General features: G+C 45.5%; 5 protein-coding genes across 5 annotated transcripts in view; 3 read left to right on the top strand and 2 right to left on the bottom strand.

Annotated features, from left to right (window-relative positions):
* Positions 1–4744, top strand: part of gpat4 (glycerol-3-phosphate acyltransferase 4) — a 39574-nt gene extending 34830 nt beyond the window's left edge. Inside the window, exons 9-13 of the mRNA XM_076283837.1 lie at positions 292–347; positions 1153–1238; positions 1665–1793; positions 3092–3171; positions 3336–4744. Of these exons, the coding sequence (XP_076139952.1) occupies positions 292–347; positions 1153–1238; positions 1665–1793; positions 3092–3171; positions 3336–4068 (1084 nt within the window). The 3' untranslated portion in view covers positions 4069–4744. The remainder of the gene's footprint in view (positions 1–291; positions 348–1152; positions 1239–1664; positions 1794–3091; positions 3172–3335) is intronic.
* A 2356-nt stretch (positions 4745–7100) lies between these two features.
* On the bottom strand, positions 7101–10972 carry LOC143122382 (uncharacterized). Its single transcript, XM_076283189.1, has 3 exons — positions 10366–10972; positions 8791–8951; positions 7101–8027 (listed from the first exon to the last, which is right to left on the bottom strand). Exons 1-3 carry the CDS (start codon positions 10754–10756, stop codon positions 7710–7712), a joined length of 870 nt encoding a protein of 289 aa, XP_076139304.1. The 5' UTR covers positions 10757–10972; the 3' UTR covers positions 7101–7709.
* A 10449-nt stretch (positions 10973–21421) lies between these two features.
* rab11fip1b (RAB11 family interacting protein 1 (class I) b) lies at positions 21422–51238 on the top strand. Its single transcript, XM_076283836.1, has 6 exons — positions 21422–21889; positions 37943–38379; positions 41227–43252; positions 45699–47252; positions 49363–49513; positions 50051–51238. The coding sequence occupies exons 1-6, from the start codon at positions 21540–21542 to the stop codon at positions 50255–50257; spliced, it is 4725 nt and encodes a 1574-aa protein (XP_076139951.1). The 5' UTR covers positions 21422–21539; the 3' UTR covers positions 50258–51238.
* Positions 51239–51968: 730 nt separating this feature from the next.
* On the top strand, positions 51969–59303 carry brf2 (BRF2 general transcription factor IIIB subunit). Its single transcript, XM_076283835.1, has 6 exons — positions 51969–52052; positions 52706–52870; positions 54009–54068; positions 54203–54524; positions 57364–57541; positions 58080–59303. Exons 2-6 carry the CDS (start codon positions 52726–52728, stop codon positions 58977–58979), a joined length of 1605 nt encoding a protein of 534 aa, XP_076139950.1. The 5' UTR covers positions 51969–52052; positions 52706–52725; the 3' UTR covers positions 58980–59303.
* Positions 59304–63001: 3698 nt separating this feature from the next.
* LOC143123513 (prolactin-releasing peptide receptor-like) lies at positions 63002–65248 on the bottom strand. Its single transcript, XM_076284966.1, has 2 exons — positions 64776–65248; positions 63002–64229 (listed from the first exon to the last, which is right to left on the bottom strand). The coding sequence occupies exons 1-2, from the start codon at positions 65246–65248 to the stop codon at positions 63593–63595; spliced, it is 1110 nt and encodes a 369-aa protein (XP_076141081.1). The 3' UTR covers positions 63002–63592.
* Between the last annotated feature and the right edge of the window lie 5329 nt (positions 65249–70577).

Below are 70577 nucleotides of genomic sequence, written 5' to 3'. Positions count from 1 at the left end.
ATATTAGATTAGTGAATGATTTAGTGCTAATTGACCGATGTGCGAGCACGTCACCTTATATTCTGGCAGTGAGGAGAAGATGGCACTCATGCGCGAGTGGGAAAACCACAGTTTACGGAAAAATCCCAGAGCCGTAAGATGTTGTTAATGGGGAAAATATTTCTCATGTGTCCAGTGCTGAGGAAGAGCTACATCCTGCAGCGGTAAGAAATGTGTTTTGTCTCCAAACACAGATCACTGACCCAGCATGCACTTCTTCCCTCGGCCTGTCTCTCCTCTGTTCCCTCTCAGGCTGAGTGACCACGTAGCAGACAAGACCAAGCTGCCCATCCTCATCTTCCCAGAGGGTGAGTAGCCTCGGGCAGGCCCGCGCTCCCCCCCCCCCCCAGAGCTCCTTAGCCAAGGCCACAGCTGAACACAACCGCCAGAACACATGAGCAGAATCTGCCCCCATCTGGCAGATTCAGGCCATTACAATATCTGAGGATCAGGATCTTGTATGACAATGCCTGAGACCTGAGAGGTATACTACGAAGTGAGGTTACTGGCTTACCCAGGTAACCTTGGGAGATACCACTGATCTCAAACTAACGTCACTTCATAAGCAGTACATGCAGTAGCAGCCCCCAGACTCTGGAACTGCCTCCCCCTCCACATCCGTGCAGCCCAGTCTCTGAATATTGTTAAGTCCCTTTTAAAGACCCACCTCTTTTCACTTGCCTTTGATTAGTGTCTCCTTTTTATGTCCCAGTGCATAGTGTCCCCTGGCTACCTTTTGGTATATTCTCTCTTTTTACATTATTTTAACTCCTTCAGTCATTGTCTTGTTGCCCTTTTCATTTTTTCCCCCTTCTGCCTTAGGTCATTCTTTTGTTTATTGCACTTAGCACTTGATTGTGAAGCACTTTGGTGCGGCGCAGCCGTCTGTAAATGTGCTATAGAAATCAAATTTGACTTAACTTGACTTGATGCACTAAAGCACTCTTTTAGAGATCAGCGGTTTCTCTCGAACTAACCTCACTTTGCCTGGCAGTTCATGCCAGAATCAAGGCATCTCGGGTCCGGCTGTGGTGTGATTGGTTGGAAGGGCAGAGACAGGGCAGTGTGTTCTCGTAGTGTGACGTTGATCTCCTTCACCTCTCGTCTCGGCAGGCACCTGCATCAACAACACCTCCGTCATGATGTTCAAGAAGGGCAGCTTTGAGATCAACTGTGTCGTCTACCCAGTGGCCATCAAGGTGAGGGCGTCGAGAGGCCACCATTCAAGAGGGGTATCACTGAAATCACTCATCCCTGGGTTCACTGGTGTTACAGAAATATGTGTGTGTGTGTATATGTGTGTACATGTGGTCACTGTTGCTCCACAACACATCACAGACTGGCAATTGGTGAACTTTGGGTTCATTTCCCACCGTAGTGATGTTCCGCGTCTTGATTTTGCCCGTCGTTTGGATAAAAACGTCTGCTAAATATCAGTGAACTTTAAATATAACCTTATATATACAGTATAATGGCTATCAGAACAAAATTAAACATTAATTGGTCCTTGAATAGCTTAGCCTCTCTATTATGCATCGTCTCTGTCTCCCCAAATCTCTCTCTCTCTCTCTCTCTCTCTTTTTTTCTCTCGCTCACCCCCTCACTACTTTCCTGCTGTCCTGTAGTATGACCCTCGTTTCGGGGATGCCTTCTGGAACAGCAGTAAATTTGGGATGGTCAACTACCTCCTGCATATGATGAGCAGCTGGGCTATAGTCTGCAGCGTGTGGTACCTGCCCCCCATGAGGAGAGAGGTAACACACACACACTCACACATACACACATACACACACTCTCTCTCTAGCTCTGTCTGTCTCTCTCTCTCTCTCTCTCTATCTGTCTGTCTCTCTCTCTCTCTCTCTCTCTCTCTCTCTTTATCTCCTTCCCCCCCTCTCTCTCATATATATATATATATATATATATATATATATATATAAACATAGACACACATGCAGTATACACACATGCACAAACAAGCATAAGTGTTTACCCTATATAAACACAGCTGTTACCCTCTGTTGTGCTGTCCTATCCTGTCCTCACTGTGCAGTTAGAAACTGTCAGTGCTCCCTCTGTTGTCATTCCTGTTCCTGTGTGCTGTTCCTCTGTGCTGCTAGTTTAGCACTGTGTGCTGTTCCTTTGTATGCTGCTAATTTAGCACTGTGTGCTCATCCTTTGTGCTGCTAAGTTAGTTTAGCGCTGTGTGCTGTTCCTCTGTGCTGTTTCTCTGTGCTGCTAGTTTAGCACTGTGTGCTGTTCCTCTGTGCTGCTAGTTTAGCACTGTGTGCTGTTCCTCTGTGCTGCTAGGTTAGCGCTGTGTGCTGTTCCTCTGTGCTGCTATATTAGCATTGTGTGCTGTTCCTCTGTGCTGTTCCTCTGTGCTGCTAGGTTAGCGCTGTGTGCTGTTCCTCTGTGCTGCTAGGTTAGCGCTGTGTGCTGTTCCTCTGTGCTGCTAGGTTAGCGCTGTGTGCTGTTCCTCTGTGCTGCTAGATTAGCGCTGTGTGCTGTTCCTCTGTGCTGCTAGTTTAGCACTGTGTGCTGTTCCTCTGTGCTGTTCCTCTGTGCTGCTAGTTTAGCACTGTGTGCTGTTACTCTGTGCTGCTAGTTTAGCACTGTGTGCTGTTCCTCTGTGCTGTTCCTCTGTGCTGCTAGGTTAGAGCTGTGTGCTGTTCCTCTGTGCTGCTAGTTTAGCACTGTGTGCTGTTCCTCTGTCCTGCTAGTTTAGCACTGTGTGCTGTTCCTCTGTGCTGCTAGTTTAGCACTGTGTGCTGTTCCTCTGTGCTGTTCCTCATTGCTGCTAGGTTAGCGCTGTGTGCTGTTCCTCTGTGCTGCTAGTTTAGCACTGTGTGCTGTTCCTCTGTGCTGCTAGTTTAGCACTGTGTGCTGTTCTTCTGTGCTGCTAGTTTAGCACTGTGTGCTGTTCCTCTGTGCTGGTCCTCTGTGCTTCTAGTTTAGCACTGTGTGCTGTTACTCTGTGCTGCTAGGTTAGCACTGTGTGCTGTTCCTCTGTGCTGTTAGTGTAGTTTACCACCCCGAACTCTCCTCTCAACAGGAAGGGGAGGATGCAGCTCAGTTTGCCAACCGGGTCAAAGCGGCCATTGCCAGGAAGGGTGGACTGGTGGACCTGCTCTGGTAAGTGCACTATCAAAAGGCCTTTTCACATGAAACACATTAATGCATCAGAGGAAAAAACACTGAATCACACTCAGTCTTCCATAAGGCTAAAATCAGGGATGTTCACATGTTCTGAGAGTGAACCTCCACTGTGTGTGTGTGTGTGTGTGTGTGTATTGCAGGGATGGCGGTCTGAAGAGGCAGAAGGTGAAGGAAGCTTACCGGGAAGAGCAGCAAAAGCTCTACAGCAAAGTGCTGGTCGGCGTCCAGGAAGAACGCGGCTGTGCCTGCCACCAGGGCGGCGCTATGGAGGAGCAGCAGTGTCAGTGTGATCACAGCGAACCTGAAGAGGATCATCAATGCCTATATGAGCATGACAGCTCGGCAGAGCACCATGGACATTCAACTGGCACCATGGAAGAAAATGGGCACTATTGTGACCACGTTGGCATTGTTGAGGCTGATGGACAAGATGGTGACCAGGGTGCCGCTGTTGAGGTGGATGAACACCATGGTGACCAGACTGGCACTGTTGAGGTGGATGGACACCGTGGTGACCAGACTGGCAATGTTGAGGTGGATGAACACCATGGTGACCAGACTGGCAATGTTGAGGTGGATGGACACCATGGTGACCAGACTGGCAATGTTGAGGTGGATGGACACCATGGTGACCAGACTGGCACTGTTGAGGTGGATGGCCACCATGGTGACCAGACTGGCACTGTTGAAATGGACGGGCATTCTTATGACCACTCTGGCACTATGCAGAACCATAGGCACCTCTGTGATCAGACTGGCAGTGTTGATGATGATGGTGGTAGTGGCCAGTCCTGCGACCTGACTGGCATCGCGCAGGAGGGTGGGCACTTGCGTAAACGGACTGGCATCCTGGAGGATCCTGGGTGCTCCTGAGACAGCCAGCGGGCACTGCCGCTGAGGCTGCCACTGTGCCAATGATTTTAATGCCACCGGACTGGGGCCTGCACCCCCAGGAGTACAGGGGGACCCACAGTGAGCCTGGCCTAGAACGAAGCCCCTGGACTGGGCACCGCTGTGGGATGTGCCCCCACCAAGAGACTGGAGCCTGCTGGAGCTCTTGTCTCTCTGCTGTCTTAAGTTATCACGGGTCTCCTGATTGCATTAGAAGGAGTTTTTTGATTGTTTGTTTAGGGTTTATTATTATTATTATTATTATTATTATTATTAGGATTTTGCACACTTTGCACGACAAGCACAGGCATTAGTTGATTTTAAGTTGTTCCGTAACATTTCAACTGAAGAATTCATTTTATTTTCTGATGTTTGATTTTATTTAGGCTACATTTGTTCACAGTTGAGGTTTTCAGTTCTGCATGTTCAGGAGCAGAAGGGTGAGATTGGGAAGAAGGGGTGTGTTCAGTACACAGAGAGGGAAAGAAAGAAAGGGAGATATGAAAGAATGAATGAAGGAGGGCAGAAAGAGATGACAAAGATTACTTGGCCAGTCGAGCTCAGAGTTGACCTTTGATACACAGTAACTGCTGTAATGTGCAGGGGTTTGTTTTTGTTTTGTTTTTAAATAAAAAAACACCTTGTGTGCTCTTTTTAATTCTGTATTTGTGTGCCTTGGACCTTTGCTGCAGTTGTTTTTTTTAAACCTCTTTTTATTGAAAAAGCATTGATTAGAAACGGACAAATCAGCAAAGTTGCATGCTTCAGTTCGCCTTTGTCCAGTGAATTACATGTGATTCTGGTAGTCTTCTAGCCTGGAAAATCCAGACCCTGATAATCTAGAAAGATTAAGGGTCTGGCAAAGAGCAATGTAATGGCCAAACAAGGCAACAAGCATGCATTTAAACATTTCACTGCACGCAATTGGATAACACTAGACCATGTTTACTCTGATTGATTTCGGACTTCGACGCAATCGGATAACACTACGACCAATGTGTACTGTCCTCCAACGTTGCAGCGCTATCTTCATCAGTTTAGCTGGTTCCCCGGAATGTTGGGGAAAAAGTAACGTGCATCATTGCTCTTTGCCAGAGTGTCTCGCAGAGACAATTCCATTGTGCTCTCGCGAGAACTCTGGATTTCCAGGGTAGTAGTCTTCCATCCATTCTCATAATTGGTTGCACTCCGCATGTTAGAGTTCTGTGGGATGCTTTAGGAAGGAGAACAAGCGCTATGAAGCCAAAGGTGCATTCAGATGCTTTAGGAAGGAGAACAAGCGCTATGAAGCCAAAGGTGCATTCAGATGCTTTAGGAAGGAGAACAAGCGCTATGAAGCCAAAGGTGCATTCAGATGCTTTAGGAAGGAGTACTAGCTCTATGAAGCCAGAGGTGCATCCAGATACAAGGATACAAGGAGGTTTATTTGTCACATACATAGCAATACTAACGTAAAGCATGTAGTGACATTTCATTTGGTGTTTGGTGCTTTTTCTGTGAAGAAAGAAAGATCAAGAAATATTTTAATAAATAGCAAGAGAGAATAAAAAGTGCAGTGTGTGTACAGTCCGTGTGCAAGTGTGTAAGAAAACAAAACAAAACAAAAAAGTTTATATAGTCTTGTGTGTGTTCAGGATACGGATTGCTTGAGGATAGAAGCTCCTCCTTGAGTCCATGATCAGGATGTGACGAGTCCTTTACAATACTTTGGGTCCTGGTACATAGTCTTTTCTTGTAAGTCTCCTGCAGGGTAGGGAGAGGTGCTCTGATGGGACGTTCGGCAGATCGCACCACTCTGTAGGGCACTGCAGTCACGGGCTGTACAGTTCCCATACCAAGTGATGATGCTACTTGTAAGGACACTCTCCACAGCTGAGGAGTAAAAGGCTTTCAAGATGGGTGCTGATACTTTGAACTTCCTGACGTAGGAAGTACAGTCTTTGCCAAGATTTCCTCAGTGTGTGCTGGATGCTTTAAGATGCTTTAGGAGGTGCATTCAGATGCTTCAGGAAGGAGTGTTAGTCCTATGAAGCCAGAGGTGGCAAACAGAAGCAACATTTGTGGTGACTTCCTTGCTGCTTGCCATGGTTGTTTACATGGGGCAGCCGTGGCCTACTGGTTAGCGCTTCGGACTTGTGACCGGAGGGTTGCTGGTTCGAACCCCGTATCCCATCCATATTGGAGTGGGTGAAACGCAGACAGTCCTGCTCGTATCCCACCCATATTGTAGTGGAGTGAAACGCAGACAGGCCTGCTCGTATCCCACCCATATTGGAGTGGAGTGAATCTCCAGTGCTTGGGTGTGTGCATGAGTGCAGCCCTTAATTCACCTCTGTGCCTGAGAGGGGAGCTATGCGGAGTGTGTGTGTGTGTGTGTGTGTGTGTGTGTGTGTGTGTGTTTACACTCATGCTCTCTCTACAGGGTGTGGAGACGCAGAGGCATCCGGAAATCTCCAGGAGGGGAAAGTGTGTGTGTGACTGACTCCAACAGTCTTGTTGGTGCACAGGGAATGAATGAATAACAAAGAAAGCGTCAAGGGCAACATGTAAAGAATTGCATGATTGTGTGTGTTGCACAGATATGGGCCTTTCAATGTCTAAACGTGTGTGTATGTGTGTCTATATTTGTGTATCCCTTTGTGTGGGTGTAAAGAAGGAGCCGATAATTTCCTTGGGCTGTTCCCACTCCTATCAGCAGATATTATAGATTGCACTTGGCTTTCCCAACATGACTGTGTACACAAGTCATTTACAATATGTAGCACACAAAGGCCTAAGCTCCTAACCAGGGCGGGACCTTGTCATTTAACACCCAACATCACATTACATCACGTCAGTCCAACGCGGCTATTACGCAGAAATGATTTGTGGCGATGCATATCTACATTCACAAGTAGGCCAGCATTGATAAAGAGGGGGAAAAAGCTCCTTTGTTTGACATCATCTGAAGCAATAGACAAATCTCATGTAAGAGCAAGATCACTTTTTAATGAGTCTTTCTAGTCCGTAAATTGTTTTACCAACATACATACACACACACACACACAGGAGGAACAGTATTAACGTGACTGATTGCTGTCCAGGGCTGTGTGTGTGTGAGGAATGTGTTTTCCTTTTCGTCCATCGTACCGCTACCAATACACACACGACAGAATGGGTCATTGTAGTAGATAAATCATGTCTTCTACCTAGTGCTGCGATTAATTTGAACAAATAATACCTCTGTCTCTCTTTGCTTGCATCTTTATGAAAAGACATAAATTAACTGAGTGTTCCTGTGACCCATTCTGTTAGAAGCCTATGAGGAGAGATTTTTGACAAAAAAATGAAGAATGTGTTTGATTAGAATTTCCAACCAGGCCTTTACCCAAAGTGTATTCAACCCTGCAAAATGCCAGAAGTCTGATGTCATGAGCAGAGCTGTAAAAGTCCGGCTTCAGAAAGTGAAAGTCCTGCCATGTATTGGTTCTACCTGTGCTCCTAACACAGGTGATTTCACTAATCTACCTTGCTTATGAGTAAAATCAGCTGATTAAGTGAATGGTTGGAACAAAAATGTGGCAGGACTGTTACTTTCTGAAGCTGGACTTTTACACCTCTGGTCATGAGTGGGAGATTTAGGGTCAGGAGTATTGCGAGTCTTCTTTCATGGCATCCTTTCCAGATAGCATCAGTTCGACTTGGCTGTGTGAGAGATCTGTGTGCACGGTCAGGTCAGTGGCGGCCATTTGCAGAGCTGACCGTTGGACCAATGGAGACCAGAGACTCCTTCCGTGACGCTGCAGTAACCTTTGAACCCGGTCGTCGTCGCTGTTGGGGTCCAGTGGCTTGTAGTAGTCCGCATCCAGTGGAGATCCGTCCTGAACGGGTTTGACCCGTGCTTTCCCCGGTTCTGACCCGAACGCCTTTCTCCACTTAGTCCGGCGGTTCTGGAACCACACCTGTTCATGAGGATACAAAGTATATACAAAGTGCTGTAAGCGATGCAGGGTAACGTTACTTCTGTTCGTGACCTCGAGAAATAGAGATCTATGTAAAAAAAATGACACAGAGTGGAAGACAGAGAAAACAAGAGAGTGGTAAAGTAGAGAGAGAGAAAGATGGACAGAGTGAGCGAGAAAGAAAGATAGACAGAGAGATAGAGAGTGAAAGATGGACAGAGGTAGAGAGTGAGAGAAAGATGGACAGAGAAGTAGAGAAACTGAAATAATTTCTATTCGGGCACGTTTGATTGTAGATTTAACACACTGAGACGAACTGTCTTTATGTTGCCTCATGTCCTTCTACACCCTCTGAGGAAATCTAGCTCATCTAGGCTACTCTAAAATTCAATGGCTCCTTATTTTCCATGAAAACATACAGTACATGAAATGGAAAACATACTGAAGCAAATGAGTAGGAAATATACAGTAGTCATTGACAGGGTTGGAAATATACAGTAGCAAAGTTAGGACAGGATTAGAAATTATGTTCAAACTGTTTTCCTTATTTGCTTCCTCCATTTGCTTTTCTATTCTCTGGTAAACACACATTTGTATCTGAGCCCAAACTTCTGATCAGCAGTGTACATGAACCAGGAAACAAGCTTGAGGCTGACATACGATGTTAAAGACTTACTGGTGTAGATAACATTGAGTGATTGTGACAGTTAAAGATAGACACTATGCAATCTTGTCCCTACAGCCCGTGGTCACATGAGCTCACCTTCACCTGAGAGTCCGTCATGTGGAGAGAGAGTGCCAGCCGTTGTTTCTCCACGGAGGACAGGTACTTGTTCTTTTCGAATGCCTTCTCCAGGACGAATATCTGGTAGCCACTGAAGGTAGGTCTGCTGTGCTTCCTCTGGTGGGGTTTCCTGTCTGGCTCTGAAACACAGAACACCACAGTTCACCTCTCATCTCTATGGGATATCATTCTATCTCTATATCTCTATGGGATATCACTCCATCAATATGGGATATCATTCTATCTCTATGGGATATCACTCTATCTCTATGGGATATCACTCCATCTCTATGGGATATCACTCCATCAATATGGGATATCACTCTATCTCTATGGGATATCACTCTATCTATATCACTCTATCTCTATGGGATATCACTCCATCAATATGGGATATCACTGTTAAAGCTGCATCTGTCATTTTTTAATTATTCTTCCTTGTGTCTTTTGTGTTCTTTTTAATTATCATGTACTTTACTTTTTAAACTATTTTTAACTATTGTCCTTTTATGCTTTTTTATTTTTGTTTTTATTTTTTTTTAATTTTTTTTTACTATTACTATTTGTTTTTCTTTATGTAAAGCTAATTGAACGACCCCTGTGTTTGAAATGTGCTGTATAAATAGACTTGACTTGACTTGTAAGGAATTTGGGTTAAATTAGTGAATCAACTGCTTAAGAAAGCTAACTGGTGTTTTTTTGGCAAATGCTGTGAAACACTTATATTCACACTGGGTGATACACGATGCTTAGCTTGGGAGGGGTCCTGCGTACTCCCGTACTGTAGGCTATGCCATGAAAATGAACATACTAGATTAAATAATTTATTAAAAATAACTCAAAAATAGTACATTCATACAGTAGCATAGTGTTTGAAAGCACTTTAAAGTCAGAAACAGTGAAGTGTTGTAAGATTATTCACTTATATTATTCAGAATCATCTCCCATTAAGTATCTTGCACAAGTTTCTCACCTGACCTGTTTTTACAATGTTCTTCTAATGTTACATATATGCTTATACAGTATGCATGTAACAGTCACTGCACATATTTATAACCACTGCACATATTTATACTTAATTTATATTTCTGTAAACCATACCACCTTCTTAACTGTATACTACTGTCTACACTAATATAATATATATTATACTGTTTATGCACCACCTGTCTATACTGTGTGTATATCACATTGCACTTTTCTGCTATTTTGCAAACTGCATTTAGTTGTCTTTGTACTTGTACTCTGCACTGACAATAAAGTTGAATCTAATCTAATCTAATATGTGCTTATAGGATCCCATCACCATGTTACTGAGTAGAGTAGAGAGGTTTTGGTGCAGAGCTGCACTATATTACTGAGTAGAGTAGAGAGGTTTTGGTGCAGAGCTGCACTATATTACGGAGTAGAGTAGAGAGGTTTTGGTGCAGAGCTGCACTATATTACTGAGTAGAGTAGAGAGGTTTTGGTGCAATATTACTGAGTAGAGTAGAGAGGTTTTGGTGCAATATTACTGAGTAGAGTAGAGAGGTTTTGGTGCAGAGCTGCACTTACCTTCTTTCTGCTGTGCTTCTGTCCTCAGCCCCGCAGCGTCATGCGTATTCCTCCCCTGGGTCCTAAAGTCCCCCTGCCTGAGGCCAGCGCCACAGGGTCGTGAGACTCCCTGGAGACTTGAGGCGCTTGTGTCAGCGCGGGTACCGAACGCTGACGGGGAACCGAGTCCAGGCAGTGCTGGACAGGAGCCTGGCCATAGAAACGCAGTGCTGACATGGGTGAGGATGCCGCTGCCCACGGACCAGTGCCCGTCATCCTGCCCTCGGGCCTTGTAGAGGCAGCTGGCAGGCGCTGGTGGAGGAGGGCACAGGTGCTGGCGCTGGTAGTTCCCCTGGGAGAGGACGTCTCTGTGGCCTCCCGAGAGGAACGATGCAGGAACACGGTGATCCATCGACGAGGCCTCCCACCCGTCTCAGAGCGCGGCCATATCAGCGCCACCACCGCTGCGCTCCCTGGAGGTGTTAGAAAGGTGCCCCGGCTCTGAATCCCTCCATAGTCGTGTCTGAACAGCTGTGTGTGCCTGCGCCTGTGCCTGACTCAGTCAGCAGCTCCCATCGTCCAGTGTAGTCTTCCTGTAGTGCGGACGCAGCCGTGCGAGGATGCCTGACCGTCCAGACTTTTCTGATTTATGGGTTTCCTGCTGCTGACTGACAGCGACACAAAGGGCATGGTTGGCTCCACCCATACTCACTCACACATACACACACGCACACACCTTGCGTTTTATCTTCAGCCCAGATAACGGCACCTGACCTGGGCCTGAATCGGACCGGATCTGAGCCAGAACCAGGCAGTGCCATTCAGGGCGGTGCCACCTGTGCCCATGTGGGCATCACTCTGCTTGGACGCTTGCCAACTGGGAGAAAAGGAAGCCAAAAGGAACACAGGTGTTGCACCACACATTCTGTTTGCTCCCAGCTCCTTCCTGTTCTAGTCATGTTAACAGTCAATACAGGAAACATGTTCACTGTCAGCGGTTATAATTCAATTCAAACAGCTCCTACCTTTAATTATTTCAGATATGGCTGCATGTGAAGCAGACATAAACAGCACAGAAATAACAGACATACCTGCATGTCTGTCAACACAAGTTTTGCTGTTTTATTTATTTCTGGCGAAGGCCAATCAGTCGTGTACATCTTGTCCAGATGTTGCTGGGTGGAGTCTCTAACCCCACTGTAAGCCTCCATATCTCCCTTGTCCAGTGCTGGAGGCCAGGGGTCTCTTGGGGAGGGGGGGGGGGGCTACACAGCTCGCATGGTGAGCCAGGTCTGTTTGGGGAGCACTTAAAGCTTCCATCAGTCCACGACTGCACGGGTCTATGGTCATTTCAGATCGTGTTTCTGGCACTCGGTTTCAGTGTCCAGCGGGTCCATTGGCTACTGCATGGCAGTATCACTGGGTCTGATTGGGCCTCCGCCATGGGGCTTCAGAGTGAGAGGAGGAAGGGACTTCAGAGGACCCCTCACCATCACCAAGGTAACGACTGCTCTAGCCTGGTAAAGCTAATAGGGGCCTTCGCTTACCTGCGGACCGATCACTATCACCAAGGTAACAACTGCTCTAGCCTGGTAAAGCTAATAGAGGCTGCGGATACCTGCGGATCCCTCACATCACAAAGGTGCAGAAACACCTGCTTTAAACCGCTAAAGGAAACTCCTCTATGTAATCCACTATGTGCCCTTAGCCACCAGTAGAACCAAGAAGAAAAAACATGTAATAGTAGAAAAAAACAGATGGATTTTAGTTGTTTAAGTACCGGTAGTTTGTTTTACATCATCTTGATGTCATCTTGAAATTCACATTTTGGAGAGGTCAGTATCATGCAATGGAGACCATAAAAGGGCTTTTATTGGCTTAAATTATTGTTGTCACTTTGAGGGGGTGTTTTAAACCTTCATGAGTAGAAAACACACACACACACACACACACATACGCTGTGTCTCCAGGTGCATGAGGACTCTAAGGCGGCGCTGTCTGGCCTGAGGCCAGGTGACGTGATCGTGGAGGTGAATGGAGAAGCCACAGCCACTCTGCTGAACATGGAGGCACAGGGAAAAATCCGGAACTCCACACATCACCTCAGACTTCTAATAGACAGGTACTACCCTCAAGGCACACACAGACACACACACCGCATTCTTTGCGGATCTGATTAAACTACATTTCAGGGACCTCTGTTCAACAAGGCTATCTGTTTCTGGATAGGACTGAATGTGATTCAGTTACGGCATAAAGGCCTCATTCTTTCATTTCAAGAGAAGGAGTTTAATAGACTATGCTTTCACTGGCTCCCCTCATCTTCACTAGATTGAAAGTATATTGGATTGTATAAAAGTAGGCTTTGAGAGCTAGAAGCATTCACATAGATTAGATTTGTGTGTGGTGGGGGCACATCCTCTCCAATGAAGTAAATTACTACATACACACACACACACACACAAACTCCACAGTATGGACCTGAACTGACCTTGCAGAGCCTCGTGCCATCTCTGAAGTCTGGCCCGAAGTGGCGCCTGTGCTGCACAAGTGGTTTGCTGCACAAGTGGTTTGCTGCACAAGTCACAGTGGGGGTTCCACGGCGGGTCTCTGCACTAGACGAGTCTATTAAAGCACTCAAGCACTCAAGCACACACTGCCCTCAGGGGTAATAGGTTCTCGGGCAGACAAGCAGGCCAGACAGCCTCAGTGTCCTCACTGCATGAAGTCTTGTGTGTGTGTGTGTGTGTGTGTGTGTGTGTGTGTGTGTGTGTGTGTGTGTGTGTGTGTGTGTGTGTGTGTGTGTGTGTGTGGTCATGCCCCTTTCCTCATAGGACCCGGTGCCTTAAACACAAAGATCATGGGGTTGATTGACAAGCACCAGTCACTGATGAGGCGAATGTTCCGGCACCCTGGCACCATGACTCATTTAAAAGTTCAGAGTTAAGGGGGAGAGTTTATAGTGAGTCTACAAATCAGTGAGGGGAAAGAGTGTTGATATTTTGCTGTACAGATGTAATTTGTGCATTTGTGCTGTGTATGCAAACTGGCTTTGTCTATTTTTGTTTTGTTTTATAGACCATCCATTCCATATCCGAGCTGCACTGGACATCGCTTTAAACCAGGGTATCTGCTCCGCCAGGTCAGATCATCACATGTCCATCAATGTCCTTCCACACTCGACTGTGTCGACGGGTTTTTACCTATTTTTTACAGTTCATGGTTTTTATCTGTTAAATGGCTAATTGCCTGTAGTGACTTGTGAGTGAAGTGAGTTCTGCCCATGGTCTCTGATGCGTGGTAACTGTACTGACAAAATCTACAGTCAATTCATGGTGGTTGTTGTGAGGTCCCCCATCTTCACTGTAGCACTACCTTGATAATGATATAATGTGTTGCTGTTTGGGCACCTTGATAAAAATGTGTTGCTGAGCAACATGTGTTGCTGTTGCTCTAGAGCTCCTTATCACTGATGTGACTGACATTCTGGCTTGGAATCTGATTGCACGTCTTACTGGAATGTGATGTTAGGATCTCGAGGCTCAGTCTGATGATAAAGGAGGCCAAAGGCCACTCACAGCCCAGCCAATAAGAAGTCCTCTTCCTGTGACGAGCACCTCTCCAACCAGTAAGGAGCCACGTCCTCTCATAGCCCAACCAATGAGGAGTCCCGTCCCATGCAGCATTCTGAAGAAAGGAAACAGGACAACCACCAGCCATCAGGCCTGCAGGTGGAATGCAAATACAAATACAAATACCAACACCAATACACATACATTCAACATCATTACATGTGCATTGTGCTTTTTTTCACCTTTTCTACACTGTCGTTTCTCTCCTCTTTTCTCCTCTATGCTACTCAATTCAGGCTCATTCAAGCCGACCTGAAATAAAATGGGTGTAGTAAGTTTAAACCATCCACATCTGTGTTTAGGTTTCGGTGCCAGTCTGGGAATCCCCCAGAGAGACCGCCTGGCCAAAGACAGTCTAAGCCAGTCCACCAGGTGAAATCACCTCTTCACACATGACCCATAAATACACAGGATTATGCCATTCAGATCATTAGTCTTACTATGCAGAATAAACTGAACTAGCATTTTCTCTATTCAGATTTCTGTATTCTGTATTTCTGCCAGCAAACCATTGGCACAACATAGCTTGAGGCCATGGGCTATCTGTGTCCAGAGGGTCCAACTTGCTTTACTTTTTCAGGCAATGCCACCTACAGACACAAGGACACCATCAGCTGCCAGTAAAAGCACATCTGCCAAAATCTCTGCCCCTCCTGTGACCCCTAGAAACAGGTAAGGGTCTCGGTCACCTCACTCTGCCCCTCCTGTGACCCCTAGAAACAGGTAAGGGTCTCGGTCACCTCACTCTGCCCCTCCTGTGACCCCTAGAAACAGGTAAGGGTCAGGGCAGTGGAGTCCGGTCCGTTAACTTTTCACCAGGAGACTTTTTAACATTCTGACAAAACATTCCTTTCCGCAACAATTTAAGGTTCTAAAATTGCATGATGAATTCGATAAATCAAGATATTCTTTAAAGCGGTCATTTTCCAATTCTCGTCACACCGGTGTGACAGTATGGAGAAATTAGCTATGCTGGATTGTTGATAATTGAACTCAACTGCCGAACCAATACACCTCTTCCTTGTGTGTTGTTGACAATGCAATCTTTTTACTTACCCTCACAGCCCTTTGCACCAGCCCAGACACAATCTGTTGCTGTTTGGCTGGAAGTGGTGTTTTGTGTATGGGTGCACTCCGGTGTGTCTCTCCCATGTACAGAGCCAGAGCTGTGTACGATCACCTGTTTTGTTTTCAGTAGGCACACAGAATAGACAGCTAGCGGATTGTGAGTAAATATTTACTGAATGTGACAGAAAGTGTATTGGCTTAGTTAGGATCACTCAATTTTCTAACTTGTCCATGTCCTTGACAGCTCTGAGATGGCCGTATGGAAGTACCCTGCCCTGGAGACTGATGTCTTCAAGAGGATCCAGCAGAAGAGGGTGACGTTTGCCACTCCCAAGCAGTCTAGAACCTTTCATCTGCTTCAGGAGGGTCTGGAGGCGCCAAGCATGCGTATGAGAGGCTCACAACTTGTCACGCCAGATAGCTCGCTAGAATGCTAGGACAACTCACTAACCACATACTAGCACTGATACCACAACAGCCACACCAGATAGCTCACTAGAATGCTAGCACAACTCACTAACCACATACTAGCACTGATACCACAACAGCCACTCCAGATAGCTCACTAGAATGCTAGCACAGCTCACATACTAGCACTGATACCACAACTGGTCACGCCAGATAGCTCACTAGAATGCTAGTACAACTCACATACTAGCACTGATACCACAACAGCCAAACCAGATAGCTCACTAGAATGCTAGCACAGCTCACATACTAGCACTGATACCACAACTGGTCACGCCAGATAGCTCACTGGAATGCTAGCACAACTCACATACTAGCACTGATACCACAACTGGTCATGCCAGATAGCTCACTAGAATGCTAGCACAACAGGCCAACACCAACACTAGTTTAGACCAGTATTTTCCTTATCCTGGACCAGATTAAACATCTACACTCAGAAATCACATCTCTCTATGTGTAACTTTAATCAGTATGTGCAAAGTTGATGAGCCATCCTTTAAACATGTGTGAGTGATCAAAATCATAACATCAGTCATATCAAGACATTCCCTTTCAACATGTATTATCCAAGCTGATATTACAGGATTGTTTTAATGCAGCTGGTTGTACTTCAATGAATGGCTAACTCATTGCTTCTCTTCATATTTTGGCAACTTATAGTCAACTCAATTTCTGTTTATGCAACTTCTAGTTAACTCACAGTTTCTGTTCATGTAAATGGATGTACTATTGGATTTTATGCAGCTGGTCATAGCCATAGACAAGCCATAAATCATCGCTTCGCTTCATCGAGTCTTAATTCATAGTTTCACCCTTACCTTACACACACACACACACACACACACACACATACACACACACACACACACACACACCATTACCTTACAGGAAACCCGTCTCTGTCCTCCTGACCCCTCTTTACTCATAGTTTCACCCTCATATTATATACACACACACACACACACCCTAACCTTGCAGGAAACCCATCGTCCTGACCCCTCTTAACTCACAGTTTCACCCTTATCTTATACACAAACACACACACACACACACACCTTACAGGAAACTCATTGTCCTGACCCTCGTAACTAATAGTTTCACGCTTACCATACAGGAAACCCGTCTCTGTCCCGACCCCCACTGCAGAACGCCATTGCAACGAGATCTCCGAGATTCCGCAGCTGTGAGAGATGTGGGAGCCTAATCGTGTAAGAGCACATAGCCATCACTCCTCTGCCTCCACCATAATAACACCACCTAATCGTGTAAGAGCACATAGCTATCACTCCTCTGCCTCCACCATAATAACACCACCTAATCGTGTAAGAGCACATAGCTATCACTCCTCTGCCTCCACCATAATAACACCACCTAATCGTGTAAGAGCACATAGCTATCACTCCTCTGCCTCCACCATAATAACACCACCTAATCGTGTAAGAGCACATAGCTATCACTCCTCTGCCTCCACCATAATAACACCACCTAATCGTGTAAGAGCACATAGCTATCACTCCTCTGCCTCCACCATAATAACACCACCTAATCGTGTAAGAGCACATAGCTATCACTCCTCTGCCTCCACCATAATAACACCACCTAATCGTGTAAGAGCACATAGCTATCACTCCCCTGCCTCCACCATAATAACAATGATAGAAGTGATGATGGCAAACTATTGAATTATACTATGATAGTGATAATGTACCTGTAGACTCGGTCTACCTGCGTGTGATTGAGAATTCTAGAGCTTCAATTTGAAAACCATCAATTCTTTGTGCATCCTCTGTATGATGGACAAACTTACAGTTGATTTATTGCCCCTCTGAAAGATAGGTACCCTCCTGGCTAGGCTGTGGCAAACAGACAGCTAACACCTTGTGTGTGCCCTGCGTCTCTTCAGTACCCAGGTGGTGCGTGTGGCGGAGGGGAGGCACCGGCACGTGGAGTGCTACAGCTGTGAGGAGTGCGGCCTGAGCCTGCTGGCGCACGGGCACTTCTGCGTGGGCGAGGAGCTGCTGTGCAGGAGACATGCCTGGCATCGCCACCAGGGGGCAGCAGGCACCAGACGGGCTGGTGGTGATGGTGGTGTCAAGTCTGCTCGGAAACAGTAGACACACTCACCTGCCTGACACACACACAAACACAAACTTTCTTTCTCACTCTCATTTTCTCTCTCTCTCTCTCTCTCTCTCACTCTCTCACACACACACACACACACACACACTGTTTGCAAATATCACAAATATCCCTGTGTCCCTACTCCACTTAGCAGCTAACGACCAGCTAGGTATAAGAGACATTTCACAAAATTGACGCATTGTGCAAAAACAATTTAATAGCATCAATAAAACACACACACACACACACACACACACACACACACACACACACACACACACACACACACACACAGCATTTAATAGCATCAATAAAACATACACACATATCCACAGAGACATAGTGTGCTCAACAAACCTAGTCAGATCAGGGACAAATCTACATTTTTAGCTCTTAACTTCAAGTACACTGAAGGCTACAGGTGTACTGGGATCAAAGGAGTATGTATACTTATACTTACTTATACTTATACTCTGATCAAACTGCCCCTCGTGTAGCTAGCTGCCCGTTCTGTGTGCTCCTAACAAAAGTGTAATATGCATACCAAAGATTCTAGAGCGGTAGCTCTGTTCTAGAATCTTTGATGCATACACAGTCCTGGCTGGTTCTGTGGATGAAAAAGAATTACATAATCATAAACAAAAACGTATAAACTAAATTAAAAAAAATATCCAAGTGTTGCCGGAGGAGCACAGAGTGGAGAAATGTATTTGATTTAGCCTGGTGAACCCAGATGAACCTGTTAGCAAATTAGTCGGGAAAGGAGCCCATTGACGCCTGTTTCTCAACCTCCGTTTCATGACTTCCACAGGCGTAACCAGCAGTGAAATTAAACTTGAATTAGTGCATTAACCCTTACCAAATTGTTCTAGAGGTGCATCAAGCATATCTGTCTTGTAAACAAAATGCAGTTTTTTACTCATTTCCAAAGAAAATAGAAAATACACATTCTTTGGGTTTTGGTGATTCGGAAACGGGCTCCTTTTCAGACCAACTTGCAGAGCAAATTCAAATTAGCTAACAAATTCTGCTGGGTTCACCCAGGCTATATTTGATTGGCAGTTGAGCTCAAATTCCAACAACATTTTGCCAAAATCTTGATGGGGATCTTTTATGAAGTCTAACAACTGATGCTCTATTTCCCCAGTAGAGGGCAGTGTGTATATACATCTCTGTTGACCCACTGCTCTCGACGAGTGCTAATGCACGTGTGTGTCCAATGAGTAACTATCAGAAATCAGACACGCAGGCTGAGGACGCAATGAAAACAGAGGGTGAAACAGCCTCCACTATAGCAGGTGCCGATCTGGGGGTCCTAGACTGCTCCTGGACTGAGGGTCATCAGTGTGTTGAACCACTTGGGATCATATAGCCAACGAATGCATATGGCAGGGCATTCGTCTGGAACAACCAGGCTTTGTGTGTGTGTGTGTGTGTGTGTGTGTGTGTGTGTGTGTGTGTGTGTGTGTGTGTGTGTGTGTTACGGCCGTGGAACGTTTTGATCGCCATTTTGGTGCCCAACAGGTTTGAGCATTCACACCGCCTCTCTGAGATGTGCGGGGCACAGGCTTAATATGCCTCATGCTGTTCATGAAAATGGTGTTGTGTTGTAACACACACACACACACACACACACACACACTCACAGCTCACAGCTCACAGCAGTTGGGGGTTAGTTGTCTTGCTCAAGGACACCTCAGCCGTGTATGTGAACATGCAAGAGCACGGTTCAATCACTCCCCATGCTCACATTTGGAAACCCAGGCCTGCAGTCGGCCAAAATTCAAATGACCAAATGTTTGCAGTCATTGCTGTCAACTTTATTTGAAATTGCATTCATACATCATACAGTTAATTCTTGAAGCTTAATTGGGTTTCTGTCTGGGCTTTACTGATACAGAAAAGTGGGTATTTGTCATTTAACTTTAGCTTTATTTTTATATCTCTCTCTCACTCTCACTCACTCACACTATCTTTCTCTCTCTCTCTGCCTCTCTATGGTAGCTGTGTTATGTCCTAGATAGTTCACTTCAAAGTGTGCTACAATAATAGGCACTTTGTTGAGCCCAAGTTAATTAAATTCTGTGCAGCAAAAGTGGTCTGCTAAGATGTGCGTGTGTGTGTGTGTGTGTGTGTAATGATGTGTTAAGAGAATGTATTGTTTCCTCCATTTCTTATATTTCTATTATCAAGAGGCGAGCCTGTCGCAATAAACCCATATGTTTCTGCACTATTAAAAATGCGCTTAAGTCCAGTGTTGTTGTTGTTGTTGTTGTTGTTTTGAGAGACTGCCCCTGAGACTGAGTGGATATGATGCATGACAGGATGACTTCAGCAGGTCATGTCATCGTAATAAATCAGAACAAATGTATCTTTTTTTCTCCCATGGCAGCCTTTTCCCAGATGGAGGGAGGGAGCAAATTCATTTTCACTTCCAAATGTCCAAATTGAATTTGAAAGTGCAATGCTGTAGGGACTCTCTGTAGTCCTATTAACATGCTGGGGTGATGTGCATCTGGGTGTTGTGGGTAGGGTAAATCAATTTGGTTTATCATCATCATGATGCTCTTAAATGAATCCAAGTGGGACTCCTTTTCTCTGCCAGAACCATCTGGGGAGCATTTTACGGCAGCAGGTGGATACAAATAAATAGTTAATACCACAGTCGTTATTGAGAGTATTTGCATGGCAGAGAATGGGAAAACAAACAAAATAAATATGAATCTATATGAACAGCAATGGATAATCTGCCTCTAGCGTTCTCACACATGTTTAGAGGCTTGTGTAGGCCTATAGCAGGGGTCGGCAATTACGTTTGGACCCGGGCCAATTTTTTTTCAGACAATGGCATCGCGGGCCATAGCTTTTGTAATGGGGTGGGGGGGGTTATAGGCCTACTATTTAAATTATTAATTATTATATTATATTAAAATAAACATCATCTAACTTTTAAAATGCATTTAATTTAATTCCATTAAAAACGTTTATTTGCTTATGTGCGCTGTTTTTATGCCGCCTGCTGCATCTCCTGTCGTCTCTCATGAAACAGGCGACTTGCCTAGCAACTTGCCGTAACTAATGTGTAGGCTACAAATATTATTCTTTTGGATGACGTGTAAATGATTAGCTGAACATTGCTATATGCTAGTTATCGATGCAAAATGTCGTTGTCAAAAGCCTTGAAAAGAAAAATTGATTCAGAATGCAGGACCTACAAAGAAGAATGGAAGCAGAGGTATGTGTTGAGCCTGCCTGCATTTCTTAATGCCAAGCCTATTAATTTAACGAAACATAGGCTATTTTTGACCTTGCCCACTGGAAGAGGGAGACAGGACACTTTTGTTTTTTTTTGCACAAGATTACGCGCACTCGCGTGCCAATACCGTTCCGACCTGTGCGTCGTGGATAACTGCAAGGATGTTCCACCTGTTGTTTTGTCACTTTAGTAGGACTATCATCTATACCTCAATAAATGTTTTGAAATTGATGGGATTGCTGTAGGCCTTTTTTTCTTTTTAAAAACATGGGGTTAAAAAAAAAATTCATTCAACAGCAAATTAACGTCATCTCGCGGGCCAGATAGAATAGATGGCGGGCCAAAATTGGCCCGCGGGCCACTATTTGCCGACCCCTGGCCTATAGGCATACATTACCGGCCAATGGAAGAATTTGCTTAATCCTGCTTTCGGATTAAGGAGGCCCTACCTCAACGCTGGAGACTGACACGTCACTCTCAACACCACGCCCACAAAGCTACTGCTCCACCGCACACACAAGAGGTGAAAGTTTCCTTGAACGCTGACAACAAACTTTTCGTGAATTTGTCAGGCGTATTTGACCATAGCAGTGGACAAGTTAGGAACGGGACCGTCACTTTAGACCGACTTCCCGTCCGTTTCAGAAATGTCTTTAGCTGACCAAAGTCAGCAATGGTTTCCGACAAGCGTACAGGTAACGGTACTCCAGGCGAAGAACCTGAGGATCAAGGGAAAGAATGGCACCAACGACGCGTACGCCATCATGCAAGTGGCCAAAGAGAAGTTCTCCACTTCGGTGGCCGAGAAATGCGTTGCTCCGGTGTGGAAAGAAGAGGCCACATTTGACCTACCACTTTTTCACCAGGGTAATGCGGACCGGTGTACGTTACACGTTCATGTCATGCACCGGGCTCTGGTTGGACCGGACAAGCTCCTCGGTCAGGCAGTTATCAACCTGCTGGACTTGGAGCAAAATAAGACCCGCAATAAAACAGAGTAAGTTCGTCGACCACAGATACACCTCACTCACACTCATGTTCGCACGGCTACTTTGTGCTTGCGCTTGTACACATATAAATGGTTTAGCCTAAATGGGAAATATTAGCGTAATTGGAGTAAAAGTCAACCCCTCCCCTTCTTAGCTAATTTAATGGCTTGTCTCCTGTACCATGTAGACTACAACCACGTATTATTCCCGGTTAGTTATGTATCTTATCATTATGCTTTTATCAGGGCCTTTGATGTCGACTGCCTGCCTGCCTTGATCTTTAAGCCCCAGCATTAGCCACCTCCAGGCTATATGCACTCTTGCCTATTCTTCCTCTTTTCGACTACCAGCTACGCTAATTATCATCTCCATTGACATGAGCGTGCCTTTTCCCCGGGCGCATTCAAAACTCGGAGATGAATCTGATCAGATAATTAGGCCACTTGACAGCCCATTCTGTCCAGCGTGCTACTTCCTACTGTGAATATGATGTCAACTCGTGGTGTGTGGGGCAGGTCACCCTGCCTCGGAGTCTGCGGGTCACTGGCTGGCCCCGATTGTGTGCGCAGTGGCGTCTGGTGATGAGCAGCGCGAGCGAGACACTTCTCAGCTGTGGTCACCATTCCACTAACTGTGGAATCGGTGGATGTTTGAATAGCCTTGTCCTCTCTGTAGGCTGTCGATCTTATAGCTGAACGTTTATATTTGTGTGTTTGTGGTGAAATCCTGCTGTCTGGGAGGACTAAAGATGTGCTGTAACAAATGATAAGAGGAGGGGACACGGCGTGGTGGAGCTCAGCATAATGTGTATGCATAAAGAAGTCTTTACAAGCATCTCTCAGCGTGCTGTGCTTGACAACTCTAATTGGAGTGAACTGTACAAGTCTGGGACTCTGTGTTTGTCCTCCGAAACGGCTTTATGTGGCACTGACCTTTAGAGACTGGGCTGTCCTCTCCTCTCTGGAGGCTAATGAAGGCTTTTGACAGTGGACCTTTAGTAGTTTTTGTCTTTATGGATAAATATTTTGACATTTATCCGTGACTAGGCCACTTTTCTCATGTTTTCTGTACTCCAGTGTGACACTGATGTCAGTGACTTGATTTTAGCTCTTTGTAGAGGTGGACAGGCCAGCTTCAGAAAGTCCTGCCATCTTTATCCCTGCTCACTGAACACAGGTCATATCACTATAATTAGCTGGTTGATCTGGCTGAAGGGTTGGGTAAATTGGGATCAGCTGGTTTGATGAGAGGTTGTAACAAATTTGTGTTTTTCTTTCAGAAGCTAGAATGTTCATTGTTCACATCTGGCTCTTTGGAACCACAAGCCTTTGACAGTCGGCCTTTAATAGTCGTCATCTTTATGGATAAATATTTTTGACAATTCAATTTCAAACTTTACATTGCCCATGAGGAAACTTAATTTGTGGTCAGGCAAAGTCATACACAACATGCATCCAAGAGTAGTCCACAATAATTACACGAGAGCTGGAGCAGCAGATAGTGTGCTCTGCAGTCTAATGGATGCTGGCTCAAAGGTGGACCAGGCTCTTCCATTTTAGGGAACGAAATCTCCTGTAAAAGAAGGTTAAGTCCGCACACCAGAATCTGCTCCTTAGCGTCTTTTAATGGTAGGCTATATCGCCACATGTGACGTTTCGGGCCCCAGCCCTTCATCAGACAACAAACAAAATCTCCTCCATGCGGGTAACCAATCATACTGGTTATTGAGGTTGTGAGTGGGGTCTGGTACGATGAGCCTGCTTTTCCCGATGGCTTGTTTGTCCAATACGGCTGTGAGAGTGTTCTGGGACTTTCCAATGATCTTCTCACTCATATTGAGGATGATCCTGTACAGAGGACATTTTGTTGGCCTCACTTACAGTACCGAACCATCTCAGGATGCTAAAAGTGAGTCAGAGCGCCGAACCATCTCCGGATGCTGAAAGTAAGGGTGGATTGAATGACGCAGTTGTGAAAGGATTGGAGAATTGACTTGTTAACTTGCAGGCCGTACAGTAGCTTGCAAGGGAAGTACAGAAGTTGGCATTTCTTAAAGATGTGTACAGTGCTATTTTTAAATGTCAGCTGGTGATCAGTGATGGTGTTTACAACCCCATTTCATAAGGTGTTTATGCCCCGCCACTCTCTCCATTGGCTGGCCGTCTACTTGCAGAGCATAGGGTCTGGTAGAGGAACACACAAACATTTTGGAAATGTTAAAGGAATACACAAACATATTGGAAATGTTAAAGGAACACACAAACATTTTGAGAAATAAGCTTATTTACTGTTGACCCCAGAATTAGACAAGAGGATACCCTTCTTCTCTGTGAGTACAAAACACAGCCTGACACCGTTAGCCTAGCTTAGCATAATTCACTGGAAGTGGGTTAGACACACACACACACTTGAAGCAGTGAGCTCACTCGGAGCCCACACACACAATGAGCACACAAACGCAGTCGTAGTTGTCCACAATGTCCACAATTTATCCGAGTTCAAGGTCAGTTTTATCTTGTTTTCTGTGCTACAGTGTTCAACTGTGATGCTGACGTCAGTGAGTCAGGTGGGCGACCAGGCTTTCTGGCATCACAGGTAGCTTGGTCCTCATCACGATGAGTCCAGAGCTTTCGCCCTCACGTGGCCAGCATTCAGCATGTCTCACGGTCACGGCCACGCGCCCACAACATAGTCTGGAGTGGAGGCTCATGGCCTTTCTGTTGCAGGAGAGCTCAGGTTGTGCCCCATGTTGCATTATGGGCATTGTAGTATTCTGATGTGTGGCTGTGTGTGTGTAGGTGACTATTATGTGTTTGGATGGGGAAGCAATAAATGGACTAGTTCCATCTACTCAGACAGCCTCCTGAACTTGTGCGTGTGTGCGTGCATGCACTTTGTATGGTGTGTTTTAATGTGTGTGTGTGTGTGCAACCTGAAGCGTAGGCTAAATGTAAGTGGATCTCTGTGATCTCTCCTCTCCTTACATTTGGAGGTGTGTGTGTGTGTGTGTGTGTGTGATTGGTGCAGGTTTCCTCGGAGTGACTCCCCTCTCTCCTTTTCAGAGGGCACCATGTCAGCACTTTCTCAGTCCCATTCCACCAGTACACGCACGCAGACACGCATACACACCCACACACACACAAGTCAAGTCAAGTTTATTTATTAAACGCATTTCATACACAGAGGTCATTCAATATGCTTTACATAAACAAAACCAAACAATGATAATAAATAAAAGCATAGAAGGGCAATATAGTATAATTAGTAAGCAAAAACAAAGGCAAAAGTAGTAAAAAAGTAATAAAAGACAAGGTAGAATAATTATCCAGGCAGATTCAGAATTTGTAACTCGGCGCAGTTAGCAGAAAGCATCTGAGAACAGTTTGGTCTTAAGTTTAGATTTAAAACTGGCTACAGTTGGGGCCTTTTTGATGTCATCCGAAAGTTGGTTCCACAGCTGAGCCGCATAGCAGCTAAAAGCTGCTTCACCATGTTTAGTTCTAACTGTAGGTTTTACTAACAGGTTTTTCACCTGGGACCTGAGAGGACAAGAAGGTGTGTACTGCTGAAGCATGTCTGATAGGTATTTAAGTCCTGCTCCATTTACTAATTTATAAACAAGCAATAGTGCTTTAAAGTCAATTCTGTAACTTACTGGAAGCCAGTGCAGGGACTTAAGAATTGGAGTAATGTGGTCAGTTCTTTTAGTTTTTGTTAGAATCCTAGCCGCTGCATTTTGTATCACCTGAAGCTGTTTAATAGTCTCCTTACATTTGGAGGTGTGTGTGTGTGTGTGTGTGTGTGTGTGATTGGTGCAGGTTTCCTCGGAGTGACTCCCCTCTCTCCTTTTCAGAGGGCACCATGTCAGCACTTTCTCAGTCCCATTCCACCAGTACACGCACGCAGACACGCATACACACCCACACACACACAAGTCAAGTCAAGTTTATTTATTAAATGCATTTCATACACAGAGGTCATTCAATATGCTTTACATAAACAAAACCAAACAATGATAATAAATAAAAGCATAGAAGGGCAATATAGTATAATTAGTAAGCAAAAACAAAGGCAAAAGTAGTAAAAAAGTAATAAAAGTAATAAAAGACAAGGTAGAATAATTATCCAGGCAGATTCAGAATTTGTAACTCGGCGCAGTTAGCAGAAAGCATCTGAGAACAGTTTGGTCTTAAGTTTAGATTTAAAACTGGCTACAGTTTGGGCCTTTTTGATGTCATCCGAAAGTTGGTTCCACAGCTGAGCCGCATAGCAGCTAAAAGCTGCTTCACCATGTTTAGTTCTAACAGTAGGTTTTACTAACAGGTTTTTCACCTGGGACCTGAGAGGACAAGAAGGTGTGTACTGCTGAAGCATGTCTGATAGGTATTTAAGTCCTGCTCCATTTACTAATTTATAAACAAGCAATAGTGCTTTAAAGTCAATTCTGTAACTTACTGGAAGCCAGTGCAGGGACTTAAGAATTGGAGTAATGTGGTCAGTCCTTTTAGTTTTTGTTAGAATCCTAGCTACTGCATTTTGTATCACCTGAAGCTGTTTAATAGTCTTTTTAGGAAGGCCTTTGAACAGTCCATTGCAGTAATCAACCCTGCTGGAGATAAATGCATGAATGAGTTTTTTTAAGTCATGTTTTGACATTAGCCCTCTGAGTTTGTCAATATTTTTGAGGTGGTAAAAAGGATTTTTAGGATTACATTCCTGCATTCCACACACACACACACACACACACACACACACACACACACACACACACACACACACACACACACACGTGAAGAAGAGCGTTCGTGCCCTATTGTGTGCTAACTGTGAGGATTTAGGTGACCTGTTGTCCAGCACCACTCCTCCTATAGTTTGACAAGGTCTCTGCGGTTAGAACTCACTTGTCTTTGACTGACGCCTTTCGTCTGTTTCACTCTGTCACGGCTTGTTTCAGCAGCACACCTTGTAGTCCCATAATAAGCACAACGTAAACATGGTGTTGTTTATTTCAGTCATGAGTTGGCCATTATTCTCTGTAGCCCCACCACAACTGGGGCATGCCACTGTGGGGGACACAGCAGAGGGCTGGGGTCGTGGGACGTGGCTGGGTCGTCGCACTGTGGGACGCGGCTGGGTCGTGGCACTGTGGGACGCAGCAGAGGGCTGGGTCATGGCACTGTGGGACGCAGCTGGGTCGTGGCACTGTGGGACGTGGCTGGGTCGTGGCACTGTGGGACGCAGCAGAGGGCTGGGTCGTGGCACTGTGGGACACAGCAGAGGGCTGGGTCGTGGCACTGGGCTGGGTCATGGCACTGTGGGACACAGCAGAGGGCTGGGTCGTGGCACTGGGCTGGGTCATGGCACTGTGGGGGACGCGGCTGGGTCGTGGCACTGTGGGACACAGCAGAGGGCTGGGTCGTGGCACTGGGCTGGGTCATTGCACTGTGGGGGACGCGGCTGGGTCGTGGCACTGTGGGACACAGCAGAGGGCTGGGTCGTGGCACTGTGGGACGTGGCTGGGTCGTGGCACTGTGGGACGCAGCAGAGGGCTGGGTCGTGGCACTGTGGGACACAGCAGAGGGCTGGGTCGTGGCACTGTGGGACACAGCAGAGGGCTGGGTCGTGGCACTGGGCTGGGTCATGGCACTGTGGGGGACGCGGCTGGGTCATGGCACTGTGGGACACAGCAGAGGGCTGGGTCGTGGCACTGTGGGACGCAGCAGAGGGCTGGGTCGTGGCAGCAGGTTAATGTTGCACTTGTAGTTCCCTCCCCTTTGTCCCCTTGGTCCACCAGGGCTTTGTGTGCACCCAGCAGGTTTACCCCACCTCCAAGGTTAAGCCCAGATTTAGCTGCACATTCCTGCATTCCTTTCTGTTTAGCTGGGGAGAAATAATGATTTCCCTCCTGTGGTCAACAGAGTTAGCTTGCTGCTAGTGCGTCATGTCTGCCTAGTGTTTTGAGAGCTCTCTCAAACAAACCCTGCTCTGTGCTCTGTGTTGGGCTGGTTTTAGTTGGTGGTGACTGAAGTCTTAAACTGCCCCCCATTTTCGCTCCCACTTGTGTGTGTATCCCTGTATTTAGTTTGTAATGTGAGTCTCTCTCTTCTTCTCTTCTCTTCTCTTCTCTTCTCTTCTCTTCTCTTCTCTTCTCTTCTCTTCTCTTCTCTTCTCTTCTCTTCTCTTCTCTTCTCTTCTCTTCTCTTCTCTTCTCTTCTCTTCCTCTCTCTCTCTCTACTTGGTAATGTGACTGTATTGTTTATGTTGTTCCACTAAATGAGATCAGTGCTCAGGACCTCCAGAGTGTGTGTGTCTTGCACCTCCAGAGGGTGTGTGTGTGTCTTGCACCTCCAGAGAGTGTGTGTGTGTCTTGCACCTCCAGAGGGTGTGTGTGTGTCTTGCACCTCCAGAGAGTGTGTGTGTGTCTTGCACCTCCAGAGAGTGTGTGTGTGTCTTGCACCTCCAGAGAGTGTGTGTGTGTGTTTTGCACCTCCAGAGTGTGTGTGTGTGTCTTGCACCTCCAGAGAGTGAGTGTGTGTGTCTTGCACCTCCAGAGAGTATGTATGTGTCTTGCACATGTCCAGAGAGAGTGTGTGTGTCTTGCACCTCCAGAGAGTGTGTATGTGTCTTGCACATGTCCAGAGAGTGTGTGTGTGTCTTGCACCTCCAGAGAGTGTATATGTGTCTTGCACATGTCGAGAAAGTGTGTATGTGTCTTGTCTTACTTGTCTGAGGAAAAACACAACGCAACGCAACGCATATGGGGGCTCAGTAACTGTGTGTGAGTTGTGAGCTGTACGTGACCTCCACTGACTCAGGCTTGGCATAGACTTGTGTGGAGCGTAAACATATGCATGACCACTAGCCTGAGGAGTCCTCAACAGCCAATCAGATCACTTTTCTCCCTTTCACTATCGTTTACATTTAGCCATTAGGCTGACGCTTTTATCCACAGCAACAGTCAGGTACTGTGTGACACAGTATAGTGTTAGTTGAGCACTGCTCCTTTAATTCATTTATTCTTTTCAGTGAAAAGCGTGCAGTGGATGGCTAATCAGGGCTAACATTATGCATTTCAGCTGTAGACGCAGGTTTGTCCACAATGATATTAGGGCTCAACAGCCAATCAATCTACAGTCTGATGTTTGTCTACAATGATATTAGGGCTCAACAGCCAATCAATCTACAGTCTGATGTTTGTCCACAATGATATTAGGGCTCAACAGCCAATCAATCTACAGTCTGATGTTTGTCCACAATGATATTAGGGCTCAACAGCCAATCAATCTACAGTCTGATGTTTGTCCACAATGATATTAGGGCTCAACCGCCAATCAATCTACAGTCTGATGTTTGTCCACAATGATATTAGGACTCAACAGCCAATCGGTCTACAGTCTGATGTTGTGAATTTCATCTGAATGATTAAGGAGGCAAGTTTGTGCGTCAACACCGTTTCCAGTGCGTCTCAGAACATTCAGATATGACTCCATGTTCTTCCTGCTGTAGAGCTCACACACACAGGCCTGGAGCTCGCTGTTCTGAGCGAGATAATCTCGCGCTCTGTGACGCTCGCCTCTAGAGAGATGGCCAAGGCCGACGGGCGCACTGCTCCTCTTTGGCTCAGCAGAAATACTGAGCTGTGAGGAGTGTGTGAGTGTGTGAGCAAAAGAAAAGGAAGCGGAGTGAAGGCCCTGAACTGTGTAGTGCTGACCAGCGTCAGGTGATAAGCACTGGCCACAGCTGCAGCCTGGCTTATCAGTACACCACCACACACAGGATATGCAAGTGTGTGTGTGTGTGTCTGTGTATGTGTGTCGGGGGCACAACAATGGTACTAATGCTGACTCGCCTGACTGGGCAGTGGACATCACTGATCACCCCCCCTCCCCCACCTTGTATCTTGAAGGCCCTGGACTCCTCCTCAGCAAGTCTGGCTGAAAATAGTGCAAGCACAGCGGAACATTCTCTGAGCTCTGAGGGTGGGGTGAGAGCTGAGGAAATGGTGTAACATGGTGTAAATGTGGAACCTATCCAATCGCTTGGGCTTATCTTAGAACAGGGGTTCTCTCACCATCTCAGACATGGTGTAAATGTGGAACCTATCCAGTCACTTGGGCTTATCTTAGAACAGAGGTTCTGTCACCATCTAAGACATGGTGTAAATGTGGAACCTATCCAATCGCTTGGGCTTATCTTAGAACAGGGGTTCTCTCACCAGTCAGGCCTAGCGAAACAACGCCATAGTCCTGCAATGTTCAGACTGTCAAAGATGACCGCAAACAGTCTGATTGGCGACTTGCAGCAAAATCAACCTATTTGCATTGGACTAAACTTCCCTCAGTGTTTTTAGGTTGCTTCATCCATTTTACTTGTCTACATCACCACTGCAGGAAATGAATGCTACACAGGCATGTATTTTGACTGTTGTAACGGCACTCTTACGGAAAGAATAATGTAATGCGATTAGTTGTCAACTATTAAATTAATCGCCAGCTATCTTTTTAATCAGTCTTTGTCAGGAAAAACCTTGAAATTCTCTGATTGTAGCTTTTTAAACTTGAATATTTTCAGCTTTACTTACTTACTATGACCGTAAATGTCTTTGGCATGTGGACAAAACTAGACATTTGAAGATGAGTTCTTTGTTTTGGGAAACAAAGATCAAAATGTTTTCACCAACATTTTATCAATCAAACAACTAATTGATTAATGTAGAAAATAATGGAGATTAATGGACTATGAAAATAATCGGCTGATTAATGGACTATGAAAATAATAGTTAGTTGCAGCCCTTACTCATACAAGCCCAGTTCAGGCCTAGACATACACACAGCAGTGTTTCCCACAGAATTTAATTGTATTTGTGGTGGTAGGTGAAGGGGGCGGGGGGGGGGGGGGGTTGTTGAGCAAACATTTTGTGTCAGAGTCAATAAAATGAATACCCCATAGTTATACTTGCCTTGCACGAGAAGTCGATATTGACAAGTAGCTGTAAAGTCATAGTGTGCTAACCTCGACAACCCAACAGTATTCTAACTTTAGCGTAGGGATACTGCCTCTTATATGCTTGCACATAACTTAATTAGAGAGAGAGGGAGAGATGAAATAAAAGGATTTCATCCTATACTGTATAAATTAGTACAACATAGAAAATCATTGTGTGGTGGTCAATGTTGATATTGTGGTGGGCCGCCACAAAAAAGTCAATGTATGGGAAACACTGCACACACACACACACACACACACACACACACACACACACACACACACACACACACACTGCACTGTTCCTCTTGCTGTCACTCGGCCCCTCCCTCCCAGGCCAACACCTTCACATGAGGCAACTTCCTGTTCTGCGATGTTCACACCATGAACTTCTCCTCTCATGTCAGCCAACCCCCTGTGTTATCAAATCCATTGTGTCTACTTCCCCCTCTGGCAGAAGAGGAGAGGAGCACACCCCTGCATTGATGCGCTGTTTAAATGGCCACCTGTGAAGGGTTCAACCGTGACCTTTTAGAGTAGGGTATGTCCAACGGCAAGCCCTGTAGTTTAATTACATGTCAAAATGTGACATGACTGTAGGATGGAGGAACTACGCGAAGGCCTCAGTTGCTGTGCTTGCAACCAAGCACTCCATGCATTAGTGATGATGATGATGATGATGATAGTTTTTTATCTAATGGGACAGCCTGTCCCATCGAGTCTGCGTGGTGTGTGCACACGTGTGTGTATAGGGTGTGGGTGTTTTTTGCATGTGTGTGTGTGTGTGTGCGCGCTCTAGTGAAGGTGTGTGTTTGTGTGTGTCTGTGTCTGTGTCTGTGTCTGTGTGTGTGTGTGTGTGTGTGTGTGTGTGTGTGTGTCTTCTAGTGAAGATGTGTGAAGAGAGCGAGAGCGTGCGAGAGGTGGAGGCTGGTGTGTGTGTGTGAGTGTGTGTGTGTGTGTGTGTGTGTGTGTCTTCTAGTGAAGATGTGTGAAGAGAGCGAGAGCGTGCGAGAGGTGGAGGCTGGTGTGTGTGTGTGTGGAGTGAGTCATGTGGGTGGCGGCTCTGTGTTCTTGCTCACATGTTCCAGAAGAGCAGCTTTATTTCTGGTCTCGTCGTCATCAGGAACGTCTGAATCCTTTCTTTTGAAAAGGAGGAACACAGAAAGCATCACACACCCAGTGTAATTCTCCTATTAGTGCCGTCTTGTGTTCTTAGGTATTTGGGAGTGTTTGTTGTTTTATTGCAACCTCCCTTTTAAAATTAACTGGAGTGTAGCAGATTCGTAGTTCATACTTGAAAAATAGTGAGGCTTAGGACATCTTAAGTTAAAGTATTTTATATACTTCATATTATGCTTAGGTTTGGGAATCCAACACAGTATTTTATATTCTTAATATTATGCTTATGGGAATCAAACCCAGTATTTTATATACTTTATATTATGCTTATGGGAATCCAACCCAGTATTTTATATACTTAATATTATGCTTGTGGGAATCAAACCCAGTATTTTATATACTTTATATTATGCTTAGGTTTGGGAATCTAGCCCAAGCCAACTGCTTGTCAGGTGGTGACATCACATCTGCTCTACCACACCCACAGTCTTCATACAGGAAAAGTAACTGGCTCCTTTAACTTGCCAATATTTTATTGAGAAATACATAGAAATACATTGAGAGATGACACACCGACGAAGGCCATAAGGCGAAACGTTTGTTTACTTACCCCTGTTTCTAGTGAAAATAAATAAAAAAAATATTTTTGGGAGTGCGACCAATCTTTGATTTTCTGTACGTTTCCTGGATCACGCACCCACAGAAAACAAACGGGAGAGTGCGGTGTTTGAAAAAAATGACTTATCATTTAGAACATAAAAAATGTTCTAAAATAGAAATTTCTTTTTGCCTGCTTGTGCTGTGGACATTTAGTCTATTGACTGTTTAATCAACTCTCCCCTATCAGTTCACATTCTGTAATTATGTTTGTATGTCCCTGCAGGACACACAGAGTGTTGAACCCAGACAAGCATCAAAGCAATCAATCGTTTCTTCACTGTGTCATTTGGGTAGCAAGCGTAGAGGTGGGCTTGGTGGCATTTCTGGAGTTGTAGCAAGCGTAGAGGTGGGCTTGGTGGCATTTCTGGAGTTGTAGCAAGCGTAGAGGTGGGCTTGGTGGCGTTTCTGGAGTTTTAGCAAGCATAGAGGTGGGCTTGGTGGTGTTTCTGGAGTTGTAGCAAGCGTAGAGGTGGGCTTGATGGCATTTCTGAAGTTGTAGCTAGCATAGAGTTGGTCTTGGTGGCGTTTCTGGAGTTGTAGCAAGCGTAGAGGTGGGCATGTGCCATGTTGTTGCCTGTGTTGTGGTGTTCTTCGTACAGCTTCACCTCTGAGACCCTGTTCTTTTGTCAGTGTGTGTTTCATAGTCTCAGTTCCAAAAACCTGTTCTTGTGTTGCACCTGGTGTAGCCTGGAGGTTAGGCCTCACTGTTGTTTGTGTGATTGTTTAGCCAGGAGGTTAGACCTCACTGTTGCTTGTGTGGCTGTGTAGACTGGAGGTTAGACCTCACTGTTGCTTGTGTGGCTGTGTAGGCTGGAGGTTAGGCCTCACTATTGCTTGTGTGGCTGTGTAGGCTGGAGGTTAGGCCTCACTGTTGCTTGTGTGGCTGTGTAGGCTGGAGGTTAGGCCTCACTGTTGCTTGTGTGGCTGTGTAGGCTGGAGGTTAGGCCTCACTGTTGCTTGTGTGGCTGTGTAGGCTGGAGGTTGGGCCTCATGGTTGCTTGTGTGGCTGTGTTATCAGGACGTTAGGCCTCACTGTTGCTTGTGTGGCTGTGTGCTCCGTGAAGCTTCCCTGAGGAGGGCAGGAGTGCAGCTGGCCTTTCTGCCCTTGTGCTTGGCTGCTTGGCTGCATCCATTCCCACTTCCTGATGGAGTCAGCACTTTGGTTGTTTTTCACAGCAAATGAGGAGGATGTGCCTCAGCTGACGGCTTCCTCTCCTCTGGTCAGAAGATGTGCTGTTGGCTGTTCGACAGGGGAGGATTTGAGTGTCAGGGTGCCCCAAAGTGCAAGGATCATTTTAAAACATTAGTCCTGTTTTCACTGAGATCACTGACATACATAAAAACAAAACGAGGGTGAAATCCTCTTCACAGAGATATTCCTGTATCCTGTTTTGTTTTGAGTCATTGAACCCGGCTGTAAAAAGGTTTTTATGAAGCTATCTTGTGTGTTATTCCGCAATGGAATGTGAACAATGTTTGAGGATCACATACCTGTGTATGTGTGTGAGTGTGTGTATCTGGACTTTGGCACTGAGGGAGTCCCATATTCAGTCTGTCTGCATGTTTGCTTTGGTAAGCAGTTTCTCTACTGTTGCGTGCCTAACCTCAAACCTGGAATTAGATAACCTACGACCTGATGTGGTGGTCATCAAGTTTAGCCTTTCCATGCTGGGGAACTACCGTATATTCCGGACTATAAGTCGTTCTGGAGTATAAATCGCATCAGTCAAAAAATGCATCATGAAGAGGGGGAAAAAAACATAAAGAAGTTGCACTGGACTATAAATCGCATTTATTTAGAAATTTATTTCACAAAATCCAACACCAAGAACAGACAGAGACAATGCAATTGGACAGATACAGTACATAGAGGCCAAAAAGATTGAAGAGAATTTACTGGGAATGTTAATGAAGACACAGCTGAGGCCAGCCAGGTGATAATTAAGGCAGCCGACGAGGAGGCCCCGACGGTAATTGTGAAGCAATTTACAAAAGATTCACTGAACAAAAATGCTGATGTGGTCCATGAAAATGTCGCTAAATATGTGGACAATGCAATCAAGCACTTTGGGCAATGTGAAGGCACAAGCCGGCAGCAGATGGGGATGCTCGGGAGGCTACCTCTGAGAGAGAAAAAAAGATGCACGTTTTAAAAGAACATGCAAACTTTCAACCATGCTATGCTAAGGAAACCGCCCTTATTTTAGAGACTGTTCACATGCCTTTCTTAACCAGTATGGACATTATCCGTAGTTCATTTATATTACTGTAACCATTCCACCTTCTTAACTGTTGTTTAAACTGTCTTAACTTCTTAACTATTGTCTACACTGCACTATATATCTTATACTGTTCATGCACCACCTGTCTATACTGTGTATATCACATTGCGTTTTTTGTACTTTTGGTTAGACGCAAACTGCATTTCGTTGTCTCTGTAACTTGTACTCTGCACAATGACAATACAGTTGAATCTGATCTAATGTAATCTAATCACTGCCCAGCAATATTGCTCAAAAAGGTCCCTTGTGGATTATGTAGGCCTGGCCTTTGAAAGAGCCTGTTACGTTTTGGAAGGTATCCAGTAGAATGATGTGTTGGGTTGTGGGCTCACACACATTCTAAAAGTATGCACACACTAATGATACGTTCACATAATATTACATTAGACTTGCATATTATGCGTAAGGACTTGCATAATATTACATCAACAACAACAAATCAGTCATGAATGAATTCCCGTATGTGATCAAGCTGCATTAAAAGGTAGTGGCGGTCTGTCTTCCCTCGTCTAAGTGGACAGTGCGGTGGGGATGAAGGGTTTTGTTCTCCTTTGTGCATGCTGCCCCGAGGTGTTGATCAGTGTGGTGGGGATGAAGGGTTTTGTTCTCCTTTGTGCATGCTGCCCCGAGGTGTTGGTTAGTGCGGTGGGGATGAAGGGTTTTGTTCTGTTTTGTGCATGCTGCCCCGAGGTGTTGGTCAGTCTGATTTGATCAGCGGAGAGGACGGATGAGGTGGCTCTGGAGGACCCCAGAGACGAGTCTTCCTTTCGTTTCACCACCTGACCGTAAAGATGAGCGCTGTATCTGAGTGGTACAGGTTATTGTGGTCGCACGCATGGCGTGATCATTCTTTCAAGGGTTTTCCTTGCTGGGAGTTCAGTGACGCCAGGATGCATTGTTGAATGTAAGGACACACTTGATTGACTTGTGTACTACTGTTAGAAAGACTGGAGTGTTTGGGCCTTTTTATATAGACCCTGTGCCCGCTGTATGTTGTGGGATGGACAGGTGGTTGTCGAAGTCAGTGTTGGGGATCCTTGTTAAAAGAAGCTATTTTAGGGGATATAGACAGTCATTAGTACAGGGCCAAGGGAAAGGTCTACTGGTTTACTGGATCTTAGCCATGTCAGAACCAACTAAGCTGGATCTGTCCCAAGTTTGTTGCTACCAGGTTCTATGCGATCTGTCGGAGATAACAGCCAGATGACACTAGACTCCTGTGTGACCACAAGACTCCTTGACTCATACTAATTTACTAAAATCAATGACATTTGTTACAGTCATAATGGGCAGTTTGAGCAGGGATGATTTAAAGTACCACGACTGAGCTAAAGCTAAAGGTTGCTTATCATTTGAACTGGAAAAAGCTATACTACAGCATCTAAACCAAACCAATGATTACCCTGAACTAGGGCTGGGCGATATGGACCAAAACTGATATCCCGATATTTTTGGGCTGATTGGCGATATACGATATCGATACGATATTGATATTTCAAACAGAAAGAGCGAAGTGCTTCATATATTCACTCAACACAAAAATTATGACAACACAGACAGTTTTAATTATATAAATTTCAGACTGCTCTAACAGAGCTGTGCAAAAAGTGTCAACAATAACATAGGCCTACAATAGGCATAGGCTACAGTTGCTCTGATAAAGCTGTGAAAATAACAAAAGACCAAAAGTTGACCCTGACTGACAACGCAGGCCTACATTGTACTGCACAATGCAATAGGCTATTTTGAAAAAAACTGCAGTTTTGTCACACAATGCAGTTTTTTTTACCTGTAAGGGTTTGATAGGGCCTAGATGACAAGCAAATGTAGACTATGATGGCCTAGACATGTTGCTATCAACAACAAAAATAGTTTTAAACAATTAGGCTACTTAAACAACGTAACTGAGTCACTCATCAAGAGTGTGATAGACGCTACCTTCGTTTTGTATGCGTTCATTTTTGCATGTTCCGGTTCGTAAGAAAAATCCCTATGCACGATTGAATGGGGTTTCAGGAATCATAAAAAATGATGCCCTAACTGCTCGCGAGTCGCGTGCAGATCCTCTTAATAAAATCAGCGTTTAGGTTGTCTCCCTGAGGACTTTAGATCTGCTACTGTCGCTAAACGCAAGCATTCATCAGTGTATTTAAATTAGCTAGGCTATGTACCAAAAATGACATTTTACCGTGAGTCAAAGAGCTGTAGCTGCTAAACAGTGTTGTAACTTAAATCTGCGTGTACAAAACCGCTTGGAGCTCCAGTGGAATTTTGATTTCACAACGAGAATTCTCGGTCTAGCCGTTGATGTGCCGACGGAATAGGCATCAGCACCAACCTCTGATCAAGGTAAACAAAATCTGACTCCGTGTCCGTCATGTTTGAAAGTTTGTAGTGCTGCGAGGGAGAACGTGCACACGTAAGGGGCGCAGTTGAGCAGAGCTGCGGCTATCTGAATGGTCTGAACACAGAAGAGCAAGTGGCTTTGATAAAATGGCCCATTATTTGACATAATACCGGTATTACGATATTGTCTCTACTACATATCGTTTTCAAAAATATATCGGTCGTAGTCGTAATACCGATATATCGCCCAGCCCTACCCTGAACAAGGTGGAGAGTGATGTGAGAAATACATGAACTCAGTGACGGCATCTCATTGCTCTACTTTGGCAGGTGGCATCAATACCACATATTGGGTAAATAAAATCTCCATAATACTGGAGAAGGTGGATCTGGTACATTCTTGTTTGCATCTGCATGAAGTACTTCATCAAAAGAAGATTAGGCCGAGACTCATGAGAATTTGGATTTGTGTACAAGGGCTTGCTTTGCCAGTCAATTGCTGTACGTTGGTCTTTTAGGAATACAATTTTAAAAGAAACATCCAAGGAAACATGGCTACTTGTAATGCATCTCTTGTTCTGCTTAAGATGGAGATCCCTTGTTGATTAGGTGTACATAAATATGCTGATCACGTGTGTGTGTGTGTGTTCTCTGTCTCTCGACACACAGATGGTTCAAGCTGCTGGATAAATCTGGCAAAGCCGACAAAGACAGGGGTGAGGTCCTGCTGGACGTCCAGTTCATGAAGAACAACATGACGGCCAGCATGTTCGACCTGTCCAGCCAGGAGAAGAGCCGCTCTCGCATGGGCAAGCTCAAGGACAAACTCCGCGGCAAGAAGAAGGAAGGACTGTCCGACTCCATGTCCGCTGTGGTGCCATCGGTCACCCAGGTCATGACCGACAGTGAGGGCGAGGAAGAGGGCGGCGGCGCAACCTCCACGCCCAAGAAGAAAAAGAACAAGCTCAAGTCGTTGTTCGTGCCCAAGTCCAACCTGCACCGCAACTCGTCCCAATCCATGTCCACGCTGGGTCCGCTGCCCGAGAGGGACTCTGCCCTGGGATCTAGTCGATCCTCTGGCCTCAACGTGGACTCCCCTGAAGCAGGTAAGAGTAACCACAAAGGACAGATAACACTGAAGAAACATCTAATTGTGATTTTTCTATCAGATATTGCGATTTCGATTTGATTGGCGATGTCATTTTTTGAAAGTCAGGCTTCAGTTCAATATTCCAAATGTTGAACACAGCACTCCTGTTAGGTGACCTTCACTCCTGTTAGGTGACCTTCACTGTCTGTCACACAAGGAGGATGACATGAAATCATAGAAGGGTCAGGATCAACCAATGGGATGGTTGCAAGCTGTATGATTAATTGCAGCCTTTACAATTACCAATTAGTTACATTTGTTGAATTTGCGATTTTGATTAAAAATCGATTAATTGTAGAAGGTGGGGTTAAATACACAGGACCGGTGAGACAGACCGCCCAAACCAGGTAAGAGTCACCACAAAGGACGGCTAAGACTACAACTGAAGAGACAGGGTAGAGAATAAAGGGCCTTAATTTAAACAATGTGCAAAGTCTAAAGTCTACATGAAGCTAATTTAATAAATCTGCAAAATCTGTTTGGTAATTTCGTAACCTGAGCAATATCCTAAGCACGAGGAGCTCAATGTTGTCTCAAGCATGACTGCATTTTGTCTGCCATTAAATTGGGCCCTAAGACTAACTGCACAGAATGGGTTAAGACTAACTACACAGAGTGGGTTAAGACTAAGTGCACAGAATGGGTTAAGACTAACTACACAGAGTGGGTTAAGACTAAGTGCACAGAATGGGTTAAGACTGACCACAGAATGGGTTAAAGTGCCCATATTATGACTATTTTTCAACAAGTCAAAATAGGCCTATGGGTTGCAAAAACATGTCCCTGAAGCTGTTTGCAAATAAATCCCCTCAGATTACACATTATCAACAGCTCCATTGTTGTTTCAGTCCGTTTCAGAATAGGCTGTTTCTGGGGCCTGTTGCCTTAAATGCAAATGAGCTGTTGTTGGCATTGCCCCACTCCAGAACTGATTCCATGTTTAGCCTACGTCAACGTAGCAGCATGAGAAGCCAGGAAATACGAGTCGTGTCGATGACATGGTGTTGGAGGATTGTCCACCAGAAAGCCTCCGACTGCCAGTGATCAAATGCAATTTGATATACAGGAATAATAAACAATGTGTGACAAACGTCATTGACAGTTCTGTTTGAATTTTCGTAGTAAAGTGGCCTAATAGTCAAGTTGGAAACGTCTGCTAAATACAATAACCAAAGCAGAATCAATTCAGACACCTGCATGTATGATGTAACATGGCCTAAAAATGTTAAATGATAATGGGTAAAACTTCATTTGGATCAGTATGTAAGCCCACTGGAGTTGATATATCCTATTCAAAATTTTAAAAGCATTTGTGAAATTGGCTGCACCACAGGCACAAAATAACACCCCAAATCCCAGAAAAAGTGATTTTTCCATAATATGGGCACTTTAAGACTGACTGCACAGTGCACAGAATGGGTTAAGACTGACTACACAGAATGGGTTAAGACTGACTACACAGAATGGGTTAAGACTAAGTGCATAGAATGGGTTAAGATGACTACACAGAATGGGTTAAGACTAAGTGCATAGAATGGGTTAAGACTGACTACACAGAATGGGTTAAGACTAAGTGCATAGAATGGGTTAAGACTGAGTGCATAGAATGGGTTAAGACTAGGTGCGTAGTGCAGGCCTGACCAAAGCCAGTGTATCCGCGAGTACTTGAGGACCAACCAGGACAACAACAACTTGCATATAGATAAGATAGACAGACAGACAGACAGACAGACAGACAGACACACAGACACACAGACAGACAGACAGACAGACACACAGACACACAGACACACAGACACACAGACAGACAGACACACAGACACACAGACACACACACATACATACATACATACATACATTATTGATCCCCAAGGGGAAATTCAAGGTAATAGTGCTTTATCAAGGCACCCAAAGCACTTTGCAGTGAAGGTGGTTATCTCACTGGCCATCACCCATGTGTAGCACCCACTTGGATGAGTCACGGCAGCCATTATGCACCGGGGCGCTCTCCACACACCAGCTTGAGGTGGAGAGTGAGTGAGGGTTTTTTTTTTTGACGGCTGTGGAAGCCAGAGGAAGAAAATACTGCTGTTGTTTGCTACATGTTAAGATAAAGCCAATAAACCCCATAAAGAGTTAAACAGCTCAGAACGCTCAAAAGGTTGGTGAAGGAATGCTGCACAGACAACAGAATAAGGGCCTAATGAGAGTGTGGAAATCCACTGAGAGGAATGCACTCCAAACACTAATGAGGTAGCCTTCAGAAACGGCACAGTTGTGGCCTGAACTGACAGACGGGCTTCCAGCGGTCTTGGAAATGTTGGGAAAGGATCAATGGAATTTTAAAATCTCATTTTCCAGGCCTGTAAATTCTCTGAACGTTTTGGAAAAAACATTGATTTGCCCCTTTGAGGTCTAACGCAGTTAATCATGTTATTTTCCATGGATAGTTTTTCATTATGTGAATTTCTGAAGTGTGATGCAGTTCCAGCCTCAATTGACATGGGCTAATTAATAGCCAATTCCAAAAAGAAAATGGTCATAGTTCATGGAAAATGCTCATAGTCTGTGAAGTTAACTCTTCAATTTTGTACACTTGTAGCTTGTGAAAGGTCATGGAAATATAGTTAAAGGTCCTTGAAAAGTTGAAATGTTACCAACTCGTCAAAGAAAAAGGGTGGTAACCTTGGCTGCAGCCATAATGGCAAAATCCTTACTGAGGCCAATCTTGATTAGATTTTCAGGTGGACTTCCAGTGTATAAACCGACACTGACCCCTCTGTTGACCTCTTTCTTTCCAAAGGCAAAAAGAAGTTCAAATTCCTGACCCACAAACGCACGGGGAGCTCCGACAGCAAGTCCTCTCTGGGCTCCTTCTCTGGCCTGGGCCAGCCCAAGCAGTCCGGCACACTGCCCAGCAACCTGTGCGTCAACGGCAGCCACGTGTACTCGGAGGAGCCTGAGCGCAAGCCCTCCCGGGCGAGCTCCACCTTCAGCCTGAGCAGCTCCGGCCACGGGTCCATGGAGGAGCTCCGCAAGTCCTCCGCCCCGAGCAGGACCAGCATGACCACCTCTGTGGAGTCCCTACGGGCCTCGGAGGCACACCTGCAGGCAGAGGAGGAGGAGGAGGAGGAAGAGGAGAGGAAGAGGAGGATGAGAGAAGAGGAGGAGGAGGAGGAGAGGAGAAGGTTGGAGGAGGAAGAGGAGGAGCAGAGGCAGGAGAAGGAGAGAGTAGAACAGGAACGGAGAAGGATGCAGGAGGAGAGGGAGAGGACGGAGAGGGAGGCTGAGGAAGAGAGGAAGAGGAGGGCAAAAGAAGAGGAGGAGAGAAGGATGTTTGAAATGGAGGAGGAAGAAAGGATTAGAAAAGAGGAGGAGGAGGAGAGGAGGAGACTGAAAGATGAGGAGCGGAGGAAAGCTGAGGAAGAAAGGATGAGGAAAGAGCAGGAGAGACTGATGGAGGAGGAGAGGAGGAGAGCTGAGGAAGAAAGGATGAGGACAGAGCAGGAGAGACTGGAGGAGGAGAGGAGGAGAGCTGAGGAAGAAAGGATGAGGAGAGAGCAGGAGAGACTGATGGAGGAGGAGAGAAAGAGAGCTGAGGAAGAAAGGATGAGGAGAGAGCAGGAGAGACTGATGGAGGAGGAGAGAAAGAGAGCTGAGGAAGAAAGGATGAGGAGAGAGCAGGAGAGAAGAAGTTTGGAAGAGGAAGAGAGGATCAGAAAGGAAGAGGAAGAAGAAAGGGAGAGGATAGAGAGAGAGAAAGAAGAGGAGAGACTGAGAATAGAGGACAAGAGAAAGGATGAAGAGAGGAGGAGAATTGAGGAAGAAGAAAAGGTTAGAAGAGAGGAAGAGAAGAGGAGAGAGGAAGAGAGAATTGAAGAAGAAAGGAGGAGAGAGGAAGAAAAAATTGAAGAGGAAGAAAGGCTCATAAGAGAGGAAAGAGAGAGGATTTGGAGGGAGGAGGAGGACAAAAAGGAACTTGAGTTGCAGAAAAAAGAGGAGATGGACAGTGAGGAAGACAGAGGAATGGCAGAGGAGGAAGAGGAGAGAAGAAGGGATGAACAGATTAAGAAAGAGGAAGAGAGAAGAATGTTAGAAGAGGAAGAAAGGATAAGGAGAGAAAGAGAGAGAATGGAGAGAGAGGAGGAAGAGGAGAGACAAAGAATTGAGGAGAAAAGGGTTAGACGAGAAGAAGAGGGGAGACTTGAGGAGGAGAAGGAAATGACCAGACGAGAGGAAGAGAGACAAAGAATTAAAAGAGAAGAAGAGAGGAGGGCAAGAGAGGAACAAGAGCAACAGAAAGAGGAGGAGAGGATGAGAGCTGAGCAGGAAGAGAGGATGAAGAGAGAGGAGGAGAGGATGAGAATGAAAGAGGAAGAACGAATTAGGAAAGAAGAGGAGAGAAAAAAGACTGAAAGAGAAGACAGGATAAGAAAGGAGGAAGAGGAGAGGAGGAAGAGAGAGGAGGAGGAGGAGAGGCAAAAGAAACTGGAGGAGGAGCAGGAAAGGAAGAGAAGAGAGAAGGAGGAAGAGGAGGTGCAGAGACTAAAGAAGGAGGAGGCGGAAGAGAAAAAAAGGTTAGAGCGAGAGAGTAGGATGAAGGTAGAGCAAGACGAGTTCCGCCATGGAGAGGTGGAGTCCGCTGTAGCCCCAAACGTCTCCTCAACTCACCTACTCAACGAGGGTCTCTTCACCAATCCGTTCGAAGGTCCCTCTATCTCCACCAATCTGTTTGAGGATCCCTCGGTCTCAGCCAATCCCTTTGGGGAGGCGGGGTCTCCACATGATCAACTCAGCCACTCCACCAATGTTTCTACAGTCAAGCCAAGGTCAGTTACCCACAGTCACACACCACCATTACTGTTAATGAACCTCAGACACACAGATGTGTTGATAGATAAAAGTATACACATTTCTAAAGTTTGCACTTGCTTGTTATACTTGAAAGCAAGGCGGCAACAATCTCCAGAAGCCGATTCACACTGAATTGAACAGGGAGTGTGCGTGAGTGTGTGTGTAAGAGAGAGAGAAAGAGAGAGAGAAGGCGAGTGAGTGTATGTGTGGAAGCAATTATGTGAATTTAGCAATTTAGTCAGAGGGCAGGAAAACAGTTGTTGATTCCATGTCTGCTCTTACAAGACAACAAGCAACCTCATATTCCTCCCAAACCTGCTTCCTGTTCAGCTGGGTAAATCTGATAGCAACTAAGCACTTGCCCTGGCACAGACCCACTAGTGCTCTGGTCCTGGACTGGCAGAGTTCTGGTCCAGATAGGATATAGGCCTGTTCTAGCCAAGATACTGTCCTGGGCTGGCAGAGTTCTGTCTCTGATCTCACCTGGGTACAGTTCTGATCTGGCCCTGATGTAGCCCTGGTTTGCCACTGTTTTGGTCCAGATGAAGTCCTGATGTGGCCCTGATGTGGTACCAGATACATTACTGAGCTGTGCCAGAGTTTGTCTTGTAGACTAACCCCCATCCCCCCCCCCCCCCATACCCTATCCCCTTCCCCAGGCATCTGGTAACCCCCCACCCTCTTCCCCAGGCATCTGGTAGCAACCCTCAAATTGCCTTACATTCCTTTCAGTTTCGTCATCCCGGCTCTTCTACTTCCAGCTCATCAGAATAATATTCCCCTGAGCTCCTTCTGTCCACTCTAAAAAAGGCTGAGAGATGTACACAGAGAAATTAACTTTCGGCCAGTTTCTTGCACATGGATTAAGCCTACCCCTAGATCAGAAATATAGGTTTTCTTTTGTAGTCAAGGATTAGGTCAAATCCATGTTTGGGAAACAGGCCGTTTATAACTTTCTGTCCGCTAGCTGAAAGGGATATTAGCCAAGTAGATTCCACCCTGTAGATGTGGTTGTATAACAACACTAGCGGTAGCTTGATGGGTGGGTAAATAAGGATGCTTGTCCTAGCTCTTGAGGTGGGATATTAGGGCATAGTAGCTGTATGGGTCTCTTAGTGACTTCTCTAGTTTGCATCTCTCATGACGATGACCTGTTCAAGACATTTGGCACCATCATGAAATATGCATGACTGAGAGAGCCTGTGTATACACATACACACACAAGTGTGTCGGTCTCTGTCACACACACACACACACACACACACACACACACACACACACACACACACACACACGAGTGATCTGTTTCTATGTTCGAAACACAGGTGTCTAGGGACCAATCATTCATCAAAATCAGGAGTGTCCAATTGGATGTTTGCTTTCCAGATATTTCCAAGGAAAAATATGTATAAATGAAAGGTTTATTTAAGCTATTTATCTCAGTCTGGTATAGTAATGATGGGGCCACAGGTTTGAAGTTTTGTTTCTTTTAATTGTATTAAAATGTTCATAGTCCTCCATGTGTTTGTTGTAGTCTGTTTTGACATATTTGACATTAACCACTATCAACTTTCCTAATACCCAGTGCAAATAAAGCAAATCCAGCCCCTGCCTCTAGTGACTGCTTGTTTATTTCCACTCAACACCATTAACCATTAATAATTAACTCCTTGCCTCAGTAGAAATCATAGTGCTCAGAACAGAGTCGAATAGAAGAATCCCTGCACATGTTAACCTGTGTGTGTGTGTGTGTGTAGGGTGTGTGTGTGTATGTGTATGTGTGTGTGTGTGTGTGTGTGTGTGTGTGGTTAACCCTGCATTTATGTGTGTGTTTTTGTGTGTAAATAACGTTCAATGTTTGATTGTGAAGGTTGCCAGCAGGAAGCCAGGGATTGAAGAGGAAATATCTCAGCATAGAAAGTGCTGTTTACGCAGCTCAGCATTTAAAAAAAACTGGGCTTTGGTCTGTGCTGTGATGTGAATGTACGTCAATGGCATTTTCTTTTCATTGGCTCTTTCATTTTACTCGGAATTGGTAACAATTCTGACATTTTGTCTATTCCAAAAGGGAGGGAGGAGGGTTAGCACTTAGACTTAGAGGAGGAGGGTTAGCACTTAGGGAGGAGGGTTAGCACTTAGAAAAGGCATGCAGTGCTTGATCTTTTTTTGATAAATGTAGGAAGTGACCTATTTCACCAGAAACACACATTAAATTGCCTAGAAGGGATAATGGGTGAATGGATTTAAAATTGGTTGTTCAGAAGAGTTTTTCCTGCATATTTAGACGGGTCAGCTTGTGTGTGTGTGTGTTAGTTAGCCTTTACTCCACTTTGATTTGTCCTGTGGGTTTTGTGTTGACCTGCTTGTTATCTTTTCTGAACCCCGCTTCACAACCTTTCTGTCTCACCCCTGCCTCTCCAGTTCACCTAGTGTAGGATTTCCGCCTCAAGCCTCTCACACGTCATCAAACCCTTTCTTGACTCCTGATGATCCTGAGAACGCAGTCGGTTCCGTCAGTGGGAGTGTAGAGAACCTCACAGGTACGTGGACCCCTCACGGGGACCGCACGGAGAAGAAACGGCGCGCCCCGTCTCCTCCGATGAGGAAGCTGGCTCGGGAGACCGCTGCTGCCAAACAAGCCACACCTCTGCCGACCTCCACCCTGTCGTCCGCAGGCCAGCCCCACCAGCCGGTCAGAGAGAGGGATGGCCACAGGGTGCCTGACCCCCTCAGCTCTCGCCAGGACAAGCGTCCCGCTCCACAGCCTCCTGCTCATCTGAGGAAGGCAGAGAAAAGCCAGAGCTTGGAGGACACCAGGACTGGATCGGCACCACCACCACGGTTGGAAACGATGGCGTCGTGCCAGCCAACAGGGAGCGATGATGTGCCAGCGCCAAGGTCTGAAACGATGGCGTCGTGCCAGCCGGCAGGGAGTGATGATGTGCTAGTTACCCCAGTGCCCTCTTTGGCCTCGCAGGTGTTTAGAAACGCTTTGCAGAACTACGGCCTCGCCTTAAAAGGAAAGGCTGAGAGGATCATGAGCAGCCACTCCAGCAGAGCTGAAGAATCTGCCGCTTCGAAGAATTCTGATGGAAGCGACAACAAGCAACGAGCCGCGTCCGAGTCGTCCAGAGCCGCCGTTCAGCCAGGTCACGCAACCAATCCCTTTTTAGAACCGAAAGTGTCCAAACACAACAAGGGTCCTGCACCCAAGCCTCGGGCGTCGCCACGAAAGGCAGAGCCTCAGGGAGGGTCAGCACTGGCCATCGCAGAGCGTAAACATTCCGAGGAAACGCACGAGGAAGCCTCCAGCCTGGACCCTCCCAGAAATGGCAGCGACTCGTCTGAAGGTCGTCCAGTGGAAGAGCCCAAGAGACCAGACGTGGCCGAGATGGTCCATGTACCGAGTGCCAAGCCAGAAGACGACACACATCATGTCGACGACACGGGAGCGACTGCACACGCAATGGCCACACCAGGTTCTGCGGTGGAGGCTGAAGGCCACAGCACAGAGCTGGACTCTCAAATCAAAGATGACCAGAAGCTTCCGAAACTGGATGCCCTTTCCTATGTAGAGTGCACGGATGGCCCTAAGCGAGTATCAGAAAAGAAAACCCGTGCACCCTTACCCCCTGCCAACACACCCAAAACACAGCCTCCTCATTCCCCGGGTGCTGATGTTACTGCACCAGTCGAGAAGACGTCATCAAGTCAAGATGCTAATGTGCCAAGCGATGTGAAGAGTGCTGACAGCGTAGTTTCACACGTTCACTCTGCCTCCTCGTCGTTCGTCGTCGGGTCCTCCGACCCGCCGAGGGAGGCTGGGGGAGTCTCCGCTCCTTCGGTGGCAACTCAGAGTCCATCTACGCAGAGAGTCCGGCTCCATGCCCGTGTCGATGCCCTGCCACTCTCCATGCCAAACGGAGTGACAGGGGGCATTGGCAAAGCCGGTGGGTCCACATTGACGTCACGCAGGTGAGAATTCTCACATTGTCCCCCTTAGATCTAACCAGGTTCCGGATCCAATTCAGCCCTCTCACTGTCAGGTGGTGTTGTTCTCTGTGCTAGGCCAGTGTTGTGCTTTACATGCAAGCGTTTGCTCGTGACCAAGTGACGTACATGTTGTCATCAGAGTGTGTGCGCGCGGCTTTGTGTGGATATCCATCCATCCCGTACTTGTAAAGGTGCTTGCACACCACCCAAACAAACCCAACATTCTTAAGTTTGCAGTTGTTGGTTGCAGCCTTTAAGATGTTAAGAAAACCAACTGCCAGTTCCACACTGCCCAGACAGTAATCGAGAAGACTAACTTAAGAAAATGTCAAACTCCGATTATTCCATCCAATAAACTCAGTACGGTACACACACTGACTCAACTGTTGGTATTTGTTGGAGTTTGTTGTGCAAACACCTTAAGGCTACTATGCTACAAGGGTGCCACAACACACAGATTAGAAAGTATGATAAATATAAACCACACGGCCACGCTGTCCACAGCTGTCTGTATGCAAGGGAGTATAGCAACTAAAGCTGATGTAGATGACGTCAACTTGTTTGCACTGTTGCTGGGCACTGTTCTGATACTGGGCAACATGTTTTTTTTTTTTCCCAGAGACTTTTAATCAACAGTAGGCAAATTGTCATGACTTTCCAATAAGAACACATGGAACCACTTATGTGGTTGCCCAGTGACATTGCTCAAAGACTTGCCCCTTGTATCATTACCCTTAAGGTATCAGAGGGCCAAAGAAAGTCCCTTTGGAAATGACATCTTGAACCGGGAAGAGACGAGGTAGAGTTAGCTGAACCCTCTCTTCTACGCTAATGAGACACTTCCCCTTCAGTCGGGTGTACAAGTCATTAGTCCTATCCCTGGAGTCTGAAGTACTCCACTGGTCTTGTCAGGTATGGCTGTGAAATGTCTTTGCTGCTCTTGTTAGGGATGCTTGTTAAATGCCTGAGCTCAAAGCCTGCTGCTCTTTCAGCTCATATGCACCTTTGAGCTAGTCAGACAGAAATTGTACCTCAAAGCATGCAGGGTATAGGGACATGTCTCCATAACTTAAATGTGCCAAAATGGCTGCTTCTGTTTAATTAGATACTCTTAATATTTACTTTTTTAAAACTTCCCCTTGAACATGAACACATCAAATTAAGCCTGTGAGTCTCTGCTTCTGTATGTTCAATTAGACACGTGTCCATTTGTATTATTTATGAAGGGTTACAATAGTCAACTACCACAAGTCTACCCACTATTCATTGGGACATGTTTTGCCTTTAAAATGCTGGCTTAAGACAACCAGACCAAAGTCGTTAACGCAGTTCAGTAATGAAACATTCCACTGTTAACAAGTTCTTAACGATCGTGCCACCACCTGAGTCAACAGAGCGCCAAAAGATGAGCTTTCCTCTGCTGTGAAGCAGACCACTCTTGGGTCAGACTCGCAAGAGGGATAATCAGGTGTAGATCTGCTATCTGCCTTACTCCATCCAAAACACTGTAGTAGTGTCTAAATGATGTTCAGATCTTGTCTTTAGATTAGATTCGATTCAACTTTATTGTATGTGTATTCTATTAATCTACTGTATGTGTAGACTATATGAAACTGCTACTTCAGGTTCTGTATGTATAGCCTATATGAAACTGCTACTTCAGGTTCTGTATGTGTAGCCTATATGAAACTGCTACTTCACTTTATTTAAGAGTTGTTGGTTTATGTGAGCTGAGAGAGGGAAAGTGGTGCTTACATGGTGGTATATTTTTGGGTGTGGTGTGTATGGAGGGGGTGTCTACGTATCTTCCCTTTGTTTCAGCCTCTGTCAATATAACAGTGTGTGTGTGTGTGTGTGTGCTACCTCTCCTCTCAGTGTTTCAGTCTCCTCTGTCAGTATAATAGGCTGTCCAAAGTGTGTGTGTGTGTGTGTGTGTGCATTTTATCTCTCCTCCTCATGTGTTTCAGTTTCCTTGGTCAGTAAGATAGGCTGTCTGGTGTGAGTGAGTGTGTGTGTGTCTGTCTGTCCTGGTGTGTGTGTGTGTCTGTCCTGGTGTGACCTTGAGACTGACGTGCGTGTTCTCTGTCTGCAGACCTCATGCAGTGAAGCCTCTGAGTGCCCAGGAGCCAACGCCAGCCCCCAGAATGCAGCCTAAGCAGGAGCAGACGCCAGCCCCCATAATGCAGCCTAAGCAGGAGCAGACGCCAGTCGGCATGGCTGAGAGCGCCCGCGCCACCACCAAGGTACGCTGCTCCCGCACAGCTGCTCCTCCCGAGCCAGAGTCCACCTGAGAGTCAGCAGCCATTCAGACCGGCGTCTCACTCAGCACACATTACTGGAGCTGCAAGATCCCACTGTGCTGTGTGTCTGCGTGTCTGTGTGTGTGTGTGTGTAGCCTAAGTGTGCATTGAATATTAAATGGGAACACCTGTTGGAGTGTTGGAGTTGGAGGATGAATAACCCAAATGGCCGATCTGTTTGAAGGGAGTGGAAGACCATGTGGTATCAGCAGTCTGGAGCTGGGTACCGTGATTCAGATCAAAACTCTGCTATCTAGTCATTAGGCATTTAAGTACAGTAGTTTGCCAAGCTCAAAGAGCTGTGCGTCCAGCTGTGTGTGTGTGTGTGTGTGTGTGTGTGTGTGTGTGTGTGTGTGTGTGTGTGTGTGTGTGTGTGTGTGTGTGTGTGTGTGTGTGTGTGTGTGTGTGTGTGTGTGTGTGTGTGTGTGTGTGTGTGTGTGTGTGAGAGAGCCCCTAAACCTGTCCTTTCTCTGCACCCAGGCGGCCCCAGCGGAGCCCAAGGGGCCATATTCTCAGCTGACCCAGGAGGAGCTGATCGGCCTGGTGTTGCGTCAGCAGGAGCAGCTGGCCCAGCGCAGCGCCAAGATCCTGGAGCTGGAGGAGTACATCGACAACCTGGTGCTGCGCGTCATCGAGGAGAAGCCCAGCATCCTGATGTCCCTCAGCGCCCCCAAGAAGGGTCTCTAAACACACACACACACACACACACACCTCAGCATGCAAAGTAAAGAACTGCTCTTAAATATATTCAAAACACACACACACACACACACACACACACACACACACACACACACACACACACACACACACACACACATCAAAGAATGTCTGCTATGTATTCACATCAGGCTGTGCAATAAGTGCAACAGAGGAAGTCCACCAGGATAGCTCACACCACACGCTAGCATGCCTAAAACTCTCGTCCCCTCACACCCAAGAAAGATCTATTAGAACACTGGTGCAGTGTACCCTGGAGGGGTATCAGGAAATGCCCCAGGTGTAGTATCCCTGGAGGGGTATCACCAAATACCCCAAGGGCAGTGTAGTCCGGTGGGGTATCAGGAAATGCCCCAGGTGAACTGAATGTAATTGAGTGAATGAAGTACATTGCAAAAAAGTCTCAATACTATGCACAGCTTGGCTGAGTGTTTTTTTTTGTTTTTGTTTTTTTTATATCTTGAAGCGAGGGTTCTGAAAGTTATTTGTTTACAGCTGCCTGCAAACACTAGTGTGTCAATAGACAATGAAGGACATAAGCCTTCTCGTATGCCAGCCCCAGGCCGTACACATACCCAGTCAATAGAGCAAATGAATAATATTCACACGTTGCATTCTTGTGTGCCTTTCTTGAGTATTTTACATGTTCGCTGTCAGACTGATTGATGACTGTTTTGAAGTGAATGTTTGCACTTGAATGAAACCACAACAATGAAGGCTAACTGGAAAAGAAGAAGCCAGAGTTCAGCAAGAGCACTTCAATATATATGAATATATTTGTAGCACTTTAATGAAGCCTTTTGAACTGTCTGTCTCTCACGGTCTTTGTGATGTTTCTTGTTATATTTCAACTGTCGAACAGCATGCATCACTACTGTTCCATAATTCCAAGAGCACTGTAAATGTATGTTGTTTAAATGCTGTGTCAGAAAAAACAATAAAAAATATATTGCTATCATATCAAAGCTATTGCCTTGCTTTTTAAGGGTACATGGGACAACTTTTTCAGTAATGTTACCGGGCAACCACATAACCGCTTCCACATGTTCTGATTGGATGGTCATGAAATTTTGCCCACAAGTTTTCCAGGGGGGAAAATGACCAGTATTGCCCAGTATTAATGGGGATATGCCAGAACAACACTGCTCAGGACCATTGCTCAAAAAGTTGCCTCATGTATGCATCATCAGCTTCATAAATAAATGATGCCTACATTTCTTTAGACTGTCTATAGCCGACTTCATTTTACATCTGAGTTCTGCCTCGTGACTGCAGTCAAAATTGCTTGTTTCGTCTGAGCCACGGTCAACTGTGTGGCTCCAGAAATAATTAGCAGACAGGAGTTAGAAGACTTGAAACATGAGTGGCATCATCACAGGCTACAGCTACAGCATGTCAAATGTTCCCATTTTCATGTGTGCCTTGCCTACCTTGTTTATCAAAAGCTATTTATTTCAATACCCAGAGACTATTTACATTATTTAAATACTCATGTTTGATTCAAAATGTGAATTCAATCTTTTGATTTATTTTGTAAACAAACAAACAAACAAAAACATCAGCAGCCATCACTGACAACAGTGTTACCAAACAGTATTTGATGTTGCAGTTGAGCGGAACCTTTGAAGACAACTTCAGTTCCACCCGGACATTTCTGATAAGTTACAATTGTGTGTACGTTTGGCATACGAAAGTGTTTCTTTTACTGTTGAAACTGCTGTTATCAGACGGAGAGCGACCTAATGCCACATATAGAGTTCAGGTAGGCACTAGGTGAACTAAATATTATTATCTGCAAAAATATCCTTTTCGTCAACGAGAAAGCTGCTTGACAGCCTTGTTATTTTACCCTGCCTTGCTAAATTTCAATTTGTTTGTAGCTAGATAAATAATGTTGGCTTCGCAGTTCATCAACGTTGATCAACCAAAATAGTGATGAATGTTATCTGCGTAATACAACTTACATCTTGTAATGCTACCTACCTGCAGTAGTGCTAAAGGTTTCAAGAGCACCTTTTGAACATTCTAACATAAGATTCCGTTCAATTCAAGGTTCTAAAAATCTATGTTGAATTCAATGAACCCAGATATTCTTTAAAACGTTAATTCCCGACATATTGTGAATGTGGATAATACAGTGCGATTATTTAATGTTTAAAATAAAAATGTTAAGTTGCAATTGGTGAATAAACTGTTTTGAGAGGCATTACCTTGCGTTTAGCCTTCACTACAACCCTGGACCTGATTAGGGAAGGCGTCTTTGTGCCACAGAATTGGAACCATCCAGGTGTTAATTAGACATTTCTGGGAAACTTCTAGTGCCCACTGCCCAGCAAAGCTGTTATATTGTTCTATATTTATGTTTAAATGTAGAGATTAGACCACTATTCCTCCTTTTTGTCTCTTTTGTCAAAGCATTATTAGACCGAGGGAGAATGCCCACCTGTGCAGAATGTGGATCCACTAAAGTGGTGGAGGATGACTTGTACTCAGAGAGGACACTTGTGTGCGAAGACTGCGGGTCGGTTGTTGCCGCGGAACACCTCACGACAACAAGAAGCGAGGAGGAGCAAGGCACATGTATGTATATATTTGGACAAAAGTGTAGCCATAACCATGTATATCTGTTGTTTATTATCTACCTCCTCCCACTTGGCACTATCCTCAGGCAACATGGTGTTCAATTTCACTGCTATGCTGACGATACCAAGCTCTGATGTAACCCACTGCCATTCTTCCGCTAGCTGCAATTACTGCCTGCCTCCATGACATAAACTTGTGGATTACACAAAACTACCTGAAGCTGTATAGCAGTAAGACTGAGCTGCTAGTAGTTGGCTCCAAATCAGCTCTTGCTAAGATGGAACCTTTCACCCTTTGTGTAGATGGTAGCACCATCCCTTGCTCTAACCAGGTCAAGAGCCTTGGTGTCATACTGGACAATACACTTTCATTTAGTGCGCACATAAACAGTATGTCTCGAAGTGCCTTTTTCCATCTAAGGAACATTGCACGGCTTCGCCCAGCGCTCACCCAGCAGAGTGCAGAAGTCCTTGCCAATGCGTATGTGACATCCCGTCTTGACTACTGTAATTCCATCTTGTCTGGAATCTCTAACTATTCCATCGGCTCCAACTGATTCAGAATTCTGCAGCTAGGATTATAATAGGCTCCAAATCCACTAGCCATGTTACACCATTGCTTATGCAACTGCACTGGCTTCCAGTTGCCTACAGAATACGTTTTAAAGTCTGCTCCTGGCATACAAGGCCCTGCACAGTTATACCCCCACCTACCTCACTGATCTCCTGGAAGTTAACACCCCTGCCCGCTTACGGAGGTCCTCCTCAGCAGGCCTACTGCATTCCCTAGTGTGAACCTCAGCACCCTGGGAGAGAGGGCTTTCAGCTACATCGCCCCCAAGCTGTGGAATTCACTGCCAGACTACATCAGACACTGTGACTCAATTACTGACTTTAAAAACAGACTTAAAACCTACCTCTTCAAGATGGCTTATGGACTGACTGACTGACTGACTGACTTTTATTTTTTATTTTTCATGTTATGAGACTTAAGGCGCTTTAAATAAAATGTATTATTATTATTATTATTATTATGTACTCCTCTAGATAGTATCTAACTAGCGATTACAACATTTGACTCCGGGGTCTGTTGAATGCTGAGCAGTTTGTCCATGCGTGTGTATCTCTGTTTTCAGCGGTTCCATACTATGCCAGCACAGAGGTCACAAAGAAACCCTGCAGAAATCTCATTAAAGGTGGGTCTCATCATTATCATCTGGTGTTTCCTTTTTCTGTAATGTCAATGATCTTATGTTTCATTTATTATGTGAATAGGTCATGCGTTTGATTTTAATAATCCCCCTTGATTTTGTGTGATGTGTGTGAGTAGGCATCAAGAGGGTACACGCCCTGTGCCGAATCTTCCGATTTCCTAATGACATGGAGGCCAGAACTGTGGAGCTGTTTCAGCAGGCTTACGCCCATCCCACTTTCCTGCAAGTCAGCCTGGACAAAAAAGAGATCTTGGCTGGAGCCTGCATGGTCGCCATTGCCAGAATGAACAATTGGCCCGTTGCCATGGGAACTATCAGCTCGCTGCTAGAGGCCGACGGGACCCTGCTAGGAGCGGTTTATCAGGACCTCACCCAGAGCCTGCATCTTCAGGCGGCCAGCGCAAGTGTCACAGACCTGCTGGAGAACTACTGTCACGGGTGGGTGGAGAGCTGCTTTGAAGTCCTCATCTAGCCTGACGAGCCAGACCCACATTAAAATGTAGGGTCTGGGCACTCACCGTTCGCAGTGCTCAGTCCGAGGGGCGGGATAATCGGTTGTCTTTAAAATTCCCTCTGCACGCAATAGGACAGCGCTATGAGTCCCATGCGTTTCCCACCAGCGGAGTTAGTTGGCTAGTTCAAACTTTTGCCAATCTTAGTAAAAGCTTAACTCGTGTCACACTGTTCGCCAACAGCAACATTATCTTATTTGTTTTCAAGTAGCAGGGAATTCAAGCCAAACCATTGCAACTCTGCCATCAATCATTATGTTAAGCCCGCCTGTTAAGTAACGACTCTATACATGATTTGATTGGCCTGATAGAAGTTTAATTTTTCGAGCTCACAAGCCAACGGAGAGTTGCTAGACTAGCCCTGGCTAGATTTCTAGATTTCTAAGCTAGTCCTCATCAGGAGGTAGCTGCACATTCCCACTGTTAGGGGACCGTTTGAGGCTGTGCTTCCGATTCTAATCAGTAACCATGTTATCAATGTGTCAAATCAACGTGGAAGTGAGGGTCACACACCACAAAGCTTTGTGTCTACATCAGGGGTCTCCAACCTTTTTGGGAATGAGGGCTACCTGAAGGACCAGAAATCATATGGAGGGCTAGTCATTTGAAACAAACATTCATTCAACCTTTATTTATTCACGGAGGGTCATTGAGGGAAGCCCTCATTTTCAATGAAGCCGAGATTACAGAAACAATGAAGTAACAATGTAAAAAGAGAGAGAAAAAAAAGTATAGGTATAGGTCTAGGCCTATAAATAAAATAAAACAAAGTAAAATAAATAAATAATAAGATAACATACATTACATTATAGAGGAGGGAGGGGGAAAATACATAACATCTTAATAATAAAATAATAATAATAAAGACATTTACTTAAAGCAGGTAAAATTGACATAGGAAGGTTTGTGATTACAGATCTGAATTGATTTTAGGAAAGTATAGAGTTCATTTTTATATTACACTGAAGATTATTCCAGGAAGTAGGGGCACTATAACAAAAGGCAGACTTTCCCAACTCAGAGTGGATACGAGGAACCTTGAGCATCAAACAATCATTTGATCTGGTCTGATAGGGACCAGAATTCCACACAAGCATGTCTGAAATATAACCTGGTAATTTCCCAACAATACCTTTGTAAATAAACAGATGCCAATGATTTTGTCTCCTCTCTGTCAAAGATGACCAACCCACCTTACCATAAAGGACACAATGATGAGTGCTATAGCAATCACCAGTAATGAATCTCAGGGCAGAATGGTAGACTGAGTCCAGGGCTTTGTGAACAAGCAGTAGCATTTTTATATATCACATCACCATAGTCTAACATACCCTCGCCCCTTTTTTGCGATTGTAATCCTCCTTAATAATAGGAAGGAAGCGGTTATAATAAATTATCAACATTATGTAGTCTTTATATATTGCGCAACTGTATTATCATCTGATTCCGCAATACTTCAATATCAATATGCAACACTAAATTTTTTGTTCAGTTTGTTCATTTCAAAGTTTGCATGGGGAATCTAATCTATTTTTTTTAAACAAAAAAAGCAATCTTTTTTGTACTATTTATAATTTAGGTTACAATTTTTAGCATTACCCACCATTATGAATTCAGGGGCTGTTTAAGTTCTAATTTTAGTGGACAATTTGGTTTTAACATTTCAATAGTAATCGCCCACACCACCCTATGAAGACGCCTTTTAGGCCTATAGTTATTGCACACCTGAAATCTCTCCATGATCTGACAAAAAAGACTTTGTTTTTCACCAGGTAGTGCACAGTCCTATTGCATGGCATGCATGCCACAACATTTTCAGTGCTATTGCTATGCCAGTAGCCTACAGAGTTCAAAAGGCCTGTGAGCTAAAGCAATTGTTTTTCAGTCCTTGAACAATCATCCAAGAACCGTATGGGACGAACACGGAATGGCCACACAACTTTTGCAAAGATATGCTTCCATTGGCTACACCAGACGAGCAAGTTTTTCCCCCTTTACTGTTTATGCGTGCGAGCAGCGTGTACGCTCCGCTTCCGTTGTTGTTTAAAGATGGAATTGGAAACTGATTCGGAGCCAAAGGCTAAAATTTAACCCGGCGACAATTTGTAAGGCATCACCAATATCAATTTAATGTTACAGATGTATGGCTACATACTGTACATTCTTGGTCTCTGGTCTAGAATTAAATATCTACTAAAAAACTTGTCAATGGAGCGTGTTTTTAGAGTGTGCTCTGCAGGCGACTCGTTGGCTATTTTTAGAAGGTGCGCTGGGGGCGCCTCATAGTCGGTAGCCCGCGGGCACCGTGTTGGACACCACAGGTCTACATGCAGTCAAGCCAGCAAGATGATATAGAGGAAAAGTAGTTTCCCATTCCATTCCCATATGATGTTACTGATCAACCTGCTAAATCCTGCTGTACTGTTATCTAGAGCTGTACCAATTATTTGATTAAGGATTAGCATACATGGGCTACAAATGCTGATAAGACTCTTACCCATCCATCCATCATACCCATGACAGACTCTTACCCATCCATCCATCATACCCATGACAGACTCTTACCCATCCATCCATCATACCCATGACAGACTCTTACCCATCCATCCATCATACCCATGACAGACTCTTACCCATCCATCCATCCATCCATCCATCCATCCATCTGTGTCTGTTGGCCACAGTTGACAGTACCCTGTTTCTGGATGCCCACTGACACATGCAGATGACCTCTGAGAGACCTGTGCCCCTCCTGTGCCCCTCAGATTGAATCTTACGGTTGATGAGGTGGGCGTGGAGTTCGCCGAGACACCCCAGCGCCTGACCGAGAGGGCCACGGCGTTGGTGGAGCTGGCTGGAGACACCTGGTTGGTCACAGGTCGCCACCCGGTACGCGTCATGCTAGCTGCTGTCTTCGTGGCCTGGCAGTCTCTCCGGCCAGCAGTAAGTAGAAGCAAAGTCCTTTTAGGCAAGTCCCTCCACTCGGCGGCCATATTGCAATGCTTTTTGGCCACTTATCGGGCATCTATTTCGGCAGAAATGCGAATGCGCAAGGCTTCATGACACCAACCTAGCTCCAGCGGCGAGATCATAACACATGATTGGCACAATGTCTTCACAACATACCACATTATTGGGTCAACGTATTTACAACACACCACATGATTGGCTCAATGTATTCACATGTCAACGTTTTGCCGCGGAAGGGGTGGGATATGTGTAGACAACTGCTATTTTGGCGTTACAAACTAACCCCATGCATTTCTATGGAGGATTTTTTGAGTGCTGTGTCTCCTCATTAGAAAGTCTCTGATAGAGCTGCACGATTTGGGGAAAATATCTAAATGTGATTTTGAGAAATGTGACCAATATTGCGATTGCGATATAATTTTTGAAAGTCAAACTCCTGTTCAATACTCCACATTTTGCTTTATGTTGGGCCATCCCATTCTTGATTCTTCCCTTTTTTTCTTGTCCCCAGTCTCGTATGAAGGTGTCCCTGCTGCAGTTCTGTCGGCTGGCGAAGGTGGTGGAGGGCTACCGTGTGGCCTGTGAGCGGCTGAAGGAGCTGAAGGACATGCTGTGCAAGCTGGGCGCGGAGCTGCCGTGGCTGAGGGCGGGTCGGGTGGAGCCGCGAAAGCTCCCCGCCCTAGTGGAGGACATTCTGAAGCACAGGCGCCAGCTGCTGGCCATGGCCATGAACAGCCATGAGGAAGCCCTGCAGGCTACCGCTAATTCCAACCCGAATGCAACAGTGACCTGCACGTCTCCACTGTCCACGGAGACCATGCTAGAGGTCAGAAACAGGCCTGGACCCACGGACAATGCACTCACCTCCAACAACAAGCCCACGCTACAAGAAAGCACGCATGCCGCTGGTGACATGGCTGTATCAGCAGAGACTGCTCTCACACCTGGCAGTGTGCCTGCAGTGCCCTGTTCGACCCACACCGCAGCCCAGGTAGACCCACCTGGCTCAGGTAGAGCTCTGTCTGAAGTACACCTGGCGGAGGCTGGCCCTGAGTGCCTGAGATCAGATGGTGTGAAGAGGAGAGCAGGACAGACGGACACATTTATTGGAGCAGACGGAAAGGAAGTGGAGGAGGAGAGGGCGCCCCCTGCTGGACAGAGCCCTCAGTGCAGCGCTGAGCTCCCAGAGGACCACTGGGGCAAGAGACAGCTGTTCGTACCCCCCTGCGTACTGCTGCCGTCCAAGCGGCCGAGAACGGAGCGAGGACCCGACGTGACGGGCGACGAGGAGATCTCCGACTCCGAGATCGAGACCTACATCCGTACATCTGCAGAGATCCAAGACGTCCTGGAGACCCAGAAGTGGATTATACAGGAAGAGCAGATTAAGGCCCAGCAGAAGGCAAACTAACATCTAACATTCCTCAGTTTGGCATATTTATTTATACCCTAGAGTGGCATTTATACCCTAGATTATACCCTAGTATGTTTTATTATTATTTTCATTATTATTTGTTTAGTCTGGAGGCTGGTGAAATCGGAATGTACTACATTATTCATGTGTCTGCACTTTTCTTTAAGAATAAAAATACAATTTATTTATATAGCAAAATATATTGAAGTGCTGCTACAGTTTTGTGGAGCCTGTGGTGACCGTTCCCAAGGGTTTAATCAGACTCTGAAAGGGCATGTACACATGCGATTTAATTTGTCAAATAAAGTGTTTTGTAACTTGTTTGATTCTAACGTTTCTTTGATTGCTTTGTTTGTTGTTGTTGTTGTAGAAACTATGGTTCCCTTTCCCAAGAGATTAATTCGAGAGATACTGTACGTGTGGCATCTTAAATGGGTTCCATGCCCATTTTTCAACTAACAGAACAGGATCTTGAACCAGTTCAATTCAGGAACCCTTGAACATTGGTGCTATCTAGTGAACCAGCCTTAATTTCGACCAGTTTTGGACGGAACCAAGGATGTGCAATTAACAGAGTGTACTGCGTCTAATGGAACCAAGGATGTGCAATTAACAGAGTGTACTGCCTCTATAACTCAACTGTAGAATGACTTGCCCAAACAACAATGTTTTTGGTGCCAGCTCTCAACTAACTTTTCAGGTTCCGATGCCATTTTACGCTCCGCAGGGTTGAGCATGTGGAGCATGGACCAGAATGGAGCTTGTTGTCAGTTGGTGGAAAAGGGGTGTGTGTGTGTGTGTGTTCCAGCTCAGCATTGGGCCGTCCATCACCCAGTCATCTCTGCCATCTTGTGTGTGTGTTTACAGACACGTAACCCCAACGGCCACTCCAAGGCTCTTTGAGGACTGTGTGCTTAATCAGAAGCAGCCCGTCGCAATCAGCTTGGTAATGCTTAGAAGAGCATTGAAGAGTATCTACCACCATGATGAACTGATTCAGAGCTCGTCCCAATCAATCTGTCTCCACCAGGGGCTAATTGTAATTGGAGTTTGGAAGAGATGTCATCTGTTTTGTGTTTGTTTCCATGTTTTCTTAGGCCTAGTCCACACGTACCAAACCGATCTTTTTTTCCTCCGTCTTCCCTGGAACCGTATAAAGAATATTTGCGTCCAAACGGATCCATCTCAACACGACTCAACACGTTACTTCATACCCCAGGCCTGTAGGTGGCACTGTTTCTTTACAGAAATTGACCAAAACTTGCGCTTTAAAAACAGACAGAATAGGCTATGACGAAATGGCTAGTGCAAGGAAACCAGAATTGTTTGTGTGGACTGATGATGAACTGTCAACTGTAGTCAACTGTAAAACTAATAAACTTTATTTTACGGTTTGTGAAGGGTGCAGTCCCGTCCTTTATTTGGCTAACGCAGGTAGGCCTACTAATCACCTTTACTTTCTTTGGTTGTAGGATAGTCCGTGATTCACATTAGTTTTGGCTATCACCGCAATTAGGCTACTAAACGCAAGGCTTACCCAAGTTCTAGGCTATTCTGTCGCCACATTTATAATATTGCTATAAAACCTTCGTTAGTAACAGTCAATACTTTTGCCTGCATCAAATCGTGCATTCGCATTCAGTGTGCTACCATCGGCTTAATGTGAGTTCTAAGCGTCTTTGTATGCTTATATCTGATTTCACTCGACTGTGAATGCATGTATATATGTTGTAAGACATGTAAAATAAATGAATGACACTGGCACTAGGCCTACTCACAAATTAATGCAGCTTAAACTTACACCGCACTTTCCTAATAACTTAAGTTCTCTCGCGTCACTGACAGTAGCTAGAATGCATAAAAAAACACCGGGAAAAACAGTGTTCAGTCCACCGAGACGCTTTTTAGGTTAAACGCAGAGGTTTTGCTTCGTCTTGGCCGAGCGTCCAAACGAATCCTGTAAACGCACTGCCCGAAACCGCACTTTTCTGAAACCTGGTCCCAGAGTGGAGAAATCTGAAACCGTAGCCCGTTTGAGTTCGTTCGGGCCTGAATTTTTGGAGTTCGAACCGCGTCGATAGCTCAAACGGTCTAGGAGCAGTAGTTCGGCCAAAAAGTGGGTGAACAGGAATAATAAATAAAGTAAACTTAAGAAGAACAATAGTGGGCTTGCTGGATCAAACCCACTAATGAGACACACAAAAACATTACAAAAAAAAAGTGCTTGAGACGTTTCTCACTGAAAACCGATTTCCTACCAAAAAGGCTGTTTTATCTTTCTTGAATTATGGTTCACCTGAATTCTGCTGCAGTGAGTTTGAAATTTGAATGAAATATGTTAAGTTAAATAAACGTGAGTGCTAGACACCAGGTACTTGAAATCTGCTTTCATTTCTCTTTAGATTGTCCATATTGTGCGCAAAACAGCAAAGAAACAATACATAATTTGACCAACAGATGATATTCACCTTCCTTTGAAGATAAAGTCAGCATGGCAACCAAGGCTCCGTCCTGTACTTGGGATTCAGTTTGATACTGATGTTATTAGTTGGCATATAGCAGATTGTACTCTTTTTTTCCCCGTAAATGTCTGATATAGTTAAAACTTAATTAATTTGAGTAGAAACATTCGTTTTATGTTTTTTTGTCATTCTATTTACATGTACAAACATTTATTTATAGTCATTCTGTACTGCTTTTCTAGAGCTTCATCACAATTCTGGTTCTAACAAAGCCAAGGGACAATAATATATCACAAGTTCATCACCATCATCACACACGACACATCATCACTTCAGCAAAAAAAAGTGATAATTAAGAGCAGCCAGCTCTGTTTAAGATTTGAGCATCCCATTGTGAGTCAATATCAAATCATAAGCTGTAGCATGGCATCAAATAGCTAATTCCAACATAGCAAGCTGTGTTACAAAGCATCTAATAGCTTACTCCAATGTTTCACATACAGTAGCTTAACGTGGCAAACAGGCATGTGAGGATGTGGAATTAGCTGATGATACAAGGATGTAGAAGGCTTTGTGCCCCCGAGAGACAGCATTCTATGTTTAGATGTGTGTTTGTGTGTGTGTGAATGTGTGTGTCTGTGCATGTACATGTAAGTGTGCATCATGTGTGTGTGTGTGCAGGCGCGCCTGCAGGTGTACGTCCGTACGCACTGTGCGTACCATCAGGCTACTCAACAAGAGAAGATTTCCTGTGTGTGTGTGTTTTGGCCCACCATACCTTCCTAACTATGGACAGTATCCCATTAGCTGCATGCCATCAGGCTACAATTTACAATTTTCTATTGAAGTTAGTGAACACGTTAAAATTAACGCGCACACATTTTGTTTGAGCAGGAGAGAGAGAATATGTACGCAGGCACGCAACTAGGCTACTTGTTTTCTTTTACTCGGCTATCTATATTATCAGCACACAATGTTGAGCTAATTCACTAACTCAATACTCATCATGGATATCACAAGTTTGAACAACGAAAACAGAAAGAATGGATGCAGCAAAGCTAGGAGTTATTCCAGATGGGCAAGAACAAGGTAGGCAATTGCTTGTCAGAACGTTAGACTGCATTAGACAGCTGTTTAAAGCCAGACGTCACGGTAAGCTAGAACAAAACTAAAGGTAACTTTAGCCTGTATAGGGCTGTATCAAGTTGTCCAAATGAATAGGTCATTGAAGACATTGTTGTTGTATTATTGCATGTGAATGTTGCTATGCTATGTAAACCGGGAAACGGACAAATATTGTCCACATTTTTTTTTTTTTGCGGGGGGGGGGGGGGCGATGGGTGTGCGTACCATAGCATTAATTCCTGCAGGCGCCCCTGTGTGTGTGTGCCTGTAGGACAACGCCACCCTAATGTATCTGCTGCCGCACAAGCATCCACATCCGCTGTGTGTGTGAGGAGGGGGCCGTCCACTGCTGCTGATATGCTTGTGTATGACAGTGTAAGGGTTCCACTACTGCTGTTTGTGTGTGTGTGTGTGTGTGCGCGCACGTGTGTGTGTGTGTGAGAGAGAGAGTGAGGAGAAAGAAAGAGAGAGAGAATACTCCACCCCACAGTGTTCAATAAAAGCCCTTTCATCTTTCTTCTCAGTGCCTCTGTTGCGGCTTGACATTTAAGGGGCTGACAGTCAAGCACACAAAAGCACCTCCGTTGAGATAAAAGCCAGTTTGATGTTTTCATTTCTGCAGACGTTTCAGAGTGAGGAGGTCAGGGAGGACAAAAGCACAACACACACACACACACACACACACACGTGGGAGAACCCACCAAGATCAAGATGGGCACAGTCAGTCAGAAGTGTTTGTCCATTTCCATGTAATGTGTCTGACTCTGACACACACACACACACACACACACACATAAACACACACCTCAACGATGCGTATTTTTAGTGACATAGTAGTGGGTGGGGGAGGCCAATGCGTTGGTGACACATGAACATCTTGCTGAGTATAAAGGCTGTGTGTGTGTGTGTGTGTGTTAGCTGAGTGTATGCTTGGTGTGTGAGGTCCTCCATGGAGACGGGCACCTCTCAGAGCATCACGCTGGCGGTGGCACAGTGGTTGGCGCGGATGGAGACGGGCACCTCTCAGAGCACCACGCTGGCGGTGGCACAGTGGTTGGCGCGGATCCCGATGCGGCGGTGGCAGGTGAGCATCTTGCGCAGCTCTGTGCGGAAGCGGTCGTGCAGCCAGGCGTAGAGGAAGGGGTTGCAGCACGCCGAGCTCATGGCGCACAGGTGGCACAGCAGCTGGATGAGCAGGAAGTGGCGCTTGTTGATGAGGCGGATGTCGATGTCGCGCAGCACGTTGAACACGTGGATGGGCAGCCAGCACGCTCCGAACGCCGCCACCAGGAGCGCCACGAGTCGGAAGGTCTTCCGCTTGCGGGCCCGCTGCGCCTCGGCCTGGTCGCGCGTCCGGTGGCCCGGCGCCACGCAGTTGCGCAGCTTGACCGAGATGCACAGGTAGGAGACGCAGACGGCCGACAGCGGCATCACGTAGGTCAGCAGCAGAGTGGCGTAGGCGTACGCCAGCCGCTCCGTCTCCTGGCCCAGCCAGAACTCCTCGCAGATGGTCAGCCCAGCGTCGCGGAACTCCACGTGGTAGGTGTGCGCCACGGCGGGCGCCACCAGCCCGCAGGACAGCAGCCAGATGCCCGTCAGCACGTAGGCGCACGCCGCCACCGAGATGCGCTTCTTCAGGGGATGGACCGTGGCATAGTACCTGCCGAGAGGGGGAGAGAGAGAGAAAGAGAAAGAGAGGGAGAGAGAGAGAGAGAAAGAGAGGGAGAGGGAGGGAGAGAAAGAGAGAGAGGGAGAGTGTGAGGGAGAGAGAGAGAGAGGGCACCATCAGTTTAATGCTCAGGCAGAGACAAGTCTAGACTCAGGGAGGACAGTTACAGCTGAGAGTTCCTGGTAGCACAGGTGTTTAACTGAAATACTTTTCATCCATTTTCATCCAACAATGATGTTTATTTCACAGAGGACATAAGTCACTTTACTCAGAAAACGTTGTGCTTTGTGGTGTTTTCTAGTGTCGGTGCAACGGGGAAAAATGATTCACCATTGGACAACATCATGATGTAGCAATACTTTTTGGACAATAATTGCTAGCTTCTTGGTCCCCTCTGTACATGCGAAAAATGAACTCACCATTTGTTGGTATGAAAGAATATATTTATTATTAATTTATCTGCGGTGCCCCCCCCCCACACACACACACACACACACACTTTAACTCCTGTGTGTGTGTGTGTGTTAATCTGCTCACCTGTCCACAGCTATTGCGGTGAGAGTGAACACCGACACGTAGACAGTGACCGGCTGGATGAGGAACACCAGGTAGCACATGTAGCGTCCGAACACCCACCCGCGGGGGTTGAAGGCGTACGCCAGCGTGAACGGGACGCACGTGACGCACATGAGCATGTCGGAGAAGGCCAGGTTCCCGATGAAGAAGTTGGTGACGTTGTGCATCTTGCGCGTGCGGCAGATGACGTAGAGCAGCAGGTAGTTTCCGAACACGCCCACCAGCACCACCAGGGCGTAGCAGGGGATAATCAGCGGCTTGAACACCTGGAGCAGAGCCACGTCCGCAAACGGGTAGGTGTAGTTCGCCGCCGAGCCGTTCCTCACGGCCCCGTCGTAGCCGTCGAGGGCGCTGGATGTCCCTTCATCGCGTGGCAGTGCCTGGGCAGCAGACGGGGTTGGCACACCAAAGCTCTGCTCTCCGCTACCCTCCATATCCAACCAACAGGGCTCAGTCTCAGCGTTGGTCCTGTAAGGCTCTCATCAGAACCTCTGGGACAGAGAGACAGAGTTGGGCCTGTTATTGCCAACAACGTTGGAGAAGGAAGACAACCTGATGGCAGGTCAAACAGGAAGTACAAGGAGTCTAAAGCAGGGGAGATGACTCATAAATGATGATAATTATCATCTTTAATTCTTTCATTAGAAATTTGATATTACTTACTGCATGATATTTATTTTTGAATCAATACTGTTTGTAGTCATCAGCTATAACCAGCACCCCCACTTCAGTCACAAACCATAAATCTTTTCCTTCCAAGAAGGAGCTTCTTAGTGTACTTCTGAACAAAAGAACGAGATGGCTCATTCAACCAAAAACATATTTGTACCTCAAAATTGTGAAGGCCAAACAATTCAGCCATGACAGCATCTCAAATAGACTGTGATGATTATAGGTGGGAGATGGGCTATGAGACATACGTTCACACTCGGTATCATGTTTCAACACACTCTAGGTCAATATCACACCGGAATTCTCCTTTAAAGGATTAGTTAGTAACGTTTGAGCTTGTGACCCTTAAAAGATTAGTTAGTAACGTTTGCGCTTGTGGCCCCAGCAGTGCCATATTGTATCTTCACACCTTAACAGCGCTAATAAGACACCAAGAAGCGAATCGATCCCGTGCGTGTGTGTGAAGAGAGATTCTAAACAGCTGTGCTAATTAACCCAATGGAGCGGCGCTTGACTGATGGGGGAAATGCTTATAATTCCTCTTAATCACATCAAGGCAAATTAATCTCATTTACCTAATGGAAGGCCAACACAAACACACACACACAGTCATAAATCCCACCAGTTAAGAGTTTAGATAAGACGTAGAGGTAGACCGCCTTAAGTCAGCAGTCATTTACCGAAAAGGCAGACGACAAGGCAAATAACTCAACACATTTCCTAAAGATTGCCAAAGACGGATAAGCACATTTTTTTTTGGTCATCATAGCCTATCCTGCTAGTGAGTGACCTTTATGCTAGGGTATGTTCTGTTGGCTTTTCATTCAGCGCTCACACTTTATAAGGTGCCTTAAGACTTATAGAGTGAGCACAGATGCAGATCTTGCATGAATCCATGTGTGAAATAAAATTATAAATGAGTTGCATGATCACACTCATCATACTGCCGTACACATGAAGGTACATAAACTTAAGAGCAGTAGAAGGGGGTCACTTGCTCTTCAGCCTGGTTGGTGCTCACGGAACAGGACGAAGACGTCAAATGAGGAGACCCAAGGTCTCAAAACCAAACAGCCCAGACACTGAAACTGGGCATTTATTGCTGTGTGAAAGTGATTCACACACAATTATATTTCTTTCTCCTAGTCCTTTATAGGGAAAAACACTATATTCGGTAACTTCCATAGACATCCAAAATGGGGTGGGATGATTGTATTGGGAGCACTGAGGTGTCAGATGATACTGTAAAAAAATGGTTACATTTTGGCACTCAGAGTTCAGGTAGGAGGGCCCCAGGATTTTGCTTAGGGCCCAATGGAGGTCTAAACCGGCAAATTTTTTCAGCCAAGTACCCCCTAACCAGCGCACAAGAATTACCACTACGCTTCAACCACGACTCCATCGTTTGAGTTTTGACAGGTGATGGCGGGTGGCATGTGACAGGTTGGGTCGAACCATCCTGGTATGGGGGGGATTCTGGGTTTTTAGGATAATGAAATTGAATAGCCTACTGAAATTAATTTTATGAACTTATATTTTCCTGAACTATTTATTAAATAATTGTTTTTAAAGTATTTTTGCATGGATTCTACTTTTTAAATATTTGTATATTTTAAAATCTCACGTACCCCCTGGAGTGCCTTCACGTACCCCCATTTGAGAACCACTGTGTTAGAGGTTAGAGGCTATACGAACACTGTGCTGGTAGTGTGTTTGTGCGCGCTGATGGAGTTGAATCAATTCTCTCCGGAAATGGAGCCATTTACAGATGCTTCTTTCCCAGTGTGAGTCAGGGTTCTGTGGCTCTCTCTTGCTATTTTCCAAATAAGGGTGTCCGTTCTGGGTTTAGTGCTGATTGGAGGAGGGTGGCACTGGAGCGATGGGAGGAAGCATCATGGCATGATGGAGCGATGGGAGGAAGCACCATGGAGCGATGAGGAGGAAGCATCATGGCATGATGGAGTGATGGGGAGGAAGCATCATGGAGTGATTGGGAGGAAGCATCATGGAGTGATTGGGAGGAAGCATCATGGAGTGATGGGGAGGAAGCATCATGGCATGATGGAGTGATGGGGAGGAAGCATCATGGAGTGATGGGGAGGAAGCATCATGGCATGATGGAGTGATGGGGAGGAAGCATCATGGAGTGATGGGGAGGTCTGAAAAGGTCACACACAGAAATACATGCACAAAACACACACACACACACAGAACTACATGCACAGAACACACACACACATCACAACATTCAGAACACCACACACACACCCATGTACACACACTCATGCACGCACGCACACCCATGCACACACACACGCATGCACACAAACACACCCACATACCCATACACAGAGAGAGAGAGAGAGCGAGCTTAACCCAACCAGTGCAGATTTGGCACTGCCGGAACTGTTCTCAGCCTGCTATCACTCAGACATGCTGGACATGTTTACTGTAAGATTTCCTGGCGTTGTGTTTGTACTGTATGAAAGCCAGTGCAATCGCATCCATCCTGCTATCATCTCCAGTCCATGAGAAGGGTCTCAATTTGTAGCATATCCTAAACAAAATGAATGAATTTGTAGCATATCCTAAACAAAATTAATGAATTTGAAGCATATCCTAAACTAAATGAATGTCTGTGGCTTCATCTCACTGAGATGACTCTACTATAGGCACATAGGTATGTGATGGAATTGTATAACCTCTGCTGACTTATTTGTTACAACAGGATAATAACTGAATTTACTGTATATTTCAGTAAAATCTAAAAGATATTCAAACTGTATGGAATATGTTTAATTGACTGTTAATTGCTTTCCTCACAATGATGGATATAATTATGTCAAAAGCCTAAATAAATGGATTTTCATGACAAACAGCACAGAAAAATGTTTCCACTCTGTCACTTTCTTTCTTTTTTTCTTTCTGTGCTAACTGTAATTATCTAAACTAATTAGGCTATTGCTATTGTATTTGTGGCAGATTTCCCTACATGAAGAGACAGCACAGTAACACGTACACGGTGGCAAAAAAACACATCCTTCGAAATTCCAACAATTTCTGTCAGTGAAATTTCTGTCCAACAATTTCTGCCAGGTCGTAATGGCAAATTAGTTTCATTATTATACGTTATTTCAGTATAGGGTTACAGTAGCCTACAATATAGGGTCCATTATAAGGCAATACAGGGTGACGGTACCATATAGAGTAGCATATATTTCAAACCCACGATTTGTATCGTCTTCAGTCAAGCTCAAGTAATCGGTTGAATATTTCTATAAGTAAAGTAATGAGAGACTCATCTCATTATTTTTAAAAGAAAATTATAAAACCATACATTAGCCTACCTGTTAACGGTCCTCCCGACAGTTGCAATGTTCGGCTGGGCTGAAAGATCATACCTCGACTTCACCACACGCGCACGCTACTGGGAAATTAACACAATGTGCAGCCGCTTTTTTCAGCGCGCTGCTAGTGAAAGCCGGAGTGAAAGTGCGCGCGCAGATATACTGAGAAAGCGTCTGTCAGAGAGAGAGAGAGCGCGAAAGAGAGAGTGAGGTGAATCAACAGATGACATTGAACAATTAAGTTGGCTGCATCCTATGACTTTTATGTCGTTTGAAAGATCAGCTAAATGACACGTATAATCAAGTCTCATAGTCTGTATTATAATTAGGCTATCCTTTTTTTTTTTAATAATCACACTTTATTTTTATGTCACCGGCGGCTTTACTGACACAGACTGTTCTCTTCCTCTGTGGCCCTCCTACATCCCTGACCATGTCTTAAGCAGGTGATTGATTGAGGTATAGTCTCCATGCTGCTCCCCAAGGATTGATGTGTTGAATGGGTCGATGCGAGGGTTAGGCTACTGCTGTTCCTCTTGATTAGAGACGTTCATCTTGCCGAGCACTGGAGTCTCTAGGCTACTGGAGGGGCTGAACCCATGCTGCCTGTCAGCAGAAACTGATGAAGCCTTCAGGAAACCCACTCCTGTGAATAAACACTGTCCTAGCTTAAAGGAACACGCCACCCAAAATCAGTAGCAATATATGTTCTTACCTTAACTTTCACGAGTTGAGTCATACCTCTCCCGCGCCGGTAGGTGCACTCAAACGCTCTGTCGCACGGCGCGAATGTGTTAGCATGTTGCTATGCTAGCGGGCTCTGCCGTGGCCGTAGAGAGAGGAACATAGCAGTAATCAAACACCTCAATTTTTTCCCTACTTAAATACAGTTGCACGAGTAGTTGATAAAAATGTGTACGTCACACAACATGAAACGTGGCGATTTTCCAAGCGAATAAACAGGAGAACTACAATGTGTGGCGCAATAGCACTTGGGAGTACTTCGACCTAGCGTGGTAATATTATTAACACCTAATTGTAGATCCTATCCACCACAGAGTTTAGAATCCATGCTGGATCGACCCTCAGCCTCTCCCTCCGTTCTGAGCGAGAGAGAGGCACACACACTAGAGATGCGCTCATCCATCAGCCATCCATCAGCACCAAAGTTTGTTGACCAATTTTCAAAACTGCACCCGCCCACCATCCGTTGGTTGTTTTAATGTAGGCTATATATGGGTGATGCAGCGCTGCTGACGTGAGGCTAGAAAGCCCTTGCCTGTTCTACAAAGACTGATCTAATGCAGCAAATATATTAAAAGGCTGAAGTCGTACATTGGCTAGGCCTATCCCCAGAATATCAGCAGCAAACTCAGTTTCTGTCGGCAAAACAGTCTCCAAATAAAACGCACATCGGACTGTTGCCTATTCTGCCATGCAGCTTGTGACAATATATCGTCCAAAATGCTTGATTGCATTGCATTCTCCACATTTTTAGCTAAATTTTCATGTACCGCATCAGCATTTTTGTTCAGGGAATCTTTTGTAAATTGCTTTACAATGACCGTCGGGCCTATAGGCCTATTGCCTGGCTTGCCTCAGCTTCGGTCACGTCCTTTTACAATTTTATCATTGTAATAAAAAACGCAATTTGCCACATAATTTCAGCATGCTCCTGGCCTACTAATTAATGCCTATTGTACTTTATTTTTTGCAAAAAGAAAGAAATCCTTGATAAAATAAC

The sequence above is a fragment of the Alosa pseudoharengus genome, unplaced genomic scaffold (genome assembly GCF_046254945.1).
Source record: "Alosa pseudoharengus isolate Yale_2024_CS ecotype anadromous, Long Island Sound unplaced genomic scaffold, YU_APseudo_1.1 YU_APseudo_1.1_scf_14, whole genome shotgun sequence".
In the NCBI taxonomy this organism is placed as follows: domain Eukaryota; kingdom Metazoa; phylum Chordata; class Actinopteri; order Clupeiformes; family Clupeidae; genus Alosa; species Alosa pseudoharengus.
Note: the sequence above shows the minus strand (reverse complement) of the source record. Positions and strands in the feature narration are given on the sequence as shown.

Bases quoted from the DNA above. Each gene is read 5' to 3' on its own strand.
- LOC143122382 (XM_076283189.1), bottom strand. From the start codon at position 10,756: ATGGATCACCGTGTTCCTGCATCGTTCCTCTCGGGAGGCCACAGAGAC. The intron at 8,952-10,365 runs GTAAGTGCAGCT...TCTGTGTTTCAG, and splicing joins AGAAGCACAGCAGAAAGAAG to AGCCAGACAGGAAACCCCAC. The intron at 8,028-8,790 runs GTGAGCTCATGT...CCTCATGAACAG, and splicing joins TGACGGACTCTCAGGTGAAG to GTGTGGTTCCAGAACCGCCG.
- rab11fip1b (XM_076283836.1), top strand. From the start codon at position 21,540: ATGTCTTTAGCTGACCAAAGTCAGCAATGGTTTCCGACAAGCGTACAG. The intron at 21,890-37,942 runs GTAAGTTCGTCG...CTCGACACACAG, and splicing joins AAGACCCGCAATAAAACAGA to ATGGTTCAAGCTGCTGGATA. The intron at 47,253-49,362 runs GTGAGAATTCTC...CTCTGTCTGCAG, and splicing joins TCCACATTGACGTCACGCAG to ACCTCATGCAGTGAAGCCTC.
- brf2 (XM_076283835.1), top strand. From the start codon at position 52,726: ATGCCCACCTGTGCAGAATGTGGATCCACTAAAGTGGTGGAGGATGAC. The intron at 52,871-54,008 runs GTATGTATATAT...CTCTGTTTTCAG, and splicing joins CGAGGAGGAGCAAGGCACAT to CGGTTCCATACTATGCCAGC. The intron at 54,525-57,363 runs GTGGGTGGAGAG...TGTGCCCCTCAG, and splicing joins CTGGAGAACTACTGTCACGG to ATTGAATCTTACGGTTGATG.
- LOC143123513 (XM_076284966.1), bottom strand. From the start codon at position 65,248: ATGGAGGGTAGCGGAGAGCAGAGCTTTGGTGTGCCAACCCCGTCTGCT. The intron at 64,230-64,775 runs GTGAGCAGATTA...CCCTCTCGGCAG, and splicing joins ACCGCAATAGCTGTGGACAG to GTACTATGCCACGGTCCATC.